This window comes from Ptychodera flava, chromosome 14 (genome assembly GCF_041260155.1).
Source record: "Ptychodera flava strain L36383 chromosome 14, AS_Pfla_20210202, whole genome shotgun sequence".
Lineage (NCBI taxonomy): Eukaryota > Metazoa > Hemichordata > Enteropneusta > Ptychoderidae > Ptychodera > Ptychodera flava.
In genome coordinates, this window is record NC_091941.1 from 3913016 (window position 1) to 3971161 (window position 58146).

Consider the following 58146-nt stretch of genomic DNA (forward strand, 5'->3'; position numbering starts at 1 on the left):
AACGCAAATCAAGTAGTTAATAAAAATTTCATATTTGGATACACAATCAGCGAGCTGAGCAGTTTAAGTCTTGGGGCTGCTGTATAATTAATTGGAGAAGAGTTTTCATAAGTGTGTACATATTTACCGCATCCCTGTCAAAATAAAGAGAAACCATTCTCCGTTTCCGAAATTTCCTGTCTATGTCGTTTTTATTTTCCTTGCCTATACTCTAGATTTAATATTTTCGTCAAACACCGGCAAAACAGATTAGAGAGAGAAAGTTATTTGGTGCGCAAACACACCCCCTGTGCGCACGCACGCTGGAAATTTATATCATATGGGTTTTGTGATTGGATTTGGGAGAGAAGAGCGCGCGAGTGTTAAGATACAGGGAGAAAAGAGAGAGGCAGAAAAAAATAGTAGACAAGCTAACCATTTTTCCAATAAACTGAAAAAGCATATGCGAAATTCAGCCACCTAGGAAGGACATAATGGCAATATAGTCTGTCAAAAAGACTGTAACAATAGCGAGTAAATTGATCACTGGTCAGCTTTGTAACGTTCTACAAATATGGCAAGCTGTTGCTGTTTAAACTCGCTAGAATTTCCCCCCGAAAGTACTAAATTATAGTGAATAATAGCTCTTGATTAAATTATTCAAATCTTCCTTAGAGACTCATAGAGAACTGAGTCTCACCCGCCAGACAATACGTAGGAATTATAGGTAGCTTCTTGATCCAATAAACTCATACATATTATACATTGTCATCGAGAGAAATTTTATATCGGGAACTCTGATATATACCAAGGTAATACGGTGTGCGTGTGTGGTTTAATAACGTCTGGGATAGTCATTTCTCCCAGTTTTACATCCCTGCCCCCAAGAGGTGAGAATTTGATCTCATTTCCATTAACTTCACCCATATTACCATTTCTCTGTAATATGGTTAAACCTTCCCAAACGCCGAGCTAATGATATTTACCTTGGCAAGACTAAAAAACACACTGTTAGGGCTGGATGGCCGATTCACTAGTATGTTCCTGGCGCTAATCAATAAACCTGCCTGATATAATAATACAATTAGAGGCTCCAATCGTGATTGAAATGCCACGAGAAATCATACCGGACAGATTGGGGAACTTCCACAGGATAAAAGAACCATGCATTGTACGTGTGTCTGTGTGTATGAGCGAGAAGGACTACAGAGACACAGAAAATGGAGAGTGGCTGCTCAAGGGCGAAGTCTATTGAACCTACGTGGCATTCAAACACATTGACGTATTTTCCTCTCTGCTTCAATTAACTTTCTTGGTTCATCAAAGCATTGTCATTAATTAATCTATGTGATTAAAGATAAACATCATTGGTTTTGTCGCTTTCGTTCTTTTCTTCGGGTCGAGGTAGCAGGGGAAGTGGGGTTGGGGTGGGTGGCGGTTATAGTCATGCCATACCTCTGGATGTCTTTCATGTGTTTAGTAGCGGAGAATGTTATTCGGAATACATTCATTTAATGATTTATCGCGTTGACTCGTACGGTAAACCCAAATTTGGAGATTTTTTCAAAACTTCAAATCGACACGATCGTCGCGTCTTGATTTAATAGAATCCGCCCCAATTGTATTCTAAAACTTCTATTCTTCTGTTAGCATAGCTCTTAATAAGTTAAAGGGTTTTGATCTGGTATCACAACAAACACGTTCCTTTTCATGTCCATTTGGTAAAGGAAATCGGGTCTCTTGCAACAAAGACGTGACTGTAAGTTGGTTTTTGCCTACAGAAAGACCACCATTCAACAGGGACCTTGTTGTACAAAATGCCTGTCTGAATGCAAGACAGCGCCACAATACAAAGTTTGATGCGATGCTAAGCCAACCATCGCCATGGCACTAGCGTTATTCTTCTCGACGGCCGAATTATTTGCTTTGCCAACGATATAGCGTCACACGAAAGTCCAATCGCCAGACGTAAACCCAAGTAGCTTTGCAAAGTATCATAGAACACGAGTTTACCGTCAATTGCTTACATTTTAGAGACCGCGTACAACCGTTCAGCCGTGGGCCTCTAAGCTTACACTTTCTTTGCTTTGCTTTCTCAACAACTGTGTGCCCAAACACTTAATATATTTGCAAGGAATCGCTATCCCTTGACCCCTAAGCTATTTCGCCTTGTGACCCCTTCATACATGTCGACGTGCCATCACGTGAATAGGAATCCCATGCGCCGACAGGGTTCAAATTCCCGCCAATATTCTTGCTGTAGCTTATTCTTGTTAGAAGAAAAAATGAAGCTCTAACAGGTGGCCGTAGGCTGCTGGGAAGTTACATGATGAGTTTTTTTCTTTTAAGAATGTTCCTGAAAGGCAAACGAGTTGAAATGACAGTGATTGACAGCTCAGGACGAGGTTCTAGCCCTGGGGCAAGGATAGGCCAGACGTGTACTCCAAAAAAAGGCTACAGGAAAACAAAAATTCCATCCAACTAGGGCCCTCATTTGGATTGAAATCAGAAGAAGTGCGCGCGTTTCTGTTAATGTACATTCTCCGACACGCTCTTTTAATTTCATTTTTGAAAGGGAAGAGGGCTGGGGAATACCTAAGGCCAACAAAAGCAAAATAAAGGGCACGAAAATGTTAGAGGGGTCGTCGTCCTTGTTCTCGTGTATTATGTTGTAGAGCAGACCTCAAAAATATGTCAAATCTCTCTCTCTCTCTCTCTCTCTCTCTCTCTCTCTCTCTCTCTCTCTCTCTCTCTCTCTCTCTCTCTCTCTCTCTCTCTCAGTGAACCTCGTCCTGGAAAAATAATAGGTTACAAAGGTCTGTTTGAGTTTATACCGTATCTAGTGTCATAGTGTTTTGCCTTCTACAACAAAGTAAAGACAGAGACCAAATAGATCTGTTGGCGGGGCAAACACCTACGTTAAACATCTGCTCTATTCTAAGTCAGCAATAATTTGTGATGTACAGCTAATGCTTTCCCAACAACTCCGAGCACTCCACGGTGAAAGACGTTTAGAAAAAAACCCAGACATTGCAGCCAATTAATTCTCTCAACGATGGAAAAAAACATGTTGCAGTACAAGTGGACCTCTTCATATAATCAGTTATGAAATCATGTTTGCTTGATAAACAGCTCTTCCTATAAAGACTCAGAACTTTCCTTTTAAAATAAGGAACCCAATCTTTCTCTTCAACGCGTACTCCTCACAATACCAACAATAGAAAACCATTACAGATATTAGCATATTCACCAATTAAAACGAGTCCCCCTACTTTGACGTACAAACAAACCCAACATAAAAGCGGTTACCAACCGCCGGTCACGCACTCGAGTTTTACTATTTTTTTCCTTTTCATACGTCATTTTGTCGGACGAGTGACCACGTGTTCCGAAGTTTGGCCCTGATTTCTTAATTCCGAGTACAGCAACGGCGACTGCTTGAGAACCATCGCTTCCAACTCCGCCATGTAGATCATTTGATCATAAACGACCGTAAGTCACATGGCATTCGAAAGCACTCACAAGTGATGATGCCAGTGCATGAAAGAACATTTGTAAACGGAGATGTTAAACATACAAGCATGCATTAGAAAGTTTTCTCTCCAATGACCTTCATCTTGCGAGTCATTCATGTTTGACGGAACACATTCTCAGTCCGGGTCTCGTCCGGAGAGCGTTTCCTTACTCACACAAACTTTAATTAAAACTCAGAAAGCGATGCTAATTTTTTGAGAAGCTTTGGATCGTAAATGATTCGATTTGATCACTTAATTATTTCTCATACTTTAAATGATTTGCGTACCTTGACATAATAAGAGATCTTGAGGAGTTTCGCGATTACTTTTACTCTGTTTCGCAATCGTTTTGTAATGGACCGTGAAGTGTGTCAAAAAGAAGTATTAAGCTTTTTGAGGGGAAAAAACCCACGAGGATACAGCAAGTTGAAACCCCTAGAAAGTTGAATTTTAATGTTTTAAAGTTCGGAAAAAAATTCATTCATACCGTTATAATGGTCCTTTTCCGGTGACATATTATCATTTTCTGGCACTTCAGTCTTGTTCGTTTGTTTGCTCTTTGTTTGCCTTTACGTCAACTTCGGTGATGAATGCACGGTTACCTAAGACTTCACATTAATACACATCTTGTTGCCAGAGGCAAATTACTGAATTTAACGCCCAATTAGAGTGGGGCGTTCACGCTTTAAACAGCAAGTCGACGTTCACTGAACGTTGTCATCCGACGTCTATTTGTTTTGTGATGGTGAGAACGGAAAATGTATACCATCTTATGACTGTTATTTTACGGTCATTGGGTCTACTCCCGTTAAAAATTCATTTTCAGCAGTCACCTGTCTTGTTACGATTCATAAAAGTGCTTAGCTTCCATGAAAACTTGGCAGTTGTCATGGTCTTCCTAGCCTTTAAAATTTAATTGAGATGTTATTGTTGGCTTCACCGGAGCCAAGTTGACTAATACGAGTAATTAAACATTTCCACACACCAACTGCTAGTAATGACAAGGTATAAAGGAATACGAAAAATGCTTATTAGCTCGTCGTGTGAAATCGTGCATTTTGGGCTTCTCGACACAAGGTGACGTTGATTTTGAGGGTTGGCCAATGTCACAGAAGAAACGTGTCTCGTACATCACATTTAATCCACATCCGCTGACTTTAGGATATGGGTTTGCGCCAAGTAAATGCTGAAGCCAAGGCCAATCACCCACAGCGTTATTTGGAGAAGTTCGCCAAGTGTTCCTCGAGACACTGCTGTAGTCTCGGAACGTGTGCAACGCATGGAATACCAAACCAAAAGCAAAAAGATTGTACCCAAAATTGGACATTGGGCAAGGCTGGTCGATACTTTTATCCCTAAATTGGCTGGCAATATTAACATATGACAACTGTCACATATGAATAATGTTTTCCGTCATGATCACTTTTGTCAACACATTTCCAGCGTTGAGAAAGTTGGCAGGTTAATCTGGCCATTGTTTGATAGATCGACGTGTTTCATTCCAATTTACCTGTGGTTTCTCCCGATTATGCAGGCAGTCGGCAGGAATGTGACAAAAGAGGGACCACACTCCCAAACCAAAACTCCTGAAGACGTGTTTCCGATCATTGTTATTGACATGCTTCACAAAGCAAACATAGAGATAGGAAGCGATATACCCTGACCTGGTTGCTTTCTGGTTGCCAACATGGAAAATAGTTGCTATCGTTTCCGACTACGTAATGTCATAACATGATCGTTTTAATTCTGGCTGAAGTAAATTACCGGTACGGTCATTTTCTTATAGTTTTTGATGGCGTAAGCCCTTACAATTCTAAAAACTTGCAATACAAAAGATGGTTAGGTTCCAAATAAAGAGGGTGTGAGGCCGGATTTGCTCAGGACATAAGTGTATAACCGAACACCGAACACGCCAGAGTCTTCGAAGCGCCACTTGGCGCGAAGACGGTCTATGAGTTCATGACAGATCGTGAGATAAATGTCGATTAAAATTGTGTACTGAATAAAAATATTTCGGCTTCATTTGTCATATAAATGTATTCTGGTTGAAACTTTGTGCCAAGCAACGATCGCTTTTTATCAACTAAAACTTTTTGGAGTGAATTGCAGTGTTCGTGTGTATAAAAATATCAGGAAAGTTTTTAATTTAAAAACGTTAAGATAAAAAGAGTTATTCTTCAAACTACTCCTGTCAACGTACGCTATGTACAGTGAGAGGTTCATTTAAAAGTTAGCACTGCTGTCACAATTCTACGCGAAACAGCGCTGGCTTTAAACGGTCATTTGATGAAAAATAAATTCGAAAGATGCATTTTCTCACATTTCTTTTAACTCCACAACAGATAGCTCTTCTTTGTTTGATTTGATTTAGTTTGATTTGCTCGTGACGCAATTAAAGATGTATGTCCAATCTAAATAACTCTTTATTTATAATATTTTCATACACGTCTATAATAGATCTTTACTGAATCATAGACACATTGTCCACAATATGCTTCCAAATGTTCGACAGGAACACCAAGTTCAGGTCACCCAGTTTTCGTCACTTCAAAATGTGTTGATTGACTCTTTCGTTGAAGCCTCACAACTCACAGAAATACTGTTTGCCCGATCAGCAAACTCGTTTAACAAATCCTCGTAGCTTGTTAGGAATCGCACGTGCCGGTATGTTTTGACCAAACCAAGTTGTATTTTCCTCAAGCATTATCATTGTCTAAATTTGCCAACTGGTCCGTAAGATCCGCCCGCGTTATCTTACCTTAGCCCCGTTGTTTGGGTATTTTACATTGATTTGTGTACCGATTCATTTTACTTCAACAAGTGAGGCAGAAAACACACACACATCCACAAAGCGGGTTATACTGATCAAACTCGACGTTTACAGGGAAGCGTTTGTTAAGGCAAGCTTCTGTTATTTTCTAGGTCGGTAAAAATGCAAATATGTGGCATGAGTTGCTTCAATACAAGGGCTGTATTATGATTCTTTTTCCAATCATCGTTAGTGGGCTTGCTTTTGTAATCATTTCTTTTCCACAAACTTCATTGCGGTGTAGTAGTATATTGAATCTAAAAGCGGTGGACCTTATCAGAAGTTCCCGCTCCAAGATCTCAAAACGCGATGCCCGATCCGAGGGACAGGAGGGGGAGCCTACTTCTGCAGCAGGTGACAAAACAGACGTGGTATTGACAGTGCGTCTTGTGTGTGAGTGTGCTCGTTCGTCAGTTCGTTCGTTGGTGTGTATGTGTCCTTCTGAACTACACACATAACTAAGCAACCGTTTCATCTCAGCCAATCTTTCCAGCGGAGATAAAAAGCGGCGAAAGCAACCGACATGATCATGGAGTACGACAGCGGGACTCAGGAGTGAATCAATGGCCCAGCTTGGGGAAATTGCTGGCGGGTTAGAAAAACAAACTGTTTGAGAAAACTCCGGGGTACAAACAAGTCGATAGTTTTCGCCCAAAGCAATGGTTCTACATCTGTTTGCAGCCCTGTAGACACAAGACTGGTAACAATGGCGTTCGCACACACCAATGAAAAGCGGGGTTCCCTAAAACAGCACGCATAAAACATGTCTTATGCGCACTGATAACAGACAGTGGGCCTTACAAATTAATATATTACACTATGGAGTTGAATATAGGCACACATCGCCACTTTCACATTCGAGAAGCTCCAATCTCGTAATATTGTTTAATATTTATATAAAAAATCCCCCGTTTTTATTAGGCAGCGTGGACGACAAAGACCCTTCCCTTGAGGGAAAACATACAAATATTTGAAATGAGACAGGCAAGAGTGGAACATACAATATATATGAAATCCTATTCGCTAAAATCAATTGCTGTATGAAACGGACATGAAATCCGACATGCCTTAGATGGCAGTAACCGTTTTTATTAAAAATATGTTATTCTTGTGGTTCATTTCTTGGACGTCCTTTCTCCATTGTTTCATATTTCCAGAGTGTACCGTTCAATAATAATGAGTGGTTGCTAAAAATTTAATGAAGCCTCCTTTAATAATAAATCATTGGAAAGTGGCATTTTCTTTCACCATAGTCCACACATTGACTAATGATATCGTATGTTGGTATTGATTCGATGTAGCCAATGCATGCATGTGTAGGCTACTCAAATGACAACCTTTACAACATCCCACCATCGAGTGGGAGTTGAAGAGAGAGAGAGAGAGAGAGAGAGAGAGAGAGAGAGAGAGAGAGAGAGAGAGAGAGAGAGAGAGAGACAGACAGAGAGAGAGAGAGAGAGAGAGAGAGAGAGAGATGAGTTTAAGTTTGTCTTTAATACAAAATGGAGGAATTGACGGATCTACATCGCTTTGGCGTATAGTTCTGGGGCAGAGTGTATGCGTCCAATGAAACACATCTAAAAGTTTGAATGTTCAGATGAAAATTGGTTGAGAGTTTAAAAATTCCTGAATCGGATGCGCGACATTGCAAGTACAAATCAATTTCAAATTTCAAATGATGGAGGATCTTTTACCAGGGCCCGTCAGTTTTTGAATTAGGAAAGTGTTACTGGAGCGAAGAGAAAATCCACAAACAAATGTCTCATGAAAGCTGTTGTCCAGATGTTTAATTTTCACTTAAAGCGCCAAGAAAAAACGCAGTCGCCAGTGACCACAAGAATGCAGCGTTGGATTTTAGCCTGGCCGGAAAGTTCCCGACATGAATCGAAATTTAAACCTATCATTCATCAGCAAACGTTGAAAGGCAGAAATTTTAGTGTACTTACTCGAATACTTTAATTTTTGAGTTTACTTGACTTTTTCAGGGCAATTGAAACGTTTGAGTGAGTTTGTCCGACACCATCGCCTTCTCTACCGAGAAAATATCAGATTTTGCAAGAATCTGACCCGGAAATAGACGGTCGAGTATATTTTATCGCCAGGTTCATCCTTAGGAATTATGAGAACGCCCATACTTTATGGAAAAAACACGATGAACTTCAAATGGGAAGACATTCCGATTTCCAATTGGAATTACGCTGTCCCGCAAGAGTTGACAAAGTACTTCAGTTGAACACTCAGGTTATGAAGGTGCTTTGGGATTCGGGTTTCATATTCTGTCACCAAGTATCATAGCATTTGCCCTTTAACATTACATATTAAGATTGAGCCATATAAAAATGCACGGTTTTTTAAACGCGAAGTACACAGTAAATTTGACCAAAAAAATGGGAGAACTAAAATATCCCTGTATCATATTTCTGGCCAGAGTCATTCCTTTCGTTACCACAGAATTTAATGTGTAAGATGTTTTATTTTACAAAAATGCATGAAGTCAGAAAATATTTTTACTCGGTGCAACGTTTTTGTAACTCCCTTGTCTAAATTTCAAATTCTTTTTTACTACTAGAGGGTACTGGACAAAAGGAAAAGTAGATAGAAGGCAATCGTTTGAGAAAGATAAACTGTTTTATTCATTGAAAATAGAGGTTACAACCGACGTAAAGAGGCAATGTATTGATAAGTTCAATCAATAGAAATGTACAAATGATTGCTTTCGCTTTACCCATTGAAGACAAAACATTGATTATTGCCACACTGTGCGTACAGATTTGGTCAAATTTGTTCAGAATTGTCCTCAATAATTAGTCTTGGCACCAGATGTTGTAACTTATGTACTGTCCCTCAACTTTTTATTTTCTTATTGATTTAGATTATTTTTAGGGATCCTTCTGCTGCCCACAACTCGGCGGGAACTCCCCAGAATTAGAATCACAAAGGAAGATTGCATGGGTGCACTGTGTTGGTTAGCCGCATGTGAGGCTATATTTAGTGGTGGACGGGAGACCGATCTATATTTGGGTTATGGGGTAGTGCATAGGTTCCTGGTATGTGGTGGGTAGAAATAGAGTGTATTTCTGGGATCTTGAATGGGATAACAGAAATCATAACTTTATGACAGTAGCCGTAAAGACTGAACAATGGGAAGCCTGCTGTACCTCATAATGGTTGATACATATATTACAAAAGAACCATCTTTGAGCCCACAGAAAGATGTTTACTTTACAAAATTATACTTAATTGAAGAAAAAAAAGAGGGCGGATTCCGTGTAGTGGCATTCATTACATCTCTCAAAACTGTCTCCCTCTCCTCTGCTCAACCAAGAAATTGAAACAAAATGAATTGGAGGTGATAAACCATGAAAACGAACGGGGGAGTGAGTAAAGACTAAAATAGGGAAGACGTTTGATTGCACAATAGACTGCTGGCACCAAGGCTGTGATGGATATGAGGATCACGTTTAGGCTTGGAACACATGTACATGGTTTGAGAAAAGCCAGGGCTGTTTGGAGTGGTGGGGCACATAAGAATGATCACATCACATACTGCGAAGGGTCATGCAAATGCCAAAATTTCAACACATTTCAATAACTTGAAACATTTGAAGAATTTTGTTTTTCTATCGTTGAAATTTGTGATTTTTGGTATCAGCAAATTAATTGAAAAGGAGGACAAATTTACTGATTGTAGATTGGAAGAACATGGCATATGCAATAAACAGAAATTGAAAGCTCTTCTGGACGACATCATGTGAAAGGCCTCTTAAAGATATCAGGAATCACATCAAAAGTAGATACACTGAGATAGCACCTCTCAACTGAAAAATTCTTCAAAGGAACAGACAATACCACTGGACGGAGGTAGTTACTTTATGAAACCTTTTCATTTGTTCGATATGTAGGGAAATGTACTGAGAAAAAATTAAACACACCTAAAGCTTAAAGTATTGAAAAGATATCGTCAATTACATTTTCATCAGAGCCGTTTCAATTGAAAATCACTCTCCATGACATATATAAGACTATACAAATATTGATACAGATGCAGAAAATGAACACGACTGCATAGGAATCGACAACTTAAATAGAATTATTTACATAAAGTATGGTATTATAAAAAAGTTTGGCATTGTTTATACTTGCCTCAAGATTTGTCATAGTTGAAGAAAATCCAATAACTTACAAACATGCAAAAAAAATTCATTGTAGATGATTGATATAGCTTATTGATTATTGCTGAATGGATACAACTGAATTATAATTTTAAAAAAAAAATTATTTTGAGCCATTACTGTTTCTTCACAACTTCCACTTTGCATGCCTTGTTTCTCATGTAAAAATGCCCATCAATATGTAAATCAATGGAACGTTTTCATTTTTTTGATGATTTCCATTATGCTTAAAAAACCAGGTCTGTCGCAGATATTGACATTGTTTTCGGAAATTGCCTTGGCATCATCAGCTCGGTCTGGTCATAATGGTTTGGTAGATATGATTGAGAGTTGATGAATCACACACCACCAATTCTGTTTTCAGATTCTCTAGTTGACCAGATCATATATTGATAAAAGGTAATACAAATACAACATGTCATGAAGCTAATCAAAGAGTCTGGTACTTTCCAAATTCCATCAACAAACAGTCTTCTCAACTGACGATTTTCGGTGTTCCTTCCGCCAACTTTTTCCTCAGGACATTGACCAGCCGTTCGAGCCTGGCAAAGAGACAAACAAGATGTTGATTAGAGGTCATGGGTCAAAGGTCGAAAACAAGCCAATCAATACTTATCTGATATAAAAATGAAGTTTAAAAAAAATTCAAAAATACAATAGATGTAAATTAGGAAATCTATATTTTGTTTAATTTTCTTCTGGCAACTTTGACAATGACATTCTGTCCTTAAGAACAATTGACCTTAAATATTGAAAAAGTCTAACATGATGTTACACGAGGTGTGAAATAGAATATATTCAGTCCTACAAGTTTCCCTAACACTGTATTATACTAGAGGATACACCAGTGGTTTCCAGAGTTATTTTCACACTTTAATTGTGCTGTAATGAAAGATAAATATCCCAATTGGCATTAGTGTGGAAATATGACCTAGCCACTTGACAATAGAGCTGAAAATGCAAAGGATCCTTTATTCTTAATACAATACTGCACAAAGTCAAACATAGAACGTTTTCAACTCTTTTCTGTCTTTTTATTTTTGTACAACTGCCTTGTTAATGGTATCCATTCACTGCTTCATAGCTGGACTGACAGATGTCCACTCCCGTTAAACAAGCTATGCACCATTTAATTCAATTTTTTTTTCACAGTTTCTCTGTAACAATATTTTTCTTAAATTGATGGCAATAGCTGTGTTGGAGTGCATGACTTGAAAGGATTGACCCTGTAAAATGTGCAAAGTCTTGTTCTCTGCACAAACAATACACTCATGTTAACAACAGTTCTCAAGCATGCTAATGTATTCTTTTTTCTTTTTTTTGATTTTGTGAGGGTGGGCTGCGGTTGGCCTGCTCTCTGCCTGCACTATAAATTTCTACCCGACAATGGGCTGTGCGGTGTGTACACATAACATGTACTGGTACACACCACTCATAGCTTTGGATGAACACTTTTGTATATGTATATTTTTCTTTGGAAAGATGAAAAAAAGTTTTCTGAGAAAGTTCTCACTAACTTCTATCAGGAATGTGTGTTTCAAAACATGAGCACATAGGGGAGGATTGGGAGAGGGGGGGGGAGGGGTAATGAAATGTTTCAGTTTCAAAGGGAGTTAGATTTGAATCTGGAAATTGGTGCAACCTATGGCAGCTAATGTCTACCATTATCTTTATTGTGAGTCACATCAAAGGGATTAGTTGAGCTCATGCAGTGTCTATTTTTAAATAAAAAATATGTGTGTGTATCTATGTAAAGAAGAGACTATTGGTTTACACTACCGTGGACCGACAAAACCTGAATTCCTCTGTATTGTAATAGTTTTTTTTATCCAAATGGATGAAAAACCACAAACATCAGAGAATAGAATTAATATCACAGGGAGAAAAAGTGTGAAATGGACACGCTGAAAAATGATATAAACACATGCATGAGAAATGCATGGTGGAGATTGTCAGATAAATCTAACAAGCTGTTGGATACATTCGGTGCAGACCGCGTTCATCTCACTCATGATGACACATCAGTCGATCACAGGGGATTTTTTAGGGGGGCTTGTAAATGAGTACTGTATTGTGCTAGGAGACGAAATAATGGCAATTAGTATCAGCTTTTTTTGGATGATCTTACTTTCATCTGATACAACCATCTAGGCAATGCACTCAGTATTAGCGGTAACCTGATAGGCAACGTGTAACAGTCAAGTGGGTCGCAGAGGAATACGAAAGCAGGACAGTCATCTTATGCACAGTCACACACCATCCTCTATGCTTCACAAATTTTGCATGCTGTTAGCAAAGCCAAGCAGTATTGAAACAGACAGCTCTCTCCCTTTTCCCCCTTTTATTGAGCTGGTGTTTGTTGTCAGAGGCAAATCAAAAGAGAGAATTCATTTCATTATTGAATAGTCGTGTTTAATTTCCACAGGCTGGAGGGGCTTAGCAACTAAAGATGTTGCCACTCATTGGACAAATTTCAGCAGATATCGCACACAGCTTAATAAAAAACAGGTGTTGGATGAATATATCTATATTACAGGGGATGGTATGACAGATTAACAAGAGGAAATTCATTGCAAGAGCTACATGTGCCACACTGTATTGGGTGGTTTGTGCCTAGCTGTAACTGCCCTGTACAATATATCACATTTTAACTCAGGCAACTTGTTTGTTTTGCGTGTTTGGACCATATTGTGTTTGGATCTATTTCACACTTTGCAAGACCCGCCGAGGCAAATCTGTTATTTTACTGTGCATGTTTCACCATATATTAGTCAATTGTTACGGGTATGTTGCATTGATAGAATGATGTACGAGTTAAATATTAATTGTAATGTATGTGCTTTATTGTTAAAGTCACCACACATGGACACATACATGTACCACACACACATACACACACAGACAGAGATATACACTCACACAACTACATACATATACTTAGTACATAAACGCACATCAAATCTAACACTATTTCATTAAATCATCCATTTGGCTAATTGGCTGGGAGTCTCACACCCAGTATTTACAAAACACGGCAATCATATTGAAAACGCAGAAAAATGAAGTGTTTTCCGCGTGAGAAGTTTCAACAGTCGGAGACAAAGAAATGAATAAAGTCAGTAAGTCACGGCATGGTGCATTTCACATGACTACCGGAGCAGTGCAAACTTTCACCTTTGTCGGTGTGTTTGAATCAGTCATTATTCTTAACCACACAAAACAATAAAATTGGAAGTTTCAGCCAGAATGATGAGCTATGCGTTGTTTTTTTTAATTACATATGTTTGTTTAGTTCAACTTTATCATGAGAGCAGGACAGGGATGTCCCAGATCTGAAACATTAAAAAAAATCAGATCTTTCCTTATCCACCCTTTACTTACGGGATGTTTGCTTTCCTTTCTTTTCCTTCCATTTTTTTTTCAGATGTGAAATGAGCCATCTTAGCGCCCCACTGACGCCAAGTCACGTCAAGAGAGTTTGACTAGGTCAAACACAACTTACATAACTCAATCACTTTTGTTAATTACCCTTGATGGGAATGAAAATTTAATGCAAACTCAAGAAGGAGGCTTTTCCACCATTGGAAGATTAACATTCAAAGTGACAGTTTGTTAGTTTTGGTCACTTTAGTGCCATTTTCAAGAAACCTTTTATCTCACCGGTAATGACAAATTTCTAGCCACTAATTAAAACCTCCAAGCAAAGTAAACTTACAGGGTGGGATTGATATCTGCTTACTCTCTATATTCAATTCAAAAATAGACTTGGGTTTTTCAAAAACTTCACAACAAAAGATATCGTTTCTCCCTGTTCTCCAAAAGGATACTCCCATAACATGTGGGATACTACTGGTAATTCTATTATTCTGAGAAAAAAAGATCATGTGACACCTCTCTACTTTTCTCGCTTTAACTTTCTCATATTCATTTCAATAATACTATATGTTGCTTGGCAAGAGTGCTTCAACTTCAGCCTTAAATGGTTTAACTGTGGTCGGTGCAAATACACACAGTCATTGAATGATATATGTAATAATACAGAGCTTTACAATGAACACGGATGGAAGTACTTTGGGGGAATGGGATATTGTAGTAATGTTGGTTTCATCAGCAAATTTCAGCTTATCCACTTTTTTTTTTACAATTCACTTTTTAATGGGTAATTCGTAACATTACAACTTTCAGCTAAGGGCAGCTAACACTTTTGATAAATTTGAACAATTAAAAGGTCCTATTCTCCAAAATTAGTTCCAACCGTGTTACTTTTTCAGACAAATAATTTTGAACTGAGAGTGGGATTTTTAGGACATTGCATATTTCACTTTATATTTGAATTCTATATCATAATACCATTACAAAGTAATAAGAGATAAGGTTCTCTGGTCCTTCTGTTACCTGCTCACCCCCAATTCCCTGCAAACAGGTCCACAATCACCATTGAATAACAATAGGTTTGGGCAAAACCATGAAGGCAAAAAGGTTAAATACTGAAGGAGGGGCTTACAGTAAAGGAATACTTACTTGGCTGATTTTTCATTAGCTTCCGCTTGTAGATGCAAAGCTTGCTGGTACTGAGCAGCCATAGTGTTCTTTTCTGCCACAGCTTGTTGTAGCTGTCCCACCAGGTCATTCCTGTCTTTCTGTGTCTTCATCAGATACTCATCCCTCACTTTGATCTGGTCTTCAAAGCTTCCAAGGGTGTTGTTGAACTGGTCTCGCAAGTTTTGTTCTTGTGATAGTGATTTGTGAAGACTGGTTTTGCAAAATATTCAGAAAGACAAAAAAAGATGTCATTAAAATTGCATGGTATTCTGTGAAAATCTGTGAAGGAACAGCTCATATAAAAACAATTTAAAATCACTGAAACAGTGCTAAAAAGTGGAAGCTACAACAATTTATAAACAAAGTTCCTTTTTCAGAGATGTAATATATATAGAAGTGATTTGACAAGATGTCAGTACCTATGAACACATTGTGAATATATGGTGCCATACAAATGCTTTATTATTATTATTATTTATTAAGATGTCCTGTCATAGGACAGTTAGCTAGGTGAGCCAAGACTTTATGTGCACTTCAAGTCTTTGCAGAGCATGTTGCTTTCAACACTGAGGGTTTTTGACTTTCATTCCAATTAATGCTTGGACGGTACAGAGGAAACTGTGGGTGCCAGCATTTGCAATAATTTGCACTTAACACGGGCTGCAAACTGTGTAACAGTTCAATGATTCTGTATCTATGACAACGCCGTACATGTGTCTTGGCATACCGTGTCTTGCATCGTTCATCCTGGCACATGTCCTTTGTTTACGTTTCGGGAGTAAGACAGAAAGCAATTTCTTTCATTTTCACGAACGACAATAATTACGATTATGCCACTATAGAACATAGTAAAATAAAGGCATTTGGGAAATTTGATGGCAGTGTCGCAGGTACTGAGGTGGCAAGTTTTGAAATGAGTCATATCTGATGAAGGCTGACAAGACTGGTTACAAGATATACTGCATAGATGAAACTTTCAAAATATGTAATATGCACAAAATGAAATGTATTCCTCAGTTGTTGGAGTTCAATGTACAAAAAATAGGTAATTTTCAATGGTACTGTATGATCTGTTTGATGTCATCTTCAGAATCCTAGATACATTGAACAGGACTGAAATGTTAGCTAATAACAACTCATGATGTTCTGGCAAGACCTCATCCCTACGTGTGTAGCCACTTGGTTTCATATTTATTTCAAAATTAATATATATCTGAATCCAAATGAAAAATGCCTACAATGTGGCACTTCTTCAATTACCAGTGAGGAATGCGACACCAAACGTTATGTTTAAAATGCAGCATTTACATTTAGCATGCTACCATGAACGGGTATAGGGTTACCGAAAAAGAGCAAAAAAAATTAAGTGGCATAAAAAAAAACAGATGGATACAAAATAATAAACAAACAGTGACTCTTTCCTTCTCATTTTGTCAATAAAAGATGACGTGAAACGGATGTCCCTGGAGAACCACATACGGTATAGGAACCAGCACACTTGCTTCATATAAAAAGACCCTGCAGCCCCTACATTCAGCAAAATGAACATATTTTTTTGTTTAATCTCACTGTTTACACATTTATTTTGTTCTAGTGGGGAGAATCACAAAACACCGGCTGGTAGGCCATTTAATTGACAAGCCCTATCCGGGGATAATTTGGAGGTTTTGAATGCAGGGACGACTCCTTCTGGGTTCTTTGTTTGGTGTGGAAATTGTGCTGGTAAGACCAAGTGGCCAGGAGTGTTCTCGGCCATATTGCTGTGTTGCTTGTCAATTGTAGAGAGACTGCCAGACAGGTGATTTCGCAGAAAATGTGCTGGCTGAAGGCTATGCAAATGCTCTCTTTTTTTTCCGATGAAAAAGAATTTTTTTGGACTGCAGCCGAGTGAGGAGAAGGAGTGTTCTATCCTTCCTGAAGTTTTGAAATTATGTGGTTCTCAGCACCCAATAATCTGCCAGAGAGAGTTTAAGTCAACAGATCAGACTTGCTGCTAAATTCTTCAATATTGACGCATCACAGCAAACCCAAAGACTAGTAGGCAAGGAACGCTCTCCTCTCCGGGATCCTTGGAAGCATGAATCATACAGACATAAGACAGGCAAGACACTATTCAGCCAATGGTCGAAGAATCAAAGAATCAAAGATGAAAAAGTACAAACACACCACCTGGAAATTGATACAATGTGCCACACTAACCCGTGTTATTGTTTCTGAACATTTTTTTCCCTCTGACTTTCCGATGTCATCAACGAGAGCTTTTTCTCTGTCGCCAACTCTATAATTCATCAACTGCATGCTTTCAATAAAATGCCTTGCTTCATCCACCACTGACATACACTTTGGAATTTCTTCTTTTATGACTCCAATAGACTACATGCAAAGGTCATGGTAGAACTGACCACAAAACAAAAAGGAGCCCTCAAACAGAAGCCTTCTAGACAAAAGGACCATACCTTTTTTGACTTTTTCAGCTGGTAAAAACCACTTGTTAAGATTCTCATGACAGAAGTTGACAACACAATAAGAAGCATGGTATGTGTCTAGCTCTTACAGATTTTAATCACACTCTGACAGCCTCATGAGAAAAGGTGTCCCTGAACTACCAGAATTATACAAAGGAAGTTGTTTTTCATATCTTCTGAAATGCTACCACTACACAGCACAATTGAGCCATGATAAATCAAAAGAAACAAAACAAAGAATGGGCGAATGCATTTTTGAAAATAGAAAATATCAAAGTCGTCAAATAACTGATGCTGGTGTCAGTGTTGTATGGTGCAGTTTGAAGATTGAACTCATAGTCAAAGAGTCCTTGTCTCTGAGAGAGAGAAAAACATTTCTTTCTTTGAATGTTTAACAATAACAAATAATTGATGTAAAGAGTGGGTAAATTTACCTCTTGTAGAACTAACATCAAACAGGGTTATGAGTTATACTGTCAGAATATTGTTGAACAGCTTGACAGTCTTGCAAATACTACAAGATATTGATAAATGAGGGAGAATTGTTTTTTGCTGCATGGCTTTTCTCATAATTACAGGTTTTCAAGTTTTATAGAAAAGAAATGATTTTATCAGTAAGCTGTGAGGTGACAGTCGTGGAAAAGACACACATTGAGTTGCTTGAGAATGATTTTCAAATTTGGCAATAAACTGAACAAGGTGTGTGGCTATGGTATATTGAAATCTACCCTCTCAAGGAACTTGTCAACCTAATGCAGTTTACATCAGATTTTTCTTTCACCATGAAACAATGAGTGGGCCAGGATATCTTGAAAATGTATTATTTTTCACACGTCAAGTTTTCATGTCATTGTAACAAATGTCTTCCTGTGGCCTTGTTTCAGAAAAAAAAAACCCTGTGTCCTTCAGTTTTAGTTACGCCAAAGCACAGAATTCACACATATACAAGTAGGTACACAAACATAGCAAAGTCTCTGAGCATTGCATTTTATTGGGCAGAGTTTGGCCGTGAGATGTGAAATCTTTCATATTTGACCTTAGTAGTTGCACTTTATTGGAAGTGGGTTGGTCATTTACAAGGGCATGTGCGTACTTGCCTGTAATAGACACTGAGGGTCTGCAGTTCATCCTCAAGTTTTCGGACTTTGGCAAGGGCAACATTTCTTTCTTGTTGAGTGGCTTGAAGCTGCGCCTGTCGATAGAGCAAAAAAATCAGAATGGATATCCAACTCATCTTTTACACATGAGACAAACAATAAAGCCCAGACTATGCAAAAATTTTGACTTCAAAAAGACAACAGACATGCAGATAAAAATGTCTTAGCACACACTGATCTGTTTGCTGTAAACACAGTCATGAATCTTTCAGTCATTTAGTGTCTTTTAGTTTCCTTGGAGGGACAAACACCATCAAGGCATGTGGGTGAAAGTGATCGCTGAAAAAAAATCATCGCCATGCAAAAGGCTTGCCTCAGCAAATATGCATTGGTGAACTCTGTACGACTTGGCGACGACTCCGTAATGGCCTGCTTTGGCGACACCTTTGTTTTTTCCTTCTCTTGTGTCAGCTGGCCGGTAATAGATGGTGTGGCCAAGCCAGAAAAGAAAGCAACGGCTGCAAGATTAGGTGAAACTCTAGGAGCCCTGTGCACGCCTACTGAGATGCTCACTTTGCCTGGCTGATGAAAGGCAAAAGCCGCACAGATTGGTGGCAAGTACTCGGGACTTAAGTACATTGCTAAACATATAAATATTATGGAAACTAACAGTTTTTTGTACATTTTGCTGTCTTCTCCTTTCGTTGCCTTCAAAGCTAATACACACCTGACGTGTACTGTGTTCTACCCAAACTAAGATCAAAACTCACTCTGAGCACCACGTTTGGTCCAGTCTATGTTCACAATGGAAAAAGCAAGAATGGATGAACAATGTTCGTCTGAATTCACCGGATGAATAATAGCTGTGGCAATTGGATCTATAAAACAACCATTTCAGGGTTTATTTCTGTCCACAAAAAGATAACAGCACACTCACCCAACACATAAAACATCACTGAGTTTAAGTAAATTTTTTTAGACAATGAGCAGTCAAAATATTTGATTTATCCTACACCTGTCAGACAATACAATCTAACACAAATCAGTTCATGAACTTGTCAATTTAATTCTAAAACCAAACCAAAGTGTAAATTGTACGATTATTTCCAACCAAATAAATTTACAATGTAATTCTGGAGGTATGATATTGATGTATGGAGTCAATTATGTCTGTTTTACTTTTTTTTGTCCAACTGGTGAGTGTTTAACGTTATTAAATAAAGTAGTTTTTACACTAAACATTTGCAGGAGTGATAGAGTAAAGTTTGCCAGTCTGATAAAAGGACAACATTGGCTCGGCTTCTGTCACTATGCAGTAACTGTGTCAGTTGTACAGACTGTATTGCTGGCAGGGAGAAACATCTCACAGTCAGGCAAACAATTGCTAAACACACATTTTGAGTACAGAAATAAACTCGCCTGTGAAAGAAAGAAAAAAAAAGGAGGGGGGGAGGAAACCGGCAAATATCTAATTGCTGTGGACTTTACCAATGTACTCAAATATCCAAGAAACAAGTCAAACACTCGTATGTGGCAGGGCAAGCTAAGGTATAGACACTTTGGATTAGATGCTACACTACCGTTGAAGTCCTAAGAAGCAGTTACAATAGTCAGAAAATCCATGATGCAAGGAATTTCATTCAGAAATGAGATCACAACTACTCTATCCATCTACTCCCTGGTAACTTCATTGTCTGCCACATTTTTGTCCCTTTTTTCCCTCCCTTCTTGAGGATAACTGTTTTGGTTTGTGTTTACGTTTTATAAAAGATGTAGCTATGCTTTAAAGTGGAAAGAGAAAAAAGGAGTGGATCGATAAGGGAGAAGCCTGGAAAGTCTTTCTGTAAACATTTTAGGAAGAAAACAAAATGAAAAGAGTGTCTGGACACGCTCTTTTTTTCCTTAAGTGAGCAAGTGAGGTTTGGCGAGTAAGAGTAAACAGTATTATTGGCAGCGTTAATGAAGATGAAGACTGCCTTCACAGACTTGTGTCATGTCCATATCAAATTCCAAACTCACCGTCCAATTAAAATGACAGCTGTGAGAGACTTGTCACACATTCGGGTTATAGCTGCTCTTACGGGAGCACCGAATGTCATAGCGACAAGCACCATACAGGTACACATATCGTTGTGACTCATAGAAATCATGGGTGTTCTTATTTCATTGCTTGTTACCCCTAAACTGAAGTATCTCCTAACAGGGATAACCTGGTTGTCAACTCAAAATACTTATTTTTTTAAATTACATTTTTTGGTTGTTTTGCGCACGCCCTTGGACTTCTGTCCTGGCAAGACATGCTTTAATAGTCTCACAAGTGTCACTGAAAATGTAGAACTGTGATGTTACAATTGTGTTTCAGTCCATAAAAGTCACAGTTTGAATGGTGACAATGTTTTGAAATGGTCATACATTTATTTGTGAGAGACCACTTCATCTGTAAATTTTTCGTAACACTGATCATTATAATCACGTTGCAGCCTTTTTCTGCCCTTAAAAAAATTACTACAGCTCTCTTTAAAACTGAAATCACTCCAAATTGACCGTAGCATTGAGCATTTCAGTGCACTATTATTCTGAATTTTGAAGATAACCTTGTGACTTTTTAACATTTTAATAGTTACTGGCCTGAACTCTTCTGTCTCTGTTCGATCTCTATCTCAGGGTAACCGGTGACGTATTTCAGTATTCAGGTCTATGAAACAAATATATCAGACATCAAGTACTGCAGTGTTTGACTCCTAGATATCATATCTCTGTGTACAAATATGCACAGCATAATTAAATAGAATAATTTTCGGATAGAGGTCCGGGGACTTCTTCCAGATATCCAGAACTTGAACATTGCTGCCACATGAGATCCATAGCACTGTGAATTCAAGGAAAGCAAACTTGCTTTTCAAGACATTGACTTTTCAATCAAGAGATCAAATATTTTCTGAAGATTGAACTGATGCACGGGGGTTTAAGCAGTAGATTAGAAACATCCCTTATCAGCGGTAGCTCTGCGTCTACCTCGCAAAAGCCATTACAGGCAGACATGGCAACAACTTTAGTGGATGATCAGCACAAACTGACGAGAGAACGTCTTCATTTGACTGGGAAAACCAGGCTGTACAATGCTTTCTTGCTGGGGTAAAAAAGACAAAACTCTGAGACGCAGATTAAATCAAGTAGCTAAGGCATTGTTAATGGGCGCAGGTATTGATGGATCCGGTCCCCAAACTGAGATAAAAAGCAGTCTCCTATTAGAGGTGGCTAGGTCTCGGCTCCTGCATTTGTTTGCTTGTGTTTTTAGTATCTGTTTTATTGGAAAAGACAACAGGGTAGTTGATTCAACTTAGCAGACCAAACTCTTGAGTTCTGCTTGGACAAACAGTGAGAGAGAGGATGGAGATGACAGATAAGACGGTATGGGTAGTATTTGGCTGATGACAGTTAGAGTGCTTTGGAGTGCTTACACTAGGAAACTATTGCGTTTATCACAGATCATGGTGTATTTGCTGGAAATATCATTCATCTTATTTTACTAGTGTCATACATCATGCCATGTGAATCTTGGCTAAGAGATGTACTTCCAGGGTCAAGTAATCATTGATATTTAAGCATTAAAGAGACACACGTTTTGACCCCAAATTATCGATTTTGGGAAGAAAAAATGTGATAATCAGCTAGTTATGCTGCAAAGTGTCATTTTTGCTAGAAGATGCATTATTTTTCCTATGTGCACCATGATAAAATAGCATTTTTAAAGATATTCTTCTTGAGATGAGGTGTGCATTTACACAACATGCTGAATGATGGTCAGAGCTTCATATCTAAAGCAAGATATTCCATTCTCTGTCTAACAATGCATGGTTGTAGCTGTATTGGTGTACAGTTTACACAACAGTCATATCAGTGATTTCAATTGTCTGCTTGTGTCTATGTCCCTACATGTCTGCTTTCATCGGTGTCCACCCCATTTGCTGCTTAGCTTTTTCATCGCTTAGCATCAGTAAAACAAAATTGTTATCTGTGGTAAAATCAGTCCGCAGCAGAGGGAAACAGGGTGAAAATGTTGGAGTCTAACAAAGACTGCACCACACGGTAGTCATACTGTGCTAACTGAGGGGTGCGTGGTGACATCTACGACTACCAATATCTGGCTTTTATTGAAGACTACAAAGAGAATGTCCGATTCATCAAACTTGCGTCAGTTACATTTAGGTCTCTCATGCATTCTTATTTGTATTTGGTCAGAAGTGAATCCAAGATACAGGCACAAGAACTGGGGCGTGTCAGGGTAGGTCAGCACGCGAGTCTAGTAGGGGTCAACTCAATCAACATTATTTAAAAAAAAAGAAGAAAATGTTTGATATAATGGATGTGTCATGTTAATGTATTGATTTTTTTGCTGGTAGTGTGAGCTGCTCAAGATACCAGTCAAGGATGACCTTTGACCTGGTATGTAGGACAAAAAGTACAGGTCAAAAATGAAACAGAGTGGTACACCTCATACGTTTGCCAGGCCCTTCCCTCCTGAATTTGGAAGCGGTCCACTGTTTTCAACGCAAAAGTTGGACTTTGAAGTGAGAGACGAGTGAAAATGCATGATAGAACAAACCGGTTCACAGAACAATATCATCATTTTCCCATCTGATGATAACGGAAAGCGTCAGAGGCAGAAACTGCCTGCTCAATGGGTGATGAACCCATAGATTCCCTAATTCATTCAATGTATGACGGCAATAAAGAGTATGCTTATATCAGCACTGGAGTGTGATCACTGGTCCACATAGGAGGAAAGGCACATAGGAGGAAAGGGAGAATTGTTCAGGGTTAAAAATATGTTCAAATGAAAAATACATTCATCATCACAAATTAATTGTAATGCTGGAGAGCTCACAATGTCCTAGAAAGAAAACTTCAACTTGGGAAAGAACAGCATTTTAACTGGAAATTTACAGTCCTATGACGCAACTGCCCAGTAGATACTGATGTTCCAATTACTGCATCCAGTTGATGAAGATAATTTTAAAATCTTCATCGGACTGAAAGCAACTACAAAGAAGAAAAATATTTTTTTTTACTCAGATTGAAATACATAGTCATATTGGTTCTTTATCAATACCGATATTTTTAACAGTGAATATTTGCAGTCACAGAGATATTCTGATATGTTTAACAATGAATATTTACAGTCATGGAGATGGTTTTGATGCGTGTGTTAATTAAAGAGTCACACACATAACACCTTTTGATTCACATCTTTGTTTGCAGATTGGCATTGACTTTTGAAACTTTCATGGCAACTGATATGAAATGCATAGTGTTTTCTGTACCCTGTTTTATTTATGGAGAATGGGGATTGACGTTGTATCAGATTTACTGGCTAAAAGCAAGGGGGTAACGTGGCATGCCACCTGCAGCCAGCTTTAATAGTTTGAAGACACAGACTTTGTTGACATGCTAAGGTATGCTCAGTCTCTTTGGTTTTTATGTCTGACACTTTAAGAATGGTGCATGGATTCATGAAACAATGTCATCTCAATTATCACTGAATGAAAATGGGATAAAAAAACTACATTTTGTGGATGCTTGTGAAAAAAAAGCAAGCTAGCAACTGATAAAGCTCCACTGTGTTATGTAGAGAATGCCTATTTATGACTCATGTGTTGATAAAGGAGGAAATCTTTGATGGCTCATTTCAGGATGGCATGCCAAAAAATGGCAAAAATAGCTGCAAAAAATACAAAATTGAAGATTTCATCATAACTTGAACATATCACATTAAAATTATCTCCAGGAACATGTCTACCAAATGTCAAAGCTATCAGACATGTGGTTTTTGAAAAACAAATTTTTCGACAAAAAATGGCAAAAAATTGCCCCGAAGTACAAAATTGCAGGTTTCATTAGAATTTCAAAATATCACATTTAGATATTTCCTAGGAACCTGAATACTAAATATCAAAGTTATCTGACACGTAGCATAACTGCCTTAAAATTTTTGACCAAAAATGACAGAAATTGCCTTCAAAATGCAAATTTGCATATTTCATCACAATTTTAATAAATTTGAATAAGGTCATCTCTGGGGACTGATACTCCATATATTAAAGGAATTGCGCAAGCCATTTTGAAGAATAAGCTTTGAATGTAAAAAGTTGACAGACGCCGGATGACACCACTCATCCACCTATTAGATAAGCTCCATGTCGCTGACAGTGAAGCTAAAAAGGTTATGTTAACATAAACCAACAAGGTAACTTTCTAATTATTAAAAAATCTAACAGGATTCCCCCTGCCCATTTTCTTCTTCTGTCAATTCAGTTTTCCATATTCTGTGTTTTTCTTGATGAAACAAAAAGCACCGATGATGAATATTGCATGCATAAATGAGAGAAATAGGAAGCACTGATGAGAAAAATTGTACGTATCAATTAGAGTAATTACCAGCATGAACTGACTGTGAGAAATTGAAAGCCTTATCAATCAGCCAACGCTGAAAATGTTGGTAGCTTTGGCAGGTACAGAGTTAGTACACCACAGTGCAGTTCATTCCTGAGTAAATTTCTTTCAAAACTTTCAAATTGAGAGATTTTTTATATTAGTACCAGCAATACAATTTCAAATCCTTTGCATCATCTCGGCCATGATCTAAACTCCCAGCTTTTTCTTTGCTGCGACACAGACTCAAAACACAATATCTTATCTCTGAATAATCATTTATGATTTTAATTTGGTGTGTGCAGATCACCGTTGAAAGATACTTCAACATTTGTCATGACCTCATGGGATATGCTGTGGGATGTACTATCCCTGTGTTACCAAACCGCCACCACCACCATGATCATCATCATCAGTATCATGATCTCTCAGTCACGACCTTTGATGCTACAATAACATATGGGGTTAAATATCAAGAGATACAAGAAGGGTATTCAACAGTTACTGAATCTTGTCCTGAATGACTATGTACATCTCTCAGTCAGGGTTTCAAATTTCTACTCAGGGAATATTCCTGGTGTTTCAGTGTTGACTCTGACCTTAGGAAGAGGGAAGGAAGAGTCAAGAATTAAAAAGACAGTTATGGATTGCAATGCGATAATTTTATCAAACTACAGACTGGTTATTGACCATATCACAAAAAAAACAAAGGTGAAGACACTGAGACAGAAACAGAAGCAGGTAATCAAATCAAATCAAAGAGGCTTTTCTGAAAACAAATATGACATGAAAATACATTGAAATTGTATGCACTTCTACTCAAATGCTAAACTTGGGACTAAATGTTTTCAACTTCTCAAATAAAACTTCAACAAACAGTGATCTGAGTGTATGTTTCTTGCTAATGCCATTGCAGTCAGTCGCAGATGACAAACGACAAGCCATTCTGAAACAAAAACCTGTCACCAACTTCCGCGGACAGAATGAGCCCTACATTTCACAAGGAATACAGTAGTAAATTTCAGTGTCATACCCCGAGATAAAATGTCTTTGGAATGCCAACATTAATCTATTTAAAAGGCCATTGAGATAAAGTCACGTATCTTGATTATTATGGGTAATTCCATTACCATTTTCAGTGTCTGTCACGTTGGGATGTCAGATTGTTTAAATTCAATCATGGGCTAGGTCAGACACTAAGTGGCTATGATGGATGGTTCTAAGTGGAAAGTCAGATTTCATAACAAAAACATAAAAAGCCCAGGACTGGAATTCATCATTTGAAGTGGGTTTTCAAACTCTCTGTGATGACTAGATAGCAAGGGGATATTTTCTAATGTGTATTTGTTCATACCAGTGATAATGCCAAGGTTAAGCTACTGTCAGTATTATTTGTATCATCATTTTTTCAAAATTGAGTTCTTCAAAGATAAAGTCATTGAATTTTTAAAAAAATACAGGGTGCTACCATTTTAGTTTTTTAACCAAAAATGAAATCGCTGCTCAAAGTGATCGGTGTAGGTGTCCTGATTTTTGGAGAACTTTATCTCAGATGATAGCAGCTATCTACAGATATTAGTACACATTCCTTTTCTGATGCAGTAAAAGAAAATAATAAATATACTGATATCGATTCAATCCGAAATGACAAAGTTACACGGAATGGTACTAAATATGGTTCATCTGGCTGATTCACCGGCAATGCTGTACATACATATCGGTTAACAGCTTTTTCGCAGATCACCATTTGTGCATCAATGCTACCTTGACATAATGTCCGCTTATGGGCCGATAAAAGTAATGCTTTCATCATACATCACTTCCACTGTGCAAACACAACCAGTGCATGACAGACCAAGTGTGTGGAACAGACCTGTGCATAGCCTTGGATTTTTTAGGATTTTCCAAATTGAGCAGATCATGAAATTTTGAAGATATAATTCCTTGAGTTAGCAACATCTTGGACAAAATAATGTTATATATCTCATATAAACTTTGTGTAACATGACCAATGAAATCACAACGAAACATTTGCATTTTTTTGACAATAAGAGGAAGTTAAGATTTCAATTGGTCATGTGAAAGTTTTTCAAAAGCATAAATATAAATATAACTGCCATTGTGGCCATGAAAAAACAGTTTCCTGGTTTTCACAGTTATCAAAGCATAAATGTAAATACAGCATTGACAGTGGCCATGGAAAAACTGTATTCCAATACTTGAGATATCAGCAACCTTGCATCAATGCTATCGCAACTGAAGGCAACCAAAACGGAATTATATCACATACAAACGTAAAGGTCAACTATTACTGATATCTGACATGGATTGACGCTCACTGTTTATCATGTCATAGCAGACAAACTTTGAGATTACAATAACAATCACCATGATTCAAGAGTTTTGATCGGTGAGCTGACAGTGACAGTTCAGCGACAATGATGACACTGCAATGCAAAGCCCTGAATGGATGATTACCCATGGTCCTTTGCAATGACGTCATGACATCAGACACGGATGTGACACTGTTATCAGGATAGAATGAGGCACGTTGGGTAACAGGTGTTTCTTGCTGCCTGAATTTGCTCTCTTTTGGCACCGCTCTGTGTATACACAGACTAATCCATTTGGCATCACGTTGATGCATTATGATCTCGGACAAAAATTATACGACACATAACTTTCAAATCCCACAGCGGCTTTCAAATCCCACAGCGGCTTTAATTTAACGGCAGATTATCAATTTCATCGTACATATTTTGGTAGTGTAGATAAATACTGAGACAATCCACACAGCTATGGACTTGTATTTTGTATTATTATTGGGAAGTTACTTCTCATTGTCTTGAGTATTTTCATTCGTGACAACACATGCAGCCTTATTAATGCTGACTATACTTGATTAATGTTGCATATCCCTGTTTGCACACATAGATATAAATACATACATAAATTTTTTAATATATTGATGACATTTCATGGTACGGGTACGAATATTCAACAGTAGAGGTACAGATATACATAGATCAAATAGATATATACGTACATATATTCTATACATACTATGAGAGATTGTTTCAGTAGTACATTTCCATAGCTGCACTTAATACATATTTATCAATACATATGTAACACACATAAATATACACATATGTATGTCTTTGTGTATGTGTACATTTAATCTGCTTGTATCCTAATTTTTTGGACTCTGCCTTGACTATCACTTTCTCTGCCCACTAATATCAGGTCAACATAACCATCATGGCAGATATTATTTCATTTATTTGTTGTAATCCGATCATTTGATTTGAGAATGTCTCTCCCAGCTGTCACATTTTTTAGTTTTGTTTTGTGCTATATTTCTGTTTATTATTTAACAAACAGGTGCTCCATTGCAAACAGCAGTCCGAGTATTAAACTATAAGCTACCTTACAAAGCCAAACCAAAGATGTAACTTTATGTTTAACTCTTGACTCAAACAGAATTTTCTAAACATGCTTATTTGTTCTCATTTTCACCTTTTTCTTCATACAGATCTCACTGTTCAATGTCTGTTTCTCTCCTGATTAAACACTTATCATTTGCAATGAGGTTAAAGGTCATAGCAATCCTAAGGGATATTACAATCTAATAATTCTCTTATCACTCATAACTCCAAAGCAAAGAGATGTGTCAAAAGTTATCAACACTATGGCTTCATAAACTCTCAAACCCGTTTGACACACTTCCTTGTAAAAATACAGCTTTTTGTCAAATTGAGCCAAAGAACACTCTCAATGTCTGGCATGATTGGACATCTCCTTGAAGTGACGGCAAACTTAACCATGATTCAGACTGTGTAAGACGCATTAGAACTATTGGAACTATCCACTGTTTGTTGCGAGGAAACAAAACCTAGGACTGGTAATATTTGTATTCTGTTGTCAAACCACACATGCAAAATACTGGCCGCAAACACATCCCGTAGAAAGCCAGTTCTTGAGGTGCTGCTACACCTTCTTAGCTTTGTGACATCAGTGTTACGCAAGATGGTACAGGTAGACATGCAGAAAAGCTGCAAGGAGTTACGCAACAACCTAATAACACTGAAGGGATCCCGCCGATAAAAGATAGGAATTTACCATAAGTCCATCAGCGAATAATTTCCGAGTGATAAGCTAGTCTGCTTGGGAGCGATTCTGACAGTATTAATTTCCCTGGTGACTGATTTATTGTTGGTGCACAGCCCAGTGTGAAACGAAAACCAAATATGTCTTGTGATAAGACAGCTTGATGGTACAGAAAGTAATTTCTAGGCACTAGAGCACTGCCTGGATGCCATCCCCAACTTGCACAAGAACTGCCTTTTATTTATTCTGTGTAATAAAATTTACGACCGGGGAGTAATCATTTATGGATTACATACTGCATTTTTATGTTTTCCTCGATGGGATATGAATGTGAAATGGACTTTAAAAAATCCATGGTCTTATTTTGTTGGCCGATAAAAACATCAATGTTCAATATTTTACCTGTAATGGTGGACAGAGAATTGAATGGCGCAAGAAAATGAGAACATTTTTGTGGCAATTAATGAGTACTGTTATTAAACCGAGGCCAAAACAGGAAATGTCATTATTAATTTTCTCAAGTACAGAAAACTTGGCCAACTTTCTTCTTTTCTGTCCCCATTTCAGATGGCACTGAAACTATTTAATAAAACATTGCAATAACATCCTCGTGGCTACACAGGCGTCTCGTGGGGTTTTGATCACTAACAGGTGTGAAGCGGACAAATTCACCAAAGTATGTGGCCATGGGGTGTGAAAAGATATCTGACAACCCCAACAATGATTGTTAATATTGCAGGGTATCCAAATCCATATGGTTATACCAGGGTTAGGCCCCGGACTTCTGTCTCTGGGCAAACAGAGTGCGTGTCACTCAAACTATCAAGCGGAAGCCCATACTTCGGAGAGCAGTGTCTTGCACAGGTAGGGCTGATACAGAACAGCGGAAGCAATGGTTTTTTTTGTTTTTAAGAAGACTAAATGATGTATTGCCTGACACATTTCCCCTTCACAGGGAATTTTTTATGAGAAATCTTGTCGGAATCCCTTTTTCCGACTAACATGCACTGACCCTGGTTACTTTGACAACATCCAGGTTGATTGCTATGCCCTTTTCAGCTGTCACAATGAGTACCAAAATGATTTAGGGTTAAAAATTAATCATCTCAGGGTCATTTCAAGTTGAGATCAGAGCGTCACCTTGTTGACAACAACGCTGGCTATCAACATAGCCTGGCAAGATGATTATTATTATTTTTACTGCCGTTGAGGTATGACACCCAAAACACCAAAACACTGCTAAACATTTTACAACACACCTATAAATTACAAGGCTTCCAAGCACCCACGGGTTGGCCAATCTCCTGGAAAGGAGGAATCGCCAAGCCAAATAAAACATGACCTTGTGTCTGTCAATGTAATTCCTGCTGTTTGTAGAAATATCCCTTCCAATCTAACTAATGGAAATTGTTCAGTTGATGTCTTTATTCACCACGCCATGGTTGACAACTCGAGAATTTTTACCCCGATGTAAGCACGCCACCTCCCATGTCACATAACGGGACTCATTCAACCAAACAGCATCATGGTTTTATGTGTGATTATGCCGCTTTGACAGTTAGTCTTCGGTGAAGACAATGCCTTCCTTCATTGGGCCGGCATCAAGAAAAGGAATTCTGAGGGATATTTGGGAAAGCGGTGGCACTTCTTCCGACAGGATGAAATGAGCAATGTCCTATCTGGGGGAGGGTGATGCATGCTCCATTCCATAACTACACTTCCACTGCCCATGACGCTAAAGAAGTAAGATGTTTGTCCAAGATCTTAATATGGTCAATCACCCTACTTAGAGCCCAGTCACAATAATAACTGTACTAACATTTATCTGCCAGTGGAAACAAAAGCTGTCTGACGTCAGCATCTGACTTGTCTTCTGCTTTACATTGCCTCTATCAAGACAGCGAGACTGCAACTTTCCAGCCGCCAAACCTGACCACAAAGCGTGGGTGTGCCCGTAATAAGCTGAGTCACAGATTAATGGTGTTACAGCACGTGCTAGGAACAGCAGACTCGTAATACGTGTGTCCGACAAACTGCTGTTGTGTGTGCATTAACCTTTTATCCCACATATCACCTTTCATGAATTACACTGTTCAGAAGAATAAGAAATGTTTTCATAGATATATTTTCAATGCTTTGTAAGCTACTATGAGATTATAAAACACAGTATCACTTTTGATTCAAAGGAAAAACACGTTGACTTTGTTTACGGTGAGTTCAATGAATCTTGCTCAGAAAGACAGTAGTAATATGACTGCATTTCCTTTGACCAGTAACCTAGCTTGCAAGTATGATTCAATGATGTTTATGGACACACACATACAGTATGGGTGTGTGTGTGTGTGTGTGCACTCGTGGAACTTTGAAAGGAGTTTGTGTATATGTGTGTATCTGTACATGAATACACTAAATTGATAAATCTTGTTTCACTGTTATCTATCTCTTATTTTCAAAGCTTTCAGAGTATCTGGTCTTTCTGATCAACAAAATAAAAGAAAGTATCTATAACTGAACTGAGTCTTGCTCTAACTAAAACCACAAAGTACACACTGGCCTGGAAAAAATACTCATACATGGAATTATAGCGCAGAAATGACAATTTATATTTGCCCCATCCAATAAACCCTTGAAGCTGGCCCTTGGTTTGAGAAATATGTAAACTGATTTGCTCTCCATGCTACTTGAAGAATAAACACTGAATTGTGTGTGAAATGTCACTTGTATAACGTTGAACTGGGCAACTTAAAGCAACTGATTTCTGGGATGCGAGAGACGCCTATCGCTCACCATCGAGGAGGGCAAATCAACAGTGACATCCATTATAAACTATGAAAAAACGTCTACACGTCAAGATGAGGGCGAAAAATAATTGCTCATGTTTTATCAAAGAAGTGCATGTCATTGCCATGGTGACAGGCATCAGTGTGACAATGATCGATCGTGCACACTGCGACCTGGCGGCCATCTTTGTCACGCGGGCACTTAATTTTTTTTCTGATTCCCGGCCCCGGTTGAAAAACTTATCAGAAGGAGGCACTCTGTAGGGTAATCAATAAGGCTAACATATTTGTGTACTGAAGGTGAGCTTCTCAAAGCAAGAACCTGTTGATCTGGTCAACAACATTAGAATAAGAAAGGATCCGCTAAGAAGGTCCTGGGATGGAGGGGAAATTAATAATCAAAACAGTTTAGTGGTCACTCCACAAAGGTACACAATGACCAGTGGACACTGGCTCAATTAGGGGATGAAGAAAAATGCAATTAGATGAGGTGGAAGCGGCCAATAACGAAGAATGAAGTTAAGTGGGAAAGCAAGCTGCCGAGTAATCAGTATTGTGTCAATCACATCAATGAAAAGGGGAAACAGTGACGCCTTGAAAACGGATATAACAAAGGGAACAACTCAAACATATTTTGTCAGAGCTCAAATTTGTTATTGCTTCTTTTGAAGCTGATTGGCAGCTACACCACAGACCACCCACAACAGCATACAACAATGAAAGTGTGAACTCATCCCCCCTCAGTGTACGCTGCCCCAGGGTGAATTTAACGCAGTCAACACCTAGAAGAATGGACAGAAATTGAGTTGTCAAAATGAGCAAAGACAACACCCTGGACCGCTGATAATACTGATTTTGACAGTGATATCATTTGGCCTGGCAGAAAATACCAAATGGGGTTACATCTGATGAAACAATGAAGCTTTCATGACTTATCTTCCAGCTTTGAAATCTTTTTTAAGTCGGTATTTGTGACAAGTGATTGTGCCAAATGGTTGCAATGTTTGGGCCACAATCATATCTCATGATCCTGTAAAAAAATCGGAGTGGCTCAACAACTTGTATCTGATGGACGCTTGCCACCTAAGATTAGTTATGTAACAGGAAATGTTGTCATACTGAAGGATGGTGCAAAAAATAAAAAGAGAAAAAATATCTAGACTTATTTTGCATGATTTGTCCGTTTATCATGCAGCTTGCTAATTATATTTGGCTATGTCAGTGAGAAAAGCCGCTTATCCCCCATGGTGGCAACGGCAGTTGAATCCAAAGGCCAATAGCGGCATACATGAAGACTTTAAATCCAATACCCAGGGCCGCTTAATCCAGATTGGATCTCTCATGCATTTCGCAGGTTTCATTCAAAAATGAACAGGCCTTTCCTGGGGTTTTTCACCTCCTATTTTACTCATCTGCAAGGCACATGCTAATTTCTCAGCTATATCAGTCCCCATTGGCAAACACAGGTGCTGTGAAATATTCCTCATTACCTTGACTACGACAAACAAAGAGTGGCATGTATGTGGAGCCCATTTAGCCAAGACAAAAAAGCAGAACAAAAACCTGACTGAAAATAGACCATGGGTCCATATCCATCCCACATTGACTGAATCGTTTGGGTCAAAACAACAGAACGTCCATAAAAATTTGTCGGAGAGGGAAAAAAATTCATTTGAATGGCAGTGGAAATCAAACAATGCGAGCGCGAACTCCTAATGCGAATGGACGGAAACTGAATGAACCCCGCAGAGCGACAAAAAAATATTAACGGCGCGCAGGAGGAAATTGCACGTTCCAGAGTCGCTAGGGGTTTCGGGGATAGAAATTACTCCCAGCCAGAGTTATCAGTAGTGATTTCATGGCAGGGGTATTTTCCACAAACAACTAACTGTCAAAACCTATTTACAGTTGGTGTTTACAGGGTCACCATTCAAATGCTCAGCACACACTATTCCACAAACTAGAGTACTTGATCTGAGAGTCAACTAAGCTCTCCCAAAGTACACTCATACAATAGACAACGACTCTCCTTCCAATATCTCTCTCAAACTCTGCCCAAACCAACATGTTTCACAACAAATATCACAGAAAATTTGCAAAGCAGAGCAATATACCCAGTATGGGGGATCATAGGATTAAAAACCTACTCAGGACTATCCTAGATAGACTCAATATTATGGTTTCAAAAATTCTGGGTGGCTACATTAAGTGCTTACTGAAAGATTTATTGTATAAATTGATGAAAAGCCTGGTGTTTGCTTGTCACCAAGATATCATGAATTTTTCAATATTTGCAAACTAAACTGAACCACTATTGAACATTGATTAGTTTCCTTTCTTTTCCAATGTCTTTTGTGTTCTTTTTCTTTATTTTATTTCCTTTCCCGTTCAGACAGAAATAATGCATGGAAGAGGCAGTAAGACAAGTTATTGGACAGGCTGATTATTGGTATAATCTTAAAGTTCTGTTAAACATATCAAATCAGAGTGTAGCAACATCCTAGTATTGGAGATTAAGTTGTGGACAGAGAACACTACTTTGGTCTGTATCTAAACACCAACAGCAAATTTGTAAGAGCTGCCCTTGCAAACAGTCTGTGTTAGTTTTCCAATCATATAATGATAAACTTCTGACTTCTGCTGTAATCAACGGCTCTTTGCTAGTCCAATATGGACTCCTACAACGATCTGTAAATTATTTCCCTACATTTAATGACTTTGGAAGGATATACTAGTTAAATTTTTGTTCTGTACTTTGACCTGAGTGTTATATAGTCGCTTCATGACCCCATAAATTTACTACGATGGTGAAACATTATGTTTGGAAGAGCGCCCTCTTTCCTCAGTGCTATAAATATAAAAAGTTCAATTTTATAACCTAAGAGGGCGCTAGTCGACGAAGTCTGGTCAAGCAGGATTTCAACCACCTGTTTGATTGCTACTTACTCTCATCGCTAACTCTTGGTTGTTCTTGGAAGACGCTCCATCATTGCATTTCCTCAGATAAGCGATTTCTTGTTCCAGTTTCTTACACTATCAAAATGAAAAAACGGCAGAACAATTTTAACAGACATATAACACAGGCATATATCATCCTAGCAACTAAGACAGTTTTGTAATGTCATATAAAACATTTCTCCGCTTGCAGGTTAAAACTTTTGAGCAAAAATTTGTAAAAACTTATTTATGGCCATCTACAAATTGGAAATCAGCTTAGGGGGACCACTGACAGTCATTAGATTCTACACAATGAACGCTCTAAAAAAATTAAGGCTGATGGTGAGGAGGCACTCCAATTAAATTATATATTCATATTGTATGTTGACCTACTCTGGGCAAGCTTACACTGCAAGATAAGTTCAGTCTGTGAGAGTATCTCTTTGGATACTAGGTTTAACAATCTGTTGTAGCATTCTTCTAGTTAATATGATAGAGTGCAATTCTCACAACAGACAGTTTAACCCTTTTCCTGCCAGACAGTATCACTTCCCCATCAGCCAAGTCAGTAAAAAGGGGTATTGAGCCAAAACATGAGGTATTTTCACCCACTTGGTTTGGTATGTTATAGCATCTTTAGTAAAAAAAAATCAAGTTTACAGTATTTATGAATTCAACAGCCTTCAAATGTACAGTATTATGTTAAAATACACCATATGGAATATGTTGTGTTTCATTAATTTTAACCATCTTGACCTGATGGTGAAATATGGACTTGGCAGGAAAAGGGTTAATATGTTCAAGAAATACAAATGTATCAATGTATCAACTCTGGTCAACAGTTACATGTCCAGTATAAAATGTATCCACACAGATTTGAAAGTAGTTAAAAAACAAAACATACAAGAAAAACCAATGACACTTACTGAGTCATCTTCACAGCAGAGTATGCTGACCACATTGATCGCCTATACACATTGATGTGCTAAAACATTGTGGCCATCTTTCAGGTCAGAAATTAAAGATGAAAAAAACCACTGCCTCGTCTAATTTGTACAAATCTCCCAAGTTTTTCTGAGACGATTAATTCAAATGACTAGAACACATTTGCTGTATGACTGAGGGAAGCGTCCCAAACATTGCTGACTCCATGACCAATATTGAATAAATTCAAAAGTATGCCCCATTACAAAGGGGCAAGTTTAACTGGTGAATTTGTGGTGGTAAAAATAATATACGCCACAGTCATGATGGTTTTTTCAAGGCCCAGTCAAGACGTCACCACATTATCCATAGAAATTGTGACCATCAGACAATTCTGTGGTATTTTATCTAGAGCAGATTACAAAACACAGTGACTTGGCTGGAAGGAGAACGGCAAAGTAAATACCACAGCTGCGCCAGTCTACTCAGAAATCTACCTTGTTGTCTGGCTACAGCTTCCTATAGTGTCACTAGATTCATCTTTGCTAATGCCATGTCTCTTTTATCTAAGATCTTACCTTCACCACAGCTGTGTCCCTTCCATTGAGGATTTTACCTTCACCAAAGCCATGTATCTTTCATTTAAGATATTACCCTTGGCAAAGCCATGTATCTTTCATCTACGATCTTACCTCTGCCAAAGCCATGATTCTTTCATATAAGATCTTAACTTTGCCAAGGCCATGTCTCTTTCATCCAAGATCTTACCTTTGCCAAAGCCATGTCCCTTTCATCCAAGATCTTAACTCTGCCAAAGCCATGTCCCTTTCATCCAAGATCTTACCTTTGCCAAAGCCATGTCTCTTTCATCAAAGATCTTACCTTTGCCAAAGCCATGTCCCTTTCATCCAAGATGGCCCTCATTTCTTCTGATGTGATTCTCTTCTTTCTGTCTCTTGTCAGACCAATTTTACCCATGATCACATGACCATACTTGCTGATTTCCTCGCCGCCATCAGCCCTTGTCAGCCTGGTTAACAACTCACCCATACTCTGCAACATAATTCAATAGTCAGTTTGTTTAGTATCTTTCCTTGCTACTGTCTTTATCTCTATCACAGAAGAACCTTTTTTCAAATTCAATGCCTTGGAGTAGGCCATTTCCAACACACAAATGTCTAATGATCCCTATATAAAATACTGGCGAGACTGAAAAATGCCGCACAGTACTAGAGATTTCCCATAATACATCATGGTTTGTACCAACGTAGATTCCCCTGTGAATCTACCATGTCTCCCATGTGTAGACAAATTCCTAGACTAGTTGTAAAAATTCTGAAAACATACTTTTAAAAACACCTTCCTTCTCAATTCCCATTTTAAAGAATTAAGAAAATTGTGCTTGATTGTCCTCAGCCATATAGAATAAAGTGATGGAAAGGAGAGAGACTAGTTGCACCTGTTTTATGAAACAAAAGGATATTGCTTTCTTCCAAATAGAAAAGACAAAAGAAATTTACATGCTAACTTTTTTCAGAGAATGACCCCTTCAGTTGGTCATAGCTTGCTTCCAAAAACTGTGACATTTGTAGTACCTGCAGAATGTGACTTTTATGATTACTTAGCGGTTTCTTTGAAATTTATACTACAATATTTCAACTTACTTTTAATTAATATAATTAATCAATTATCATGAGACTTCACATTATTGCTTTTATACAGAACTGAAAAAGTTATAAGAAAACTAACGTCATTGGTACAAATCAAACAGCATTGTGGGTAATTTATTGTACTGTGTGCTGCATCTATGATAAACGACTGTTCAAGCAAAAAAGTACAAGGGGTCCAGTTGCTTCATGGAGCTATGGAAGGGGTTCCCTAAGAAAATCATAACAAATATTGGATACTGTGTTCTTCAGATGCACTGGCACATCTTAAAAAATGCAAATGTAAAATTGGTGCTTAAAGGCCAGCCACTTCTAATCTACAGAAAACAAATTTCACTTTATTATTTTTCAATATGTGTATGTACTAATTTGTGTGTGACACTTGAACCTTGACAGTTTTTTTGTCATTCACAACTTGTGAATTTCAATCCCTTAACTGTCAGAGCCAGCTTATCATGAAAACAAGTCTGCATTTTCTGCAATTTTTTTTATCAAACATCTGGTTACAACATTTTGTGTAAATTGGTCAACAATGTATGATGCATATGATAGAGAACGATGAGTGAATGAGTTCTAATGACTGGTCAGTACTCACACTGTCAGTTGGACTAATCTCATCATCACTGAAATGGATGTCAGTACTTTCATCCTGGAGGTCTTTTGACATCTCCAGTTTCTTCAGTCTTAAGATAGCTTCATCCCGTTCTTCGTTGGCAATTCTGAGTTTTGCCATAACCGCTGCATCTCTCTCCTTCTGCGCACGGTAGATTTCCTCTATCAACGCTGATTGTGAGAGATTTATGCACAGATTGTGAAAGAAAAGGACTTGACATTACTAGGTTACATATCCAAGGTAAGATGCAGTACTGGAATACTAATCAATGTCTCATTCAATTACTTTCACATTGGATGTGTGGTTGGACTTTCACAATGGCATATGAAAAACCGAATCAAACATGCTCTGTTTAGAATTTAACTTCACTTGAGAAACTCATTTTCTATCACTGAATTGAAATTCTGTTTACTGTACTCTCTATTTTTGTACTCTCTATTTTTTGTGGCAACTGAACATTGGTAGAACACCTAACAACAACCAAAAATATAACTGAGTACAAAGAATGGACATCAGTTCCTCACCATGGAAGTGAAAAGCATAACTGTTTCTATTACTTGGTCCAAAGAGGGCGCTATTTAAGACAGAACAGATATGGTAATGCTTTACATGGTAAAGATTTTTTATGTTGATGGTAGAGATATCAGCCATCAAAGTCTCATCCCAGTTGATGAATCATGAATAAATATTAACTTTTTCATGAAAAACAATATAGCACTGTTCACATTACAAACTCTTCCTTCAAGCTTCTATTCTATGCAGATTGTTCACAATATAATTGCGTAAATATGAGTTGTCTTTGTTCTGCTCAAACTCAGAATACAAATGAAATTTTATAAAGTTGGTAACAGATTAACTTTAAGAAAAACTCACGCAAGTGATGCAATACCTTTTAGGGAACATTAATGACTGACTTTTGGTTGCTATATTTACTATTTTGTATTAACATGATGATTCTCACTTCAAAACATTTATGTACATGTATATAAGTTTTCTTCCATACACTCATGATTTTGGAGAGCATGAAACTACTCACGAATTAAAAATGTTTGAGTGGAAAAATATCTGATATGGAGATTGACCCTCCATGTTATGAAGTATTGTGAAAATATTTCACCCTTGCACTAATTTAAAATTCCCCAATACTTCAAACTCAACCACTGAAAATCACAAGATGATCCAGTAGTAGAGACAATGTCAATGAGTACAAGCTATGGCTGTATTGATTGAGATGTGGGTGATATCAGTTCATACCTGCTCCTTTGGCTGCTATTTCTGCTTCAGTTGACACCTCTGCTAAACTCTTGGCCAGTTTTAGTGATTCAATCTCCCTCTCTGCTTCCAGTAGTTTCTCAGACAGCTGAAACAAACCACAGAAATCAGCAAATGAAAATGATTCTCCATGTTCTTCATCAATTTTCAGATGATTTTATGTTATTATCAGGACTTGAAATCTCAAGACTCCACTCAGAACTGAAATATACTTCATGTATTGTATGTATGTATTTACAATTGATCTACAGCAAGTTCACTGCATTCATTACCAAATACTGGCATGGGAAAAACTTACTGATTCTATATCTTGAAATTCTGAAAGATGATATATTTTATATCTTAGATAGCTTTCACCAGAAGCCAAGCAGCTTGTTTTCTTCACTTTTACCAACATAGGTTTCACTTTGTTTAATTACTCTAATGACATGGCAATTCAATGTTTATATTATCTTGTTACGATGACAGTAAGAGACGTGGTTCTTATCTCTGTGAATTGTTACACTGTTTTGAAATTTACAGTAATTTTGCATCGAACAGAGAAGTCATTTTGAACACTGAATTAACTGAAAACCTCAAGGATTTTTCACTTGTAAAAGAATAAGTATATATCTCACTAAAGCAAAATCAAGTATTGCGTACCGTTCTGTTCATTTCTTTGGCAGCATCTAGTTCATTGACAAGAGATGGTAAAGTTTTCTCCAAGTCAGCCACTTGAATGACATTATAGGTCTGCACTGGCTTCTCAGGTGAGTTATCGCCAGGATTTCTTGTGCTCTCAAGTGGGCCATCATGATGACTGACATTGCCTTCCCTGGCTGGTGATCTCTCCTGCCACATCCGGGATTCTCCATCCATTGGTCCTCTCCCTGGAGAACTGTGGAAGGGCGGTGGGAAATGTTCTGAGCATGGCACTTCCATCGAAATGATAATCAGGATAGTAGAAGATCGGCGTGGGCATCGGAATGGAATATCTGTTGTGGGGTCCATCAAAGCTGTGGTCTCTGCGTCGTCTGTGTCTGTGGCTCTTGTGAGATCCATAGTGGTGATGCCTTGGAGATCTCTCTATATCTGAGTAGTAGCTACCGTCACTCTGATAGCTGTCTTCTTCTTCATCTTAAGTAGAAAAACAAGATGTCAGTAAGAATTCTTTGCATCCAAATAACAGACCATTTTCGGTGGACAAATAGGCAGATGATGACTATTTCTGCTATGCTAACTTGTCGGCAAGTATAAGCAGCATGTTCAGTGAAAGTATTGAAAGAGAAGCAAAACAAAATTTCATAATAAAATTGTCTAAGAAAGAGCCAACAAAAATTGATGAAGAGTTGAGATAACTGATAGCATATAATACAATAACACATGTACAATTTAATTCACTAAACTGGGTACAAATGAACACATAATGTCTTTACAAAATGAATCCGTAATATGTGACCTATTATTTCACTATTATGCTTGACGAGGCTGTCATTTACATTGCATAGTCTTTGAACTGTGAAAATTTTGGGGAAGAGACAAAACGGTGTGTTAGAACAAGATTGCCACATAAAAACCTTATAAATTTACTTTAAATAAAAACAAAAGGAGAGTGAAACCCCTTGAAGACAGGATTGTGAAAATCAGCTTTTACATATATTACCATATGTACTTTTTACAAAGAATAAACCTTTCCCTGGCAAATTAGGCAGTCATATACTAACACAGAATAAGAATGTACCTCTGAAATGTCTCTGCCTTTCTCTAGAATGAGATTTGCTGCGACTTTCCTCTTGGTCAATCCCATCCATCGAATCTGATAGTGATGACAAGTCATCATCATCTTCTGCCATAGAGGGCGTCCTCCTTTGTGTATCTGTCCCTGACCCTTTGCCTTCTACAAAACAATATGAGAACATCACCGTCAAAACTAGCTTTTCTGAGTCACAGACACAAGATGTACTAGTGTACTGTTTACAGTGAGCTGCTAAATCATACTTATGATGGCTATCAATTCACAGCTGCAGATCCATGAAGGTGTTTTAATATGCACCTACTGTACAATAAACCTTTTTGTAGTGCACACCGCCTACCAATTGTGGAGCAACATCTATTGTTATGAAAATCAGACACATGTACGTATACAGTCACTGGGCGCTACTATGAGGTCCATTTACACAACAATGGAAATACCAGCATATGTGATAATTCAGTAGCATCACTAGAAAGGCAGTGGTGCTTTTTCTGACACACACTCATTTCCATCACACCCAACTAAACAATTCTGAACACTCATTATTTGTACTCTTTTATACTATACAATGGCTGCCCTCAAAATTTGACAAGCTTATGTTTGTATCTGAGAATTATGGCCATGTTTTTACTGCATACTGAAGTATAAGTTTACTTGAAATACAGCTTCATACAAACAAATTGGAAATAATTTTTTTTCAAACTGTTTCCATCATGAGAGCTCTCTGATGAATTTAATATTTCAACGACAATGTTCATGACAATTTCTACCATGTTACATATCAGTACCAATGTGCTCAACTCCTTTTTAGTCTTTATATTCATGGAACACTCAGAATAATATATTGATGTACGTATGATCGTTATTTTTGCTCCAAAACTGTCTCCTACACCTACAATATAGGCTAGATATTATGGAATCCACTGTTGACATGATATGTACTGGGTATTCATAGTTGGCATGAATTGATGATATATACTGCTTACATAAAGTGTGACTCTTCATATAGGATCACAAGACCTGGTTTAGAGGAAATCACTGTTTGGGAACCTTTTTTCTTTTGACAATAGTTTTATCCTGTCTAAAATGACTATCAATCTCAACACCATTACTGATAGTTATAGAGATACAGCAATGACCAGGCACTATATGATGACAAAGAGTTCACTGCAATTTTTGGAAAACAACAGACTGGGTAGTGTGTGTTCAAACCTTTCACAAACAGGCTGTGGTAAGTATTTCAATAGGATGGTTGAATCATGGAGGTAGTAGAGAAGGAGTCACAACTAGGCGGAGATCAAAGGGACCATGTGTTTTGCCGCTGTTTGCCTTACTAACTACTCCATTAGCACCAACGGGACTTGCGAACGCGTTTTCTCGGATTTAGGAAACAAGATTAAGTTCGTTCGGGGTCGTTCGGGTGTTTCGGCCGTCCCTCGGCAGTTGACAGATCTTCAAACATGGCGTCACGTGTCCAAGCGTCGCGTCGGGAAGTTCGAGTCGTTCCACTGATTTTGATTTACACGATGTTAAAGAGGTCGAGGAACAGATAATTGAGGAAGGGAGCTTTTGTATCTGCAAAGGCGCGGAGACTGAGTTGATGATAGCTTGCGATCACAAAAAAATGCCATACATCGTAGAGCAGCATTGTTAACACGCCAACTTTTTCCAAATCTACTTCTTGGTGCTTGCCGTGTTCATGGAGGTAGTAGAGACTACCTCCATGCCGTGTTTTATCATGTTGTACTGGCATTAATGATAAGGTTAAATAAGAAAGCATAGCTTTTAACTGCTACGTCCATGACTTTAATGAATGGTCGCGATACAAAAACAACACGTACGGTGCATTGAAACAAAGCGTCGCAGCGTCGCCTATGGCGTCGCGTCATAAACACTGATAAACACCCGGGAAACGCTACAAGTTTAACCCACGCTCACGGCAGTGCTGCAGTCCGCTGCACCATACTCAGTACATGATTGAAAAGTTCGTGATCAGAACTTTCATTCTAACATGGAAAGGTTCCTGCGATCGAATGTAAAGTATATAAAAAACGACGTTAAAATTACCAAGATTTTGAGAATGAAAAACTTAAATTCCTTGTAACTTCACTTTTCGTGGACGGAACGTGTCGGTTCTTACACTATCATGACGCACTTGACCCAAGCTACGCAAATACAGTCTTTGCGCATGTCTTATGACACTGTGGAGAAACTGAGTCGCATTAGCTAACCCAGGTTAATTTCACTCGGTTCGGTTGCGAAGGTACCGTCGGCAACGCACATGGCGGGAAAGGGGTGTTAAACAATGGACATAAAGGGATTAAACCAATGGTGCACAATAGTAATAAACGTAATTATCTCAGTTGTGACTCCTTCTCTACTACCTCCATGGTTGAATCCATTCATGTGTATGTGGCAATGAAAGGGTGACAAATTTCCGAATCCATCAATCTTTGTTTAGTAAAACCATTCTATCACTACTAAACTTTCAGCAAAACAGGGTGTAATGCTTTTACACTGTCATTGTCGTTTGATTCAGATGAGTGATCTTCAAAGGACATGATGTTCTGTGATGCACATGACTGAGATGATCTCAACAAAACATTGAGTGTTTATTCTACCCAAACAACTTATTATAAATGTAAAAAAATCACATTATAATGACAAATACCGGTAATAGCGCTTGTCAGACAACAAAATGGGAGAACGCTTCATTAAGGTAGTAATGCGCCTCAGAAGTGAAAGACTCAAATTTTTGCTCAAAAACTCCTCATGTGACAATGATACTTTGAACCATACACTGACCAAATCAAGAATAGAAATCAAGGGTTACTTGGCAAGGTTTGGCAGCAGAGAAACAAATTGCCTAAAACTCATTGACCATATTTGGAATTCAAAGTGGCTGCCATACCCGAGTTACCTCTATGATGAAAAATATAATTTTTGATTTTTGAAAAACTCAGACGGTAGAATTTTGCTTGCTACAAGAGCTTCAAAATGACAGCCTACAAGTGGTAGACCTGAAAGAATTGTAAAAATTTGAGTCCAAATATCTGTCCCTGAGGCAAATTCTACCTAACAATGACTCAATTTACAGTTTCTGAACACCAAAACAATCATGTTGATTCAATTAAAAAATCTCTGATATATATCATAACATAATGATTACAAAAATGATAGAATCGAATGAAGATTAAGAAATACACACAATAATAATACATCTAACAATCATAAACAAAGTGAATGCGCATGTTTCCGTAGATCAACTTTTAATTTGTTGCTACATGCAAGATTTACAGTGTACATGTAACATCAATGCCATAGCAGATATTTTGTAGCCAGAACAAAAATGTCAGAAATGAAGAAACAGTCTCAGTTCTAGGTGAAATACACACAATTTACCAATACACGGCTGCTTTGGCATGGAGTTGTCACCAATTCTGTAATTTTTCATTGCAGTGGTGGAAGTCTTTTTTTGGCTTTTGTTGTGGACACCACACAACAGAAAGTTTATAGGATAGGGATTTCAATTGGAAAGTTTGATGGTCAGTGACAGGTCAGGGAAACACGCTGCTTTCACAACAGACTCTGAGAGAGAGATGACAGACACAGACAATGAATCATGAATAAAGAGAGAAAATCACATGTATGAGAAACGCCCAAGGCTATTAAAGTACCTTACCCCACACTGAATATACACATTAAAAAAAAGAGAATAAAACAAAGGCAAGCCGCTCTGTTACGCTCTGACATGCAAGCAGACACTGGTGTTGCTTTGAAGAGTCTTGGCACTCCAGGACAATGGCAGAGTGGTGTGTATAATGTTTGTTGTGTTGTTGGTAACATGCATTACATACCATGTGAAATTTGAAAGGAAAACATGTTCCATGAAATGTATCTGGACATTTGGTGAAAGCGAGATCAACACTTGAAAATACATTTGAAATCTATTCTCCCAAAAGTTAATGAACACAACATTTTTTTCTAAATGAAAGCTACTAACAGAGAAACAGTAGTGCAGCCAAAACCACTGACTGGACAGATAAAACAGACATGCACAATGTGAGAAAAGATTTTTACTTTATGACAGTTTTACCATTACTTACTCTAGGTTTTTATTCAACACACACATTTATTTCCTTTTAATGGAATCAAAACTTCACCCTTATGAATGTACATGGAACAAACCAAACTACAAGAGGCATTCACATTAACATTAGACAAAAAATTTGAAAACAGTACCAACTGAGCAACACAAGCCAATGAAATGGCACACACGAACAGAAGTTGATAGTAGACAGTAGACACACAATAGACTAGAATGATTTCTTGAGAGTATAAAAGAATTGAAATGAAATGAATGGAGATGACTTGGAGGGGGTTGACACATACTGCATGCAACATGCAGTTAGTGGAGTTACATTTCTTACCCCTCATTCTACGACGGCGGGTTGCAGGTGCTAGCCTTTGTTTTAACTCTTCCATAACTGACGGATCTGACCCCGCATACATATCGACAAATTTACCTGACGTGTCCAGCTGGCGTTTCTCCGCCGCCCTTCGCATTGCCGTTTCACGACGCAGATTCCTATCCCTGTGTGAGGTCAAGACGCAAAATGAAACAGTTGAGACAACAATATTCCGCATTTGAATAGAGACCGACTCAAGGATGACGGGAAGACATGTCGGCTTGACTGTTATTGTTCTGCTAAGTCTGTTGACATCAATGAAGAGTTTGACCGGGTCGTGATTGCCTTGTCACCAGCTTTTCAACCTTTCCATACACAGCACCCTCTATAGCGGTCCAACTAAACCCACTGACCAGAACATGATGGTGAATCAGGAAAGTATTACATATCTGAGAACTTAGCAAAAAATGTTTCTCTCTCATATCAAATCACTTCACTTTCTACAGTTTCAACTGTAGTCTTCCAAATCAGAAGGTAATTTCTAGACATTACTAAATTTGATTTCTGCATATAGATAGCCAAGTTGGACATGTTGTCTAGTTGCCAGTGAATGAATATTTCAAGTGCACATATCAGCATCTTTGTTATGGGGCCAGTTCGGTAAATTTGTAAATGTCACCTACTGTATGTTACCTAGTAGTAATTCAATATTGGTTCTTTTTTTTGTATCAAACAAAGCATGTGAATTGTGATAATGGGAGAACACAGGAAATATCATTATAGTTCAAAATAATTACCCATGATACCCCTGTCAAAAACACTGACATGTAAATACTGCTTTGAAAGATGACAGACCACTATTTTCTACTTGTAAAGATGCTAATACTGGCACCATTTTACAAGTGGTATAGCCACAAACAGATGACGTCAAATCACCGTACACAAAGCACAGTGCCATAATTACAAGGCGTCTGTGTTTTGTGTACAGCGATTTGATGTCATCAGTTTGTGGCTATACCACTTGGATTTAATTTTAAAAAATCCTATGAAGTCAATTTGCTCCAAAAAGCTATGGGAAGCCAATACTACAGAGCTGTAGGAAGCCCATATCAAACACCAATGTTTTAATAATGAGTACTGGATCCAGTGTTCTGTAGATGTGCATCATTATTAACTCATACATGTAACACGATGTCAATGTCAATGTCATATTTTACAGAATTGCTTTTAGGCCATAACATTTCTGTTTCTTATCTATTGTAATAATTCTATTGTTAACCCTTTTCAGAAATGACCAGTAAAAAATAACCTCAAAATTAAGGAACCGAGAAGATCACTGTGACACACATCAGTGACAAACAATATCACTGTTAAGTAAAATCAGTAAATATCACCAGCTTTGTGTAATTTTCCACAAGACATGTCACTGAAAATAATATTTATACATGTTACCACTAACCAGGGGTCTTCAAATGATCAAGACTGTAAAATAGTGGTACCTGGTGTCAGACATATTACGCTTTACTGCTTTTAACCTAACTTGATCTGATAGTGATAGATGAAAGTGGCAGGAAAAGGCTTAAGGTAGAATGCGCCTCGGGGACAGATATTCAGAATCTCAAAATTTTACAAATTCTCTTCTGATATACCACTTGTTCATTTTAAAGCTCTTGGTGTTAGAAAACTTTCCACTGGCTTAGTTTTTCGAAATTTGTAAATTTTATTTTTCTCTCTAGAGTTAACACAGGAATGGCTGCCATTTTGAATTTCAAACATTGTTAAATCTTGGGTTATTTGATCCTCTAGTGCCAAAATTTTCACGGCGACCCCCAATTTTTATTCTTGATTTTGAAAGAGAATGGTTGAAAGATTCTTTGAGGAAAGATTGAGCAAAAGTTTAAGTCTTTCACTTTCGAGGCGCATACTACCTTAAATAAGGATAATCAATTACGACAAATTACAGGTCAGCTGTCTTTACAAATTTATCTCTATTTTGTATGACAAATGAAAGTAAGATTAATTTATTTGTACATTTTGATCTGTCGTGTATGGAAATATCAAGAGTCAGGATTACTGTATATCAATTGCATTTATTGTTTGTGAGATGTTCAGTTGTTTCAACACAATGAGACATCATTGGGTGGTAACAACTATATCAGACATCACTTGTAACAGCTGTGTGCCAATTTGACCTTTTGACTGTACTTTTTAATGCCAAGTAAATATTAGCCTTCACTACAACTGCATACATGCATGAAATATATTTGACAGACATATTGTTAGCTAGAAATAACAAGACTGTTGCTAACTGGGCCTGCTTGCAATAATCTTATTACAGCTATTTCCCTCAACAGCACTTGACTTGTACATGGTCAGGTTTCCAGAAATTTACGATACAATAAAGTCAAACGTGTAACAAATATGCAGTGGAACTAATAACACTATTGTCAATAGAAACAGAATATACATGTACACATTCCAATTTGTTGCTGTCAACGTTGGCATCTAGGTATCAATTATCTCAACATTTACTATACATGTAAAATTGTAATTCAATTAATTGTCAATTTTCATTACATCTCCGTAATTGAGCTGCATCAAAAGTCAAATGACTGGTGAATAAATAATTTGATTGAGCAGTCCTTCATACAAATATTGATGACAAAATGGTGTATCTGTTGTATGGTGGGTTCATACTCTCTTTATAATAGTAATTTGCTTGTTGTAGGACATCTTTCATGATGAAAAGAGAGAAATTAAATATCATTTAATGATGTTATATAGTCTTACACACATGGCATCATTTTGGTATTCTTCAATTATGTTGATATTATTCAAGTATGCAGTACATTTGCAAAGCAAAATTCTTGTTTTGAAAGTTGTCAGTGCATTCAGAAATAACATGTTTATAATATTTTCAATTTAAAAAAAAACATATTAAAAAGTTCATTGATTTTGAAAGTCTACTGCTACTATTATTGGTTGTGTAAGACTCTCTAGGAGCTAGCAAAATTACGGTGCCTGACCTAACCGTGGCAACTTCTTTCTTTGGTACAGACACATACAGTCCACGTCTTTCATGTTATAAATTATGGCTTCTCACCTTTGAAATTCTTGTTTGCATATCTACATTTTATTACTTGGCTGTCAGACTGAATTTATGGCAAACTATCTTTTACATCAACATATTGTACAGCCTCATGAGTATAATTATGTTGGTTTCACAGCAACTATACTAGAGTAACAGAATTGAATTGTATTCAATAACATGGGTTTTCATTGTCCATTGCTGTAAAACCTGAGTATGAAACTCCACTTAATCCAGCCTGATCCAAAAGGATACTTAAAATTTAATTACTCTACATGACTGAATATGACCACTGATTTTGCTATTGTTCGGAAACAATACTAATGAATGGTTTGGGAACCCAGGTGACATTTCTGTTGTCCCTTGACCTGATTGCTTTCATGTATACCACAGGATAGCCCTGCAGCATGTAACATTGTCTTGCCAATGGAGCCATGGATGGACTGGTACCGGTATATAACAAATGAAACTTACAACATTTAAAGCAATTATAGCTGTTTTCAGATTATCATGCACAAGTTTGCACCAACAACATGCCATTGTTACATCATGGAAAGAGTATATATGTGATTCTCAATCCCCATTCAGAATTTGTCTTGAAATCGAAATGTTGTTCAAAAATTTGTCAACGGTTTACACTTCAAACAACCAAGCAATTTGCAATGTTTGAAGGAAGTTCACATAACAATTTCACACTACCAAACGTTTGTTTAGAAGACGGGGTTTGAAGTAAAGCGCAGTGGGTTTTATTCGCTGTGTGCTCTTCATAATCCCCTTCCCTATGGCAAAATTATTTATCCAGGTACAAAAAACACTGTATGAATAACTGGCCTTCAATGATTTAAAAATATAACATTTCATAATACTGATAATTGTAAGCACTAGCTTTATCTTAGGGGCTGTGGATAATTAAAACACCCTACTACACACACTACCGCACTACATGTTTTTATATTGCAACATCTTGCTACGCATTTTGATGTATTGCAAAATATCGCTATATTATTTGGCGAGTATCAGACAGTGTGGCACTGGCACTTCACCAAGCGGTAATAACGTCACTATCAAGCATACGGTCTCTCCGTCACCAGCATAACCCCTCTGAAATTACTCTGCATTCATCCCCAACTAGATATGACGCAACCAATACCATGAAATGAATTGAAAGTGTATCAAAATGATTGTTAAGTTATTTTACAAGTGCACTGAACCACTGCTGATACAGAATGAGGCTTGGTTGGCTTTTCACATTTCCAAACTTTTGTTTAGGAGGGGGGAGGGGGTTGACACTGAAAGCAATTACTTGCATTTACCGTGCACGTGCTTTAAGGTAAAGGGCGACGAATTGGGACGCGCACACGCTTTAGAACGTTTCTGCGCAGATTTAACTCCAGCCTGCCGCAAATGGGTTATTTTGTAGCGCATGTATTTAACATCACCTGTAATTGTTGAAATTGCGCTTTTACCTAATTTTTTTTACCCAGTGTCTTAGAAATACATGTGACCTATAACCTTGTCATATTTTGACCCCCTAGGAAGCTGGTTTTTATTCAATATGAGCGAAAAATTAACATTTCTCTCCCATTTATATGGCGCAAATTACCCATTCACCTGGAGATATTGTAAAAAGTAGCGTGGTGACATCCTTTTATTAAAAGTGTAAACTAAATGGTATTATGTCAGGAGTTTATTCGCCAAGTTTGGTCAAAATGACACCATTCAAAGCGACAGAAAGAAAGTTCGAAAATTATGTAGTGATATAATTTTGATATCGTCATTTTGTAATCGATACTTATAATAAATTTCTTCACAAACATCATGAAAACTATACATTCGATAGATATGGATCTTAAGTCTTATTATTTATTAAAATTAACTCATTTGCTAAGCGTTTATAATTGCTTTCTTTAGTTTAAGTGAATTACATCATTTTTATTTATTTCTAACGACGCCATTTTAACGTCCGTTTCCATGGAAACGAGCGTGGTGACCCCCATTTTTATTTCATTTTTGCACATGCACAACTTCCGAGAATATTTTTGCAAAGTTTCAAGAAAATGACACCACAACTTAATTTTGACGTAATTCGTAGTACTTCACCTTAATTATCCACGGCCCCTTAATGTTTAGTTTTATAATAAATGCGTAGTCATGGTTTCAACCATCCAGAGAAGAAATCACACAATGTCAAAATGACACTGATGTTGACAAAGTAATGTCAAAAACATGTCATTTTGAAAAAATTACTGGTGTCTACTTGATGCTTCTTATCTTATTCAGAGTACTAATAATCCTGTCGAACACAATTCTATCTGCTTCATTGGGTCACAAAGTACAACAAACATCTGGTACATGACAAATAATTTAGTAACACTGCACAGTGAAATACTTCGACAATGAATATAATGTTTGCTTTACTTGATGCTTAAGGACTGAAATTTACAATATCAGGGATGAGCAAATCTAACAGTCCAAAGTCTCAATTCCACGTTTTCTTTGCTTTGACCAGTAAATAGTATGCATTTGTTTTTGTCTAACAGACCTGTGAACACTGATAATGCACTTCACAGAGAAGCAGAATATCTGTGGACATTACTCGCAAACAAGACTGATGGACTGACGGACCTGGTCTTAGGACCACAAAAAAATATCAAGTGGGATTTGCTCAACCAGTGGAGGGACTTTAGGCTCAACCCTGAACGTGTTGGAGGACTCACTCTTACATGGCCACTGTATTCTACTACTTTTGGCAGACTGCCCCATCCAACCATTACATTTGGAAGATTGCCTAAGTGAAGGTGATCTGGGTTTAAACAAAGTGATTTGAATCCTTTCAGAGCTACATAATGCTACAAAGTCTATTATGACATCATAGTTTCAATTTCCTTTGATCTGTGGATAGAAGTTGCATAATAGAGATGACAAAAGAACCACTGGATATACAATAAAGATTTTTACGACTATCCTCCTGTGAGTCTGATAATGTGTTTATTAACACAGTAGTACATATTTTTTGGGGATGCTTATGTTTTGTCTTGATTTGACTTAATGCTCCATTAGCAATATCTTTTTGCATTTTTTTTCAATAACATCGTTTGAAATCAAACACAATTCATATAAAAATGCTTAACAAAGTGTGACCACCAGACATTGGTGGGATACACATAACTAAAGATTTTAACAACTAAATAATTTTTGAGTTATAACTCAAATATTGCTACTGCAAATATAAAACATAAGCACCTGAATTTAACTTTCCAATCCATCACCAAGGATTGAAATATATCTTCCAAGATTCCTGTTACGGCTTAGTAATAGGAATCAAAATCATTTCTCCAAGATTGAATGATATTTTTGTAGGTAAAATGCAAAATGATACAGCTAATGGGGCTATAAAAGAAATTGACAGGAGCTATGGAATAAACACTTTTTGATGCAATGAGAATGCTCACAGATCAAGTAAGCAATCACAAACTTACAATACTTTCTCTTAAATCGACAATACTTATCATTCTTTGGAACTTAATTTGACAATGAGATAAAGAAGTAGCTTACTGAACACAAATCATGGCTACGTGCTTTCTAAATGTATTGAAGCTTCATAAAATAATGCCATGTCAGTGCTAGCTCCTCAAACGGAAATAACAAATCATTCTTCATCAAAAAATTTAACAACCAAATTTCTTTTTTCTTAACTGTGTAGCAGTCTAATATCACCTGCTATGCTGAATCTCTGGGCTATTATAAGAATGCAATTGCCATGGATACAGGCTGATACCATACACTGTGTTTCTTATCCTTGTCTTTCAGAATATGCCACTGGCCACCAATTTCAAACAAAACAACTTAGGTATATACGGAAACAAAATATACAACCTAGATTAGTGATTAGGGGAGGCAATTCATCAAATTCACCCTGAAATGTGCAATACCAGTAGTGTATATTCATCAAAACTGTTCGCTGACTTTATATTTTGTCTTCGATGATTGAAACTGGATGACATCTGTAACAGTGAGTATGAAGTTCAATGTCTTTGCAAGGGAGAACAAAAATGAAGCTAATATGAAATAATGTCCTTTTTGACAAGACCCCTTTTGGTCGACTCCCTTCATCATGATGAGTCATTTTGAGAGTGTATCACCATCATAGTCTGCCAGTCACACAATCATGCTGCCAGACAGCCATTTTGAATCCTTCCCTAATCAAAAATCTATGATTACATGTACACATGCATGTATGTACAACTGTTATCAACAGTAACGACAGTGGTATTCTCTGTACATTACCTGGCAACGAGACATTCTAAATATGACACATATGAGCTTTAATCACTTTGCTAGTAACATTGGTTTCTCTACTTTTTCCATGTTAATCATTAGGCAGTAGCCATGGCGACGGACATTGCAAGTTAGATCAAAGTCCTGTTATTGCAGATAGTGCCATAAAACTTAAGAGTACAGGTCAACCACACACGATAAGTAGAGGTCCTAGGATTAGCAACATGCCCTAAAGCTACAACATCTTGTTTTTTGCTCATACAGCGTAGCAATAGCATAGCGGTACACGTCCACGAATCATTTGTACTATAGCTGTTTGTGTCACGCCACACAAGAAAAGGTAGGAAGACTCTAAAGATCGACATTGTGTTCAAAATTTTGAACTGATAGCTAAAAAACAAGCACATTATTACTAGAAAGAATGCGAATTCAGCTTGAGACACGAAAACAACACCCGTAGATAAAAGAATAACTTGTAAACAAACAACGATTGGGGCACACCAAGCCTTGAATGCAAAAACACAGCAGCTGAAATTAAGCGACAGAACATACCTTTCCTTCTTTTCCCTGGTGAATTAGAAGTCAAAGGAATGCGCATGGATAGAAGAAGAACGTTAAAATGGTGATTTACAGAGGAAAACTGCGGTGTCTGGCAAGAACCAGGCAAACAGGCATAGCAATATGCAAACACAGTAAAGCAGCATTTTTCATTGCGCTCGAACACTGTGGCCACTCACTTGTCGTAGAGACGTTTCCTGAGATCCTCGATTGTCACTTTAGCTTTGTCAACTTTGGCATTGATCTTTTCAAACTTTCGTTGATCTGATCGAGGCAAAATGTCTGTTCTTGCGCTCCGCCGAGGAGGAGGCTTGCTCTTACTATCGGGCGATCGTGACCGATTGTCGCTTGGCGTCTGTGCATCCGCCATCTTTCTCATGGGCTTCATTAATAATGCATTGTGGGTAAACCAACGCCTACCCCGGTACCGATACAATTTGATTAATTTGATTATTGGTGTGGATTAGATATCATAATAATTTTGATATCAAAGCAACTTTACATGCATAGTATATTGGTCTCTTATTCTTGACGACAGAGACCGACACAAGTCACGGCGACAGCAACTTCCGGGTTAACTGTACCAAAAAAGGGACAATCATTAATATTCATAGTTGCGATTAATTGAATTGCATACGTTATGAGTATTCAGCGTTTATTTATTTATTTGTTTGTTTGTCAACGTATTTGTCTATCTATCTATCTATCCATCTATCTATCCATCTATCTACCAGTTTCTATCTATCTATTATCTATCTATCTATCTATCTATCTATCTATCTATCTCTCTAAGCTTATCTATCCATCTTTTTTTACTTCCACGATCTCTCCATCTATATATTATCGTACACTTTACAGTGACGACCGGCGAGCCGATTTCGAGAAATCGGCATACGAGTATTTTTCGTGTGAATATTCGAGGGAATTTTAAAAATCAAAGTAAGCTCTTTCAGGGCAAGGTTAGTCTAGTCTCTGCCGGAGTATTTTTACCTTCGTAGATTTTTGGCCTTCGTCCAGGCCTGGCCTCCGTCAATACTCCGGGCTGATGCCGAAAATCTCCGAAAGCAAAATACTCCGGGAGGGACTAGATTATATTAGGGCAAAGTGAAAACTGTTCGCAACTGTTATGAGTTTCCTCATTAATCCTAGTAGTTAGGCTAAGTGTGAAAGTCTTCTTGACTCCAACTTGTTTATTTAACCTCAACATTTTTTACAAAAAAGCTATCATGATACTCTTCGAAAGATCTTGCTATCGCCCAATTAATGTTTGCATTCAATCAAACCCCTAGTAATTTCAAAAATTCATTTAGGGACTGGTCAGTTTCTTCTGCCTTGGGGGGGCCGGTGGATTCATGGGGGGGGGGGTCACCCTGTTTTTTACTTTGGTGATAGGGGGGGTCACCATTTTGTTATAATGCCCAATAGGGGGGGTCAGTGTGTTTTTGAATTTCGACACAGGCTCATTATTGCCTTAAATGCATCGTGTCAGCCTCGAATTTTATCATTCAGTTGCATTTTTCGGCGCACCCTTCGGGCGCGTAACTTTAATAATCAGACATTTTTTTCAGCACGCCCAACTTTAACATATCAGGCATACATATGTCAGAGATATCTGTATATATAATATTTTCAGCATGCTCTTCGAGCGCATTACTTTAATATATCAGACACTTTTCAGCACGCCCTTCCTGTGCATGACCTTAATATACAAGATATATCAGAGATATCAGGATGTTTCATATTTTTCTCCGCGCCCTTCGGGCGCCATACTTTAATAAATCAGAGATATATGCCAGAGATATCTTGATGTTTGCTAAGTGAAAGTGTACCGTTATGAAATCTGCATTTCATATGATAAGCAAGACAAATTCCTGATACTTTTCTGTTCTCTCTATGATAATTCAGTATGAGAAAGCAACATGCACAAACATTTCACAATATATATTTGATGCAGTGACTTATTTTAGAGATAGAAAAATGACAAGATATCTTTCGTTCTCATTGATGCAACTGTCTTCCTTTGTGTCTCAGGTTTTCTGTAGAATGATGCTTTTTTATGACCAAAATTAAAAAAGGCTGGTTTTGTCATTATTAGCTGTGCTTTTATGGTTTCAATGTTACAAGAAAAGGTCTCTCAGACACTGCACACATCAGATTTGGCTAAAATACCTCTCTATGGCTCCTCAGGAAATTTAATTGGATGGCTGGCAAGTCTTAACACCCATCAAAATTTTTGATTTACTGCTTTTTCCTCTTTGATATTAATGATTGACATCCATTTCTGTACAACAGTTCAGGACATCTCGTTAAGCATAGAAAGTGTGAAATACATTCACAGCTCATTCAAAATGTACTGTATTCAAACTTTAAGATTGACACTTTGAAATTCCTATCTTACAACTGACATGTCAACAATTTCATTAAAACACAGAATGACTGTTAAAATATTAATGTATGTAAAATAATATATATATATATATATATATATATATATATATATATATATATATATATATATATATATATAATTTGTGTCCACCTTTTGCTTTACAGTTGTCGCATGCGGGGGGGGGGGGGTCACCCTGTTTTCGAAATTTGGAATAGGGGGTCACCCTGTTTTCAAAATTTGGAATGGGGGGGTTAACCACTTTTTGACGTCGGCAAAAAATAATCCACCGCCCCCCTCCCCCGGCCGAAGAAACTGACCAGTCCCTTAACCCCTCACAATAGGAATTACAGTTTACTTAAAATATTCTAGTAAAAATTCATGCGCTTTCTTGCTAAGCAGTGCTATGATAATACAATAGAAATATGAAGAAATCGTGGTCGTGCCTGGCAAATTTCCTTCAGATTCAGTGATCAAAAGGTGCAAAAATAAAATGAAAATGTGCTTTGAAAGTGCTATTTGTACCATCTTGTTAAAAGCCATGCCTTTGCTCCTTAACGTAATTCCAAACTCGGGCATGTGCACGTGACATCTATTTAACCAAAAAAACCCACAGTTGAAGTTTTCGTTTACTTTTTTTTTTTTTTTTAGGGGGGGGTGTTTTTCCAGCGAGTACAAAAAAGTAAAAGTGACCTGTGGCCTGCTGCCCCTTAGGACACGTTGTCCCGAGAAATCCATCTGGTTCGTCCAATTACGTGGTAATGTGTGAAATACTCTCATACTTAAGACATATTCCTACACACGCGATACGTACACGTTTGGATAAAAGCACCATGAGAATAAATTAGAATCGATAGCGTTAAGGCCTACGCCTGAATGAAAAGCACAAGATACCACGAGATGCATTTTTACGAGATTGTATGTCGTCGATGCATTCGGGCAAACTTAATTATGTATCCAAAAGGTGAGACTGGCACTATGATACTCTGTCTGACATAAGCAAACCAACGTTGCTAATGTTTTTTCTTGGCATTGGTAATATCGATGCAGGTGACAGAGGTCTGTAGTCACCAACATGTAAGCTTACTTCAATATGAAACATCAACTTATGAAAAACAAAGACTGGAAAATCCGCCATGTGATGGCGCTCTCTCTCGGCTCCTCTTTTTCGTGCATGGGAGCGTACTGGTAGGGAAAGTTGAGGATCGCCGTCGAACGATGCATTTCCAGTCTTCTTTTTCAAGTTAACATTGGCATTGCATTCATTGCATCTTTGACACTGATTTCGTCCTGTTCTATCGCCTCTCCTGTAGTTCAAAGCGACACAATACCACCGTCATTTTCTTCGATAATGCCTTAGTGACGGAACAAAAATAAAGGAACATCGACATGGTCTTTTCATAATTTATGGCCTAAGGCCGCGTTCAAAAAAGTGGTGAGGGGGGGGGCTGGAGGAATTCAGGGGGGATTCGAAAATTTTTGGGGTAGTCGAGGGGGGGGACTTGAAAGTTTTGCTCTGCCTGTAGGGGGGGGGACCTGAAAATATTTTGACTCCAACATTTTGATGTCGTCCAATGGTTCTAATGTTAGTAATAATTAAACAAAATCTAGAACCGTTTTGTCATATTTTATGTCTTTAATCTTGAAAAAGTCTAAAAATGTATGAATGCCATTAAATTTTCGTAGAACAAGTTGGCCTTGTAATGGGGCAGGAGCTACAACTGTTGATAATTTTTCAATATTTCTATGCAATGTATCAAACACAGTTTCTTGGTGTCTCTCTACAGCATGCTGCTGAAAAAGACAATGTTCAGTTTGTCAACAAAGCCGTTTGTCTAAATATTGGTGATAATTGAATGATGCAAATGCACGGTACACGTAGGCTGTGTTGGCAAGATGAATACTGGATAGCTGGGCAAGAACACAATTGTATAACTGAACAAAAATATTGTCAAAATAAAAAGTTAATACAACTACTGCCCTGCTACTACATACTGGCAGTGACAGTGATACATGTAGCTCTGACTCTGATGTAGTTTAAGAAGAGTTTCGGTCATAGGACACTCAATCGACAGTGAAACATACATCTACTTGTACACAGGATCCAGCCAGAGAGCAACACATAGAAGACTAGGGGACTAACAGTTACCATGGATTTTTGAATTCTGGCATATGAGAACAATCAAATATTAGAGAAAAAAGATGGGGTCACCATACTTGATCTTATACAAATGTACGATGAAAAGTCCGTTTTTCTAAAATCACTTAAAATCAATATATAAAACCATTCATTTCAAGTTCATGCAGTGAATGAAATTTTCACATCTCATTGTACCAATAACACAAAAGTAAACTTTCAATAGTAAAGACTCTAATTTAAA

General features: G+C 37.7%; 1 protein-coding gene and 1 long non-coding RNA gene across 5 annotated transcripts in view; one reads left to right on the forward strand and one right to left on the reverse strand.

Annotated features, from left to right (window-relative positions):
• LOC139149021 (uncharacterized) overlaps positions 1-172 on the forward strand; it is an 18161-nt gene extending 17989 nt beyond the window's left edge. Inside the window, exon 2 of the long non-coding RNA XR_011556065.1 lies at positions 1-172. This exon is cut by the window's left edge and continues 1167 nt beyond it. This is a non-coding gene — a long non-coding RNA (uncharacterized lncRNA).
• Positions 173-8912: 8740 nt separating this feature from the next.
• LOC139149022 (mirror-image polydactyly gene 1 protein-like) lies at positions 8913-53781 on the reverse strand. 4 transcript variants are annotated; one of them, XM_070720511.1, is made up of 11 exons: positions 53559-53781; positions 45573-45640; positions 41035-41190; positions 39957-40430; positions 39297-39402; positions 38025-38212; positions 36645-36815; positions 34848-34934; positions 18580-18674; positions 14997-15227; positions 8913-11017 (listed from the first exon to the last, which is right to left on the reverse strand). In XM_070720511.1, the coding sequence occupies exons 4-11, from the start codon at positions 40353-40355 to the stop codon at positions 10951-10953; spliced, it is 1344 nt and encodes a 447-aa protein (XP_070576612.1). In that variant the 5' UTR covers positions 40356-40430; positions 41035-41190; positions 45573-45640; positions 53559-53781; the 3' UTR covers positions 8913-10950. The 4 variants fall into 4 exon arrangements, with proteins under 4 accessions (XP_070576612.1, XP_070576611.1, XP_070576613.1 ...); XM_070720510.1 differs by having other exon boundaries at positions 45477-45640; positions 53559-53768; XM_070720512.1 differs by lacking the exon at positions 53559-53781 and adding an exon at positions 53374-53392.
• Positions 53782-58146: the final 4365 nt, after the last annotated feature.

Coding starts and splice junctions, on each gene's coding strand:
- LOC139149022 (XM_070720511.1), bottom strand. CDS start 40,355: ATGGATCTCACAAGAGCCACAGACACAGACGACGCAGAGACCACAGCT. Junction 36,816..38,024: donor AGATTAGTCCAACTGACAGT/GTGAGTACTGAC, acceptor ATTATGTTGCAG/AGTATGGGTGAGTTGTTAAC. Junction 34,935..36,644: donor GGGACATGGCTTTGGCAAAG/GTAAGATCTTTG, acceptor TCATTTTGATAG/TGTAAGAAACTGGAACAAGA.